Source organism: Lipophrys pholis (assembly GCF_963383615.2).
Source record: "Lipophrys pholis genome assembly, chromosome: 6".
NCBI classification, from domain to species: Eukaryota; Metazoa; Chordata; class Actinopteri; order Blenniiformes; family Blenniidae; genus Lipophrys; species Lipophrys pholis.
The window spans coordinates 10,346,926-10,419,014 of NC_137629.1; the positions used below are offsets into that span (position 1 = coordinate 10,346,926).

General features: G+C 42.3%; 2 protein-coding genes and 1 long non-coding RNA gene across 6 annotated transcripts; 1 reads left to right on the forward strand and 2 right to left on the reverse strand.

Moving 5' to 3' along the window:
• Nucleotides 1–5,423: 5,423 nt before the first annotated feature.
• Nucleotides 5,424–22,864, forward strand: LOC308110715 (tectonic-1-like; the record flags this gene model as incomplete). Of its 3 annotated transcripts, none has more annotated exons than XM_080465205.1 (14): nt 5,424–5,767; nt 6,151–6,271; nt 7,137–7,270; nt 7,421–7,569; nt 9,806–9,908; nt 16,382–16,494; nt 16,845–16,865; nt 17,722–17,856; nt 19,700–19,825; nt 19,913–20,001; nt 20,874–21,011; nt 21,081–21,234; nt 22,289–22,420; nt 22,657–22,864. In XM_080465205.1, the coding sequence occupies exons 1-14, from the start codon at nt 5,449–5,451 to the stop codon at nt 22,801–22,803; spliced, it is 1,881 nt and encodes a 626-aa protein (XP_080321331.1). In that variant the 5' UTR covers nt 5,424–5,448. The 3 variants fall into 3 exon arrangements, with proteins under 3 accessions (XP_080321331.1, XP_080321332.1, XP_080321333.1); XM_080465206.1 differs by having other exon boundaries at nt 22,663–22,803; XM_080465207.1 differs by lacking the exon at nt 17,722–17,856.
• Nucleotides 22,843–48,046, reverse strand: hvcn1 (hydrogen voltage-gated channel 1). 2 transcript variants are annotated; one of them, XM_080465212.1, is made up of 6 exons: nt 47,912–48,046; nt 34,976–35,174; nt 33,552–33,656; nt 27,571–27,802; nt 27,385–27,497; nt 22,843–23,376 (listed from the first exon to the last, which is right to left on the reverse strand). In XM_080465212.1, exons 2-6 carry the CDS (start codon nt 35,147–35,149, stop codon nt 23,320–23,322), a joined length of 681 nt encoding a protein of 226 aa, XP_080321338.1. In that variant the 5' UTR covers nt 35,150–35,174; nt 47,912–48,046; the 3' UTR covers nt 22,843–23,319. The 2 variants fall into 2 exon arrangements, with proteins under 2 accessions (XP_080321338.1, XP_080321337.1); XM_080465211.1 differs by lacking the exon at nt 47,912–48,046 and adding an exon at nt 42,623–42,912.
• Nucleotides 48,047–67,315: 19,269 nt separating this feature from the next.
• LOC308110594 lies at nt 67,316–69,311 on the reverse strand. The gene is made up of 5 exons (XR_013935398.1): nt 69,197–69,311; nt 68,362–68,428; nt 68,009–68,060; nt 67,774–67,828; nt 67,316–67,547 (listed from the first exon to the last, which is right to left on the reverse strand). It is a non-coding gene; the product is annotated as an uncharacterized lncRNA (long non-coding RNA).
• Between the last annotated feature and the right edge of the window lie 2,778 nt (nt 69,312–72,089).

Consider the following 72,089-nt stretch of genomic DNA (forward strand, 5'->3'; position numbering starts at 1 on the left):
TAGACTTGGTCTGCTCACCAGGCAAGAGGGTCAAATCTCACTGGTTCTTTAACAACAAATTACTACAGGACAGCACTTTCTGCCAAAACAGAAGGGAGATTTTAGTTCCTTAATGCAGTGGTGGGAGGTTTGGAAAGCACAAATCCGTGTTTTTTGCCAGCAGCACACCTCCCATTCCACTGCTAAAATCAAGGCAGCAGTTCAGGAGCTTGAAGTCAGTATTAAAAACATTGAGGAAGGATTAAACAGGAACTCTGACCCTGCTATGGGGAACCTGCTGCAGGAGAAGAAGTCCGAGTTGAGCTCCTTCCTGCAGGAAAGAGTGAAGGGAGCACTGGTCAGGTCACCTTTTCTCCAGTTAAGAGAGATGGATGCTCCCACTTCTTTCTTTTTGAATCTGGAGAGATCTGTGGCACAGAGGAAACAGATGACCTGCCTGAAGCTTCCAGGAGGCAGGGTCCCCACGAGTCCGGTGGAGATGAGGAGCCATGCGGTGGACTTCTACACTGACCTCTTCAGGGCTGAGCAGTGCAGCATGGAGTGTCGGGGGCAGCTTCTGGAGGGGCTTCCTCAGCTCAGCCTGGAGGAGAAGGCTGCCATGGACAGTGAGCTGACTCTGGAGGAGCTGACAGTTGCCGTCAGCCAGTTGTCATCAGGCCGGGCTCCTGGGATCGATTGTCTCTCTGCTGACTTTTTGAAACACTTCTGGAACATTCTTGGTCCTGATCTCCATGCTGTCCTGATGGAGTGTTGCAGAGCAGGCTCTCTTCCTGTTTCCTGTCGACGGGCTGTACGTTCCCTCCTGCCCAAGAAGGGAGACCTGGCCTTACTAAAGAACTGGAGACCCGTGGCCCTGCTCTACACGGACTACAAAGTACTCTCCAGAGCTCTTTCTAACAGACTTAAAAACATTCTGGAGATGATTGTGCATACTGACCAAACATACTGTGTACCTGACAGAACTATTATGGACAATCTTTTTCTCTTGCGAGATGTTTTTGATGTTTGTTTGTTTTTTGAGGGTGGATCACTCATATTTGTTTTCTACACTCAGGGCTTTTGGTTTTGGTGATGGTTTTCTGTCATGGATCACCTTATTGTATAGTGGTGCACAAGTATTGGTGAAAACAGGGGTGGGTCTGAGTCGGCCGGTCCCTGTGCAAAGGGGGATCAGGTAAGGCTGTCCTATTTCAGGACAACTTTACAGTTTGGCTATTGAGCCCTTACTGTGCAGGTTGAGGGAACGACTCGGTGGCCTCTCTTTACCTGGGTCCTTGAACCTTGACCTTCATCTAACTGTTTCTGCATATGCAGATGATGTCACCATCTTTGTAAAAAATCAGGGGGATGTGCATTGCTTGCAGGACGCCCTGTCTTTATATGAAAAAGCTTCTTCTGCAAGGGTGAAGCCAAGGCTTGTTGCTGGGACGTTGGAGGGATCAAGCAGTCCCCACTCTGCCGGGGGGGCTTCAGTGGGGGAGCGAGGGCTTGAAAATGCTTGGAGTGTTTTTGGGTACGGAGGGCTTTCAAGCTAAAAACTGGGAGGGTGTTAAGGAAAAAGTGTGTGCACGGCTGTCCAAATGGAAATGGCTGCTACCCCAGTTGTCATATAGGGGAAGAGTCCTGGTTGCCAATAACCTGGTCGCCTCAGCTCTTTGGCACAAGTTCAATGTCCTGACACCACCAAGAACTCTAGTGGAAGACATTCAGAGGGCCATGGTGGATTTCTTCTGGTCTGGAAAACATTGGATTCGTGCTGCAGCGCTCTATTTGCCGGTGGCTGAAGGGGGACAGGGGCTGATTGACATCCGGTCCAAAATTGCCTTCAGGCTGCAGACTGCACAAAGATTGCTGTACACACCTGGTCCAGGTTGGACCGATACAGCGCGACTACTGCTGAGGAGAGCCGGACGCCTGGGTTACGACAAACAGCTCTTCCTCCTGCAGGACGATGAGGCAGACCTTAGGGGTTTGACTCCGTTCTACAGCTCCGTGCTGCAGGCGTGGTGGACTCTAAAGAGAGAGCGTACTCCAGTGGCACGTCCTGGTATGTGGGTGTTTGAGGAACCCTTGTTCTTCAATGACTTTCTGAAGACTCAGACGTTGCAATCTGCCAGCTTGCGAGGAATCCTCAGAGAAGCTGGCTGCACCAAGCTGGGTCACCTGATGAAGATGACTGCAACGTCCATGGACACTCTGAGAATGAGGAGCAACATCACCCTTACGAGGCTCCTCAGCAGAGTGGTGGAATAAGTCTACACTGCCCTACCACATTCCCTCAGATTGTTTGCAAAGAGCAGCAGTCTGTACGATCAATGGTATGAAGGAGGTGATTACAGCTTCCCTTCTCTGCTCATCACCCCAGCAGTGGGGGAGTGGCAGGAGGGAGGAGGCCAGCTGCTGTATTTTACAGCCCCTCATCTGGACACTTTCAGGGATGCAGGGAGAAAACCCTTGTACCAACTCTGTGTGAAGGTTCTCAACCTAAAGTCTCTGGCAGGGTTGAAGGAGTCGAGGTGGTCTGAGCTTCTTGGCACGGTCGCTTCCCCGAAAGGCAGCTGGAGGTCCCTGTACAAGCTGCCCGTTGAAAAACAGACAGCAGACCTCCAGTGGAGAGTCGTACATGGTGCGATAGCAACCAATAGGTACCGTGCACACCTGGATCCAGGGGTGGGGGAGGAGTGTCTTTTTTGTACTAAGACAGAAGCTTTATTTCATTTGTTTTCACAATGTCCCTGATTGTCAGCACTGTTTGAACTTCTAAAAATGTGGTTTCAGGGGTTTGGAGAGGCTTTTTCTCTCATTTTATTTATATCTGATCCAAAATACTGTGCAAAGAAGAAAACTGTTCAAAGGATGATTGATTTCCTGTCTGTCACTGCTAAGTTGGCCATTTGGTTGACCCGCAAGAACAAGACACAAGGTGTGGGCAGTGTGGAGGTGGTCCCAGTTCTGCAGGGTCTGCTGAAAGCCAGACTGAGGGTGGAACCCACTTATTACAAAATGACGGACAATGTGATGGCCTTTCGGGAGATTTGGGCTGTTGGGGGGGGGGTTGTGCTCGGTGGGGGACGACAATGATTTGAATATTCGTTTTTGACAAAGGAAACTCTTTTGATGAGTCTGTTGGTGACTGTTGTACAGTAAATGTTTTAATAAAGGGACTTTTAAAACCAAAACCTCTCCTCTCCTCTGAACTTCTCCCTCAGTAAAATTTACTTCCTCACAGCTCAGTGTCAGTGAAACACTCCACATATACTCCCGATGCAGCAGGACTCAGCAACTCTCCCAACCTTCCACAGGTAGGAAAAGTACAAGATCAGATGTTCACACGTCTTCGCCTTTTTGCGTGATTGTATTAGTCATCACCGATTTAACTCGCCTGCCTCCAGCTTTTCATAAATTAATAGTTGATCCGTCAAAATTATGAATTCGATCAATTAACTTTAGACAACCAGGTAATCAGCAAAAATCTAGAAATTAATAAATCTTTGACAATCATCAAAGTGTATAGATCAGGGGTGTCAAACATAAGGCCCATTGGCCAAATCCAGTCTGCAATGGGCTCCAATCCGGCATCCAAACCACCAAGCAAATTGTCAAAATGTTGATTTTGAAAAACTGATTTCTCAAGAGTAACAGACATGACACCACACTGAGACTCGAACTGAGATATCAGTTATGCTGCCATGACAGCTAGCTATCTCGTTGCTATTGAACTGGCCTCAAAGCCATGCTGTTAGGGTGAGTTTGTAAAAACACCCATAATGCAACAGCTAAATGAGAAGTTTTCTGGACATTTCATTTTGTTTTGCAGCAGAAGTTGTTGTTTTTTTAAATTGTCTTTATGTTGAGGTTGGAGTCATTTTCTGTAGCAATTATAAAAATATCCATATTTTCACCACGCATACTCAACGTTTAAATTAAAGATTATTATGACACTATTTTACTATCCCTACCCATTCAAGATGAAACTAGGATGTTTGTGGCCCCTGAACTAAAATGAGTTTTAAACTCCTGGTTTAGAATATTCCTGCATGTGGAACTGAGCAGAAACCTTCTGAGAGAAGGTCTGAAGGTTCAGTTGGTACCATCCTCTGCGGGGTGCCAGCAGTGCTGCACAGATTGTGGAGATCTTGAGCTTGTTGTTGTGAGGAAGCACCTTTGAAACAAAGCAACAGTTTGTCCGACAGCAAGACATTATTCATGTACATATTGCCAAAGCTACTGAGAAAACCCACACTCGCTTTACTGAAGTAGGACAACAGGTGAGGGGTACTACTATAAAACATGGTGGTGGCACCATCATGCCATAAGGCTGCTTGATGCCAACAAATCTATAAACATAACAATGAAATGTGGAAATCACCATGATCTATTATGACAGAAATATAGCAGAAACAGTTTAACAAGGCAAATCTCACATGTAGCAACAGCACAGAGGAAAAGACCGCCTGTTTCAAAATGATCATGAATCACACTGTAAACCTGTGCAGAGAGCTTGAAGGTAAAACAGGACTAATAAAATGAGCTTCACTTTTATATTGAGAATAAATGTGATGACTGCTCAGTCCTCTTTTACCAGCAATGGCAGGAAACAACAGTAACACGCTGATATTAATAATATTAATATCGATATCAATATTAATATAGCCTGTGCGTATAAGGGAACAATTTTTATCTAAGTGTACATTAGATATTTAGTTTCACTTTACAGTAAAACCAGAGTGAGTGAAAAATGTTTAAAAAAATAAGAAAAAAGTTTGAATAAAGACAGTTTTCAACCTGCAGCACTTTACTCAAAGTTTTCACTGCAGTGGTTCCACTGTCCAACATGTTTTGTACCAATACCACTTCAGAATGACTTTAAAATAAATACAGAAATCTTGATCTTGATTAATCTGCTCAGGTCTTGTTCAATCAATCACTCAATCAACCAATCATATTTTGCTGATATATCACTTTCCATACAAAACAAAATAACAGCGCTTTATATCAAAACATCATATCAAAACCTCTTTCCTCTCACAGCCATCGTTTCTTTACCTCTCAAACATTCCTTTCCCACCCTACAAATAATTCATTATTTCACCTGAGTGTGTAACGTGTTAGGAACCAGAGATGACTGAGGAAACTCTGTCTTCACTTCCTGATGAGGTTGTGCTAAAAGCTCAAAATAACTGATTAGGAGAAACAAGAAATATACACTATCTATTCTGTTTTCTTTTTTTTTGTGAAGCAACGCTACAAGGACTTCGATATTGGAATAATGCAGTACTTCTATTCTATTCTATTCTATGTGCAGTTTATAAGGGGGGGGGGGGGGGGGGGGGGGGTGTGCTGTGTGATCATGGCCAGCAGGGGACGATAGAGACGTTACAGTTCTTTTACAGGCGGGAACTCGGCGAGCATCAACTGAAGAAGAAGCATGGCAACGATGAAACAAAGATGGCGCTCCGTGTTGTAGTGTGTTTTCATATTTCTAAAATTCTCGGTTTGTCTTTGACTTTAATTCTCTTTTTTGCTGCTGTCGCGTCAATCCAAACTACAACGAGTGACAGGATAAGTACTACCGATGACCAGAACATAACCGTCAACGTAACAGACGGTGGTACACCCACACAGTTTGAGTGGACCACCCCGATCCCGAGTGACCCCACCGCCGCCAGCAGCACCAGGGAGCTGCCGGTCAGCACCACGGAGGAACCGGTCCTGCCCTCGCTGCCTCTGCCCGTGTCTGGCCGCTTTCCGCCCCGGGTCCCCGGAGGTAACCTGCTGCCCGGTGTTTCCTTCTTGAATAGTGACCGACTTCCTTCAGCGTCCGTCCTTGCTTTTACTAACTGCAGATGTTTTATGATTTGTCAACAACTACATTTTTTGTTTTTTATAAATTTAAATGAAAAAGCATCTAATGCTATACTGCTAAACAGTTCTCTTCTTCTTTGTATGAGATTATATTTTAGCAGATTAGTCTTGTACAAGCTGTAAACTCTCAATAGTTCCAGTTTTAAACTTCTCAATCAGTCTTGACAAGAGATCAGATTCTCAGCCTCATTTCGGTTCATAAATACAACTGTTGTTTCTTCTTTTTTTAAGTTGTCAACATAAGATTGAAAATTTCTCTTTCGTGTGTGTGTGTGTGTGTGTCAGTTGACAGATATTGCCCCTGTGATGCTCTCAGAGGTGTGTGTGACATCAACTGCTGCTGTGACAGAGAGTGTAGCAGTGAGGATTGGTCTCTGTTCTCTGGCTGCTCCATTCAGACTGTTAGGTGAGTCAACATCAGAGTCATTTAGTGGACACACATCAGCAATAACTTTCCACTTTAGGTGCAAAATTTTGAGTATTTGAAAACGTTTGATTAATTTAAATGTCTGAAGTGAAAAAACACACTTAGTAAAAAAACTGCATTGTCTATGATTTTCTGTCTTTTGTTGACAAAATAAGAAATTGGACTCGACTGTGTTTAACCTTGATCGATCACATAATAATAATAATAATAATAATAATAATAAGGCATTTTGTTTGTATTGCACTTTACAAACTTTATATCTCAAAGTGCAAAAAACATTACAAGCTAAGGCAACAATATAAAACGCTTCAAATAACAGCAATAAAAATCAATAAGACCTGTATTCTTATGACTAAATACAATTTATCTGGAGCCGCAAAGCACAAGGAACCTTAAAAATGAAGACAATATAGTTTATTAAAAAAAAAGAGTGGAGTTAGTGTTGAATTTATACAGTTAAGGAATCATCAAGGAATCACTGGCTTTTTAAGAATATTTTGATTGATTATTTTGGCTTTTTAGAGTTTTTATATATTTCTCTCCATACATTAAACATGCACGTAATTCAGCATTGGTGTCAGTAATAGTACATTTTTACATCCACATTGTATTAAACTCTGTTACTGTCACTAGTTTTTGCCTTTATTCGGGGTAAACTTTACAAGATATAATGATCAGCACCCTGATCCTCAGACTTGTTGTATAGAGGCTCATATGATTGAATGATGTATTATCATTCACATATCAGTGACTAATTGAATTCCAGTATTAAATGTCCTCTGTTCATTTTGTCTCCATGTACATATGCGAGCTGGCTAATTCTCCATCTGCCTTCACTGTGCAGTGGCAGCCAGCAGCTGTGCAGCCATGATGTGGCGCACTACTCCTTAAAGAGCACAGTGGAGGGACACTTGGAGCTGCAGTCGTCTATCCGAACGCACAGCAGCAGTGATATTCTGTGTATCCAGTCCCAAAACCGTGAGTGGATCAGACATCCTGTGTCAGAGAGGCAGTTCATCCAACAACTGCTCTGCTACAGATTTAAATGAAGTGGAAGTGATCTGGATGATGTATCTAAAACTGTAAAGAATATAAAACTCTTAATCAGAATATTGTTTGATGACTCAGGTTTTGATGGATTGTCTCACCCCTCACCGGCTCTCCCGACTGACAGAAACTTTGAGTGGCTCTTTCAGCAGTTCACCAGCTTCATGTTTGGCTCAGAGAGCAGAGATCAGGAATCACACTCTGATTCACATGCTTCAACTGGGTACCAGGTGAGTTACGAGCTGATTCTCCTCCTTCTGAGACTAGTAACCCAGCGATTTGTTTCACTGCTTTCATTATTATCACTGTAATGACAACAAAACTGCTTTTAGTTCAGATTTCAAGGCTCAGACTGTATTACCTTTGCAGAGTGTGACGCTGTCAACATTTGATTTACACAAAGCTGATAGAACCTGGAGCAGAGCTTGTAAAATTCTCATTAAGGGTGTGTCCAGCAGCGTTTGGCTTTACTGTAATAGTTAGCCAAATCAGAGGAGATCAGTATGTCCACAGCCTTCATAGAGGCAATCTATGTTAAAAAAAAAAAAAAGGTCAGAAACTCACTGGTGTGGAAGATATCAGAGCAATAAGTTTCATTATATAAAGTAATAGAATTGACAGTTTTGTTGTTGTTGTGGACAAGACAAACACACATATTAATCACAACTGTCTGCGTGAAAACAAGCTCCCTGAAAACTGTTTTGTACTCCTCAGGTGAACTTAGCTGCAATCACCATCTATCTCATCTACTCTGTGTGTTCCCAGATTAATCATGAAGAGCTCTGAAGTTTTTCTGTTTTCTAGTTCTATTTCAAATTCTGCTGTGCACATTTTTCTTCCTGGAGACATTTTTATGTCTCTGTCAGTCAAAAGCCTTGTTTCCACCGCACAAAAAGTGCAGGAATAAAAGGATATGGTCCTGAAATGGGGCTAAACACTAATGTATTTTCTGTGAGACTGTACCAGCTTTCTGCTGTCATACAGTGACATCTACTGGTCACAGATGGTATACACCACTATATTGTGATATATGTAATTTCTTAATAGAAATTGACCAGCTGGCCAGACAACTAGTCTATACTGTAGTGAAAATAAGTGTCGGGCCTCACCATGCTGTGCTACATGAGACTGCGTGCAGCATTTGATGTTTGTTATTGACCAGAAGCACATTGCAGCCTGCATGACAACAATATAACATTGTAGCAGTCGTTCATGCCACCAAAATCATTTATTAATTTAAAATGGAACCAAAACTCAAAATACACACTCTCAGACACTACGTTCTCTTTCAGGCTTTTCTGTGTGTCTGCGTGTTAACTCCCACCTGTCACTCGTGTCTCTGGGCGGCTCCTCCTTTATGGGCAGAGAGGTGAGGCAGCACACCTGATTCGCATCAGGGGCTTAATCACCTCTCTGTCACATACCCCATCACCAGATTTAGGCCCACGGCCTAACCGTTGGGAGGCAGCTCAGGAGGCCGGCTACAGGGGCAGCCCCGCCGCCACAGGGTCCCTCAGGGGAAGGGATGGATCAAGCTGTGGGGCCCAAGCCTGCTCCTCCTCCCCAACACCCCTTCTGCCATCTTCGTCCCCCTGGTCTGGGCTGCCGCCGGCCTGGTCTGGGCTGGGCCGCCGGTCTCGCTGCTGCCGCCCGCCAGGTGTGGGCCACCAAAGGCCTGGTCTGGCCACCGCCCGCGTGGTCCGGGCAGTCACCTCTGCCAACCGGCTGGACGCCGCCCTCCAGGACTCGGCCCTCCAGGACTCGGCCGTCACAGTCCCCGCCGCTGCTGCTGTTTGTGGGGACCACCTCTGCACTGTCCAGTCGAGGCCCCTCCTTTGTCCGCGGAGCCGGGACTGGACCTGCCCACCTATTCTTCCCCCGGAGAGGGTCTGTTTGTTCGCTACCGTCGTTCTGGCCTAGGAAGCATAGGAGCACCCTCCTCCGCGGAGCTGGGATCAGCCGCGCTGCACTTGGCACCCGCCACTTCTCCCCTTCTGGGGCAAGGGACGGCTCGACCAGTGGGGGGCCCGAACTGTCCTCCGACACGTTCCCCCACCGGGACAGCAGCGCACCCTGTCTCTCTTTCTTCTGCAGGAGCGCAGCCATCAGCTCCTGGTTCTCCTCCCGCTGCAGCCGGGTGAAATCCAGCAGCAGACTAGCGCACGCCTCCTGCGCTGTCTTCTCGGCCAGGGCGCTCCTCCGCACTCTGTGGGCTTGATGGGGAGCCAGTTTTCAGCCTGTGTCTCCCGCCTGTCACCCCGTGTGTCTGGCGGCTCCTCTTTTATGGGCAGAGAGGAGAGGCAGCACACCTGATTCCTATCAGGGGCTTAATCACCTCTCTGTCACAAACATGTTTTGTTGCGATCTCTTCTGCTTTGTCTTGCAAGGGAGAACTACGACTGAAAAATGTTTCCATATGTATGAATGTCCAAGCCTGTTGATTGTATGTTGACTGTGTGTTTTCAGCTCAGGGACATGATGCAGACAGCAGGACTCGATGGACAGAGGGGGATGTTTGTTCTTCCAGCTCCTGGCCTCACGGCTCACTGTGTGGACAACAGTCCTGCAGGTAACAACGTTTCAGGCAGTAGAGACTGGTGATATAGTTCTTAGGTGGGGCTTTTCATTATTATCCCTGCCCCCTGTGCAATGAAACATTATAGTTCTTTGAAACAGCAAGCGAATAGTGGACGCTGCGGCTGGTTGCTCCGCCGCTAAGTGCCTTGTTTTGTGTGGCTGTGTGTGAGTGAGCTATGTGTGCTTGGGTATACATACAAAGTCTACAGACAGCGCAACCTCCTGGAAATAGGATTACACTGTGAGGGGATAGTTACAGCTGAGTTTATTCGCTGCCATAACATCCCGGCAGACATCGCCAGGAGCCCCGGCACTCCGTGGATTATCATCCCACCAGAGAGGAGACCTAAGCGGCGCAGCAAGAAGAGGAGGAAGCGGAGATGCAGAGCTGGGGCGGTAGCGAGGCTACGCAGGAGCCCACACAAACCACCACTTCCTAGTGTTTTCCTCGCTAATACAGGATCCCTCGCAAACAAAATGGACGAACTGAGGCTACAGGTTTCCACTAACAACACAGTGGAGAACTGCTGCGCGCTGATCTTCATAGAAATCTATCTAATCTACTATTAGAGACGCAGATATCGAGCTAGCAGGCCGCATGCTACACCGTTGGGACAGAACTGCAAACTCCGGTAAGAGCAGAGGGGGAGGACTGTGTTTATAGATAAACAACAGCTGGTGCACTGACTCTTAAGACTGAGCAGCCACTGTTCGCCGAACCTGGAGTACATGATTGTGACATGCAGGCCCTTTTTCTTGCTTCGAGAGTTCTCTGCTGTCTTCATTACGGCTGTGTACATTCCCCCAGATGCTAATGCTAACCAAGCCCTCGGTCTGTTACACGACACCGTTCGCAGTCAACAGAATATGCAACCTGAAGCCATGTTAAATGTGCTGTAAGGGGAGAGAACACACTGAACAGGTTCTATTCTAACATCAAGCAGGGCTTTAGGGCTAGGACATTACCACATTTGGGCCAGTCAGACCACTCGTCCTTGCTCTTAATACCGGCATACATCCCCCTCAGGAGAAGCGCTCCCACCACATCCAGAACCATTAAGACCTGGCCTGAAGGTGTATCAGGTGTTTGAACATCAGGACCTGGAGTAACATACCACAGCAGTACTGGATTACATAAAGTTCTGTATGGACATCACCACTGTGGACAGGTACATCAAGGTTTATCCAAATAAGAAGCCGTGGTTGACTAAAGAGGTACAGTGCCTGTTCAGGGAGAGGAACACTGCCTTTGGGTCTGGGGACAGGGAGCTCTACAACACCGCCAGATCCAACCTTAGGAGGGGAATCGGAGTGGCAAAGGCTGCATATCAAAGGAGGGTAGAGGACTGCTTTAAGAACGACGACTCCGGGCAGGTGTGGCGATGGGTCCAATACATCACGAACTATAGACCCACCAACCTGTCAGTGGATGATGGCAGTGCCTCACAAGCAGAGGGCTTGAATAACTTCTTCGCTCGTTTTGAGGTGCTGGCACAAAAGATGTCCTCATTACATCCACCAGCACACAGCAGCAGTCTATTCATGATGGAGGACCACCAGGTGAGGCGCATACTGGGCACGGTGAAGCCAAGGAAAGCCGCAGGCCCCAACGTTGTCTCTGGACAGGTGCTTAAAGACTTGTCCCCCTCCCAAACGAAATTACCATCAGCAGCCTAAATGACTATCGCCTGGTAGCATGAACACCAATTATCACCGAATGTTTTCAGAAACTGGTCCGAACACACGTCACCTCCATCCTACAGCCTGGTTTTCAGTTCGCATACACAGCTAACAGGTCCACACAGGACGCCATAACAACAGTCCTCCACACTGCTCTGGCCCACCTGGAACTTCAGGGGACCTACACACGCTTGTTCTTTGTGGACTTCAGCTCTGCTTTAATACAATCCTTCCGAACAAATTGGTGTCAAAACTGTACGATCTGGGAATATCTGACTTTGTCTGCCGATGGATCAAAGACTTTTTGACAGACCGTTCTCAGAGGGTGAGAGTGGGCCCCCATGTCTCCTCAATCATCAGTCACAGTACTGGCTCCCCCCAGGGCTGTGTGCTGAGCCCCCTACTTTACACCTTTTAAACGCATGACTGCACCTCAACACATCCAAGCAACAGCATTATAAAGTTCGCTGATGATACCACCGTGCTGGGTCCCCATACCGGGACGAGGTGGAGAGGCTGTCTGCGTGGTGCATGGAGAACAACCTGATCCTGAACATCAACAAAACAAAGGAAAACAGATACTCCGCCCCTGTTCATCGGCAGGGACTGTGTGGAGAGGGTCTCCAGCTGCCGATTCCTGGGCGTACACATAGAGGATGACCTGACCTGGAGTGCCAACACCACAGCCATCATCAATAAGGCACAGCAGAGTACTTTCTGAGGATACTGAGAAACAACGACCTCAGACAGGAACTGTTAGTTCCTGTTCCTTTTATAAATGCTCCATACAGAGCATCCTTACATACTGTGTCAGTGTGTGGTTTTTCAGCTGCACAGCAGTAAACAGGAAACCGCTCTTGAAAATCATCACCACAGGCCAGAAGATCACCAGCTACCCCCTTCCATCCCTGGAGGATCTTTACAGTTCTCACTGCCTCAGCAAAGCATAGCACTTACTCAAGGACCCAACTCATCCCGGATTTGCACTTTTTAAATCGTTGCCTTCTGGCAGACGTTACAGGCCATTAAAAGCGAAGACAAATGCCATTATTGCATTTAAGGTTTGACTGGGTTGTCTTCTCTTTTATGAGACTGTTTTTTTTTTTGGTTTCTTTTACACTGATTGATGATCTAACCCTAACCCTGATTGATGATCTATTTATTTATTTATATTGTGCACTTTGTTTATATTGAACCCTAACCCTAACCCTTCTTTTATAATTTATTTATTTTATTTACTTTTAGGAGGACTGCACCTTACAATTTCGTTGTACAATGACAATAAAGACATTCTAAAAAACAACCAATGCACTTATTAAGACTCTTTAATTAACATACTTGTAAACAAATACAAGCAGATGCTTCATTAAGTCCCTTTTAGAAAGTAAATTGTGTTTTGGGGCTGGTTTACTTAAAATGATAGTCTGAGTTTAGAGAAAACAAAAAGCATACCAGGTATATTTTCAAACAACACATCAATACATCAAATGCTTTGAAAGAAACCTCAAAAAAAATAACTATACTGGAGAAAGTTGAACCTGACCTGCAGCTTTTCAGCCAAATTTCTTCCTTCAAACCGTAAATTAGAAGAGATGTGACTGTTAATAATCACAGACTCACCGCTTCGTCTCAACATCTTGTAGAGTCAAGCGAGAACAAACCAGAGCTGACTTTAAGCCAATCACTGAGCAGTCTCGGACATGAAATGATGCCGTTTAGTTAAATTTTCTGTCAGTCACTCCGGTGTTAATCAGTAATTGGTGAGATTGCTACTAAGCCCCGCCTCCTCAGGGTGGCTTTCCTCATTGTCCCAGGTTGCACACACACACACCCACACCCACACACACACACACACACACACACACACACACACACACACACACACACACACACACACACACACACACACACACACACACACACACTACTAGAGAGCGAGAAATCCTCTCTTTTATTGAAGACTACAGTTCAGGGCTCATTGTTAGTTTGTTGACATAAACAAATTTTGACAGTATTACAGTTTATTCATACATTTTATGTTTAAAAAAAACCAAAAACATTCCTCTTGCTTCTACTGGGGGGGGGGGGGGATCCCGGCACCTTCTACTGACCAGCTGGTTTCAGTGTTTAGTTCCAATCCCATGTTGACATTTCTGTTGGATTTTGGCCAATTGTTTCAATTTTAAACCTTTCAAGCTGTGTTTGGCATTTTGTTCTCTTTAAAACTGTGATGAAAAACTTGAAGTAAAACACAGTTAGCCATGGGAAAGTTTGGAGTTTGCAGCTGACGTCCAACGTTTCCACATACTTGAACATGTGAAACGATAAGAGTGTGTCTGAAGAAGAGTAACTAGTTGGTCCAACGTCTTATTTGAGCTTTTGACACGCAAAGTCAAATAAGCTAATGAGAGAACCATCCCCTGAATCTTGAGGTTCCAGTCCAATCAGAATAAATCAAGCTTTGTTTTTGAGACACAGTGATCCTCATCTTGGTAATCCAGTCAGTCTCTTTAGCATGTAACTCCTTTTTTATTTCATTCAAAAAACTTTGCATAAAAATAAAAAAGACTGCATACTTCTCTAAATTATTACAGCGTAGTTTTAATGTGAATCAACATGAGTTTTTCTTATATCATTTTTTTTTTGTTCAACTGAATCTAATATGAGCAACTTCAATTTTCTTGGAGAAAATATGGTTCATTCACTCTTATGCTAATGCCACAAGCTAATATTCAGAGTGTTTTCTTCTGGTGGAAAAATTACAAATAGTGTTTACTTTTCTTAACATTGGTATATAAAAAATGCAGCTGATGTGTTCTTTGTGATTTCAACACAATACAAGGTCTAATATCTGATTGGCCAAACTATTTTTAAAACTTTGAAACCCGTGTATTCAATGATTCTTCTTGAAATATGACAATCAGTCAGGAGCCGATTAGTCAGAAAACGTAGAAATGTTTAAAAACTGCGTTTTTTTTCTGGAGTTGTTTTAATTATTATTTTCACAACATAACATTTTCCTGGAAGGACTTTTTATTCAATATAATTATTCTGTATGAGAAATGGAAGCAGCAAACCCAAAACAATGTTAGGTACTCTTCATGCTGTAGTAAAATATTTAAATGTAACAAAGAAGAAACAGAATTAGCACATTTAGAATAAACTTTTTCACACATATATGGTCTAGTTTACTTGTTAATAACACGATCCCTATTGCAACAACACATCATCAGTCAGATAACTCTAACCATGTCCGGGAAATTATGAAAGATCAAAACTAATTGGGAGATATTTTGCAGCTTTCTGACTATTTTTCACATCCAAAATATACCTTCTTTGTTACTGAAGGACATAAGGAAGCAGAGTTGTAAAAAGTCCAGCTGATTTTGTCCATTTTGCCTTTCCAGGTTTTCCTTTTAAAACAAATTATATTCGTTATTAATCGGAACAAAACAACAAAATGATGAAGAAAATAAATAAAAAACAGAAAAAGGGAGCGCACCTCATTAGATCCTCAGATCATCATGTCGATTAGCTGTGGCCTGCACTACGAACCCTGATCAACATATCCAGGATCTCTCTGTTTCCTGGGTTGACTTATCCAGACATGCGCGATCCTGATCACCGTTTCTACGAAGCAGGTTATCAACTCTCTGGTTCAACCCAGACCTACGTGTGTGGGTTCACATGAAAGATGCAGAGTTTGCAGCGTCTGACCAATCACACAAATGGAAACATTTACAGATGACTGAAGGAGCTGTTTTTCTCTGATAAAATGAAGAATTAAAACACATCCTCCTGGCTAAAAAAGCAACACTGCTGCCGCATCCAAAGCAAAACATTCCTGACTTGTTAATGTGCGACTTCATCAGATTATACAATATTAATTTATCAGCGATATAAACGGACAGCACGGCACTGTGATCACTCAGTTTCACTTTATTACAGCAGCGGCGTGTCGGGCTAAACTTTCTCACTGCTCTTCATTTAGTTTGTATTTTCCATCCAGTTGTTTAGAGGCTGAGTTTCTCTCGTGACAGTGTTTTGTGTTGGAATATTAATTCATCACCGCGACGGAACGAGCAGTTCTGTGTTCCATAAATTCATGTTTCTGCAGTTCTGTCAGGTGTGATCATTAACCTCATTAGAGATCAACCCCATCGAGCGAAACAGACTTATAAGTGAAGCACAAACACATCTTTCAGGGCCTCAGTGACCAGGATTTATTTTATCATGTCAAAAAGATCGCTCTCAATTACTTTCTCATCTCCTCTCCGCTGCAGTTCAGCCCTGAACCTGCCCACCAATCACCATCATTTAAGAATAGGCAGGTCATTTTCCAAGAGCTGTTATTGGTCAGGAGGCGGAGCTCTGACCTCTTATCGAGAACATAACCTGCTCCGGAGCAGGTCGGACTTTCAGCGTCAGTTACTACGGAGATTTATCCTGGTGAGAAGTAAGCGAGCGTCGAAGTACGGAAAACTCAGGGTTAATCCTTGAAGTTATCTCGATAAGAGAAAATCCAGCTTTGTAGTACACGCCTCAGGTTGACTCGCACCAAGCCACTTCTCCAATGAAGTCTCATCACTTTTACAGTCAACTGTTGTAAACATTTTCTTTTTCTAACTGGAGGGACAGATGTCATAATTTCAACCACTTCCTCATAATACACTTCTGACTGGCTGCCGGCAGGACAAGTTTTGTATGATAACATGTTTAACATTCGTGTAAGCCTCAGTGTGTTGTTGGTTGTTGTTGACGACGTGTTGTTGTTTGTGTCCACAGCGTTCCTGATGAACCAGAGCAGCCACTGTTCTCGACGGCTGGTCCTAGATCAGGACTGCAGTTCTCTGCCTGCGCTCAGCATGGACACATACGTTAACATCCAGCTGCTGGCTGTGAGTCCATCGTACGCTCCAGCACAGTGTGACAGTCTGTGAAATTCAACAGTTTTGTGTGTCAGACCCCCTGCTGCTCTTCAGTCCAACTAATTTGGCAGTTGTTGCTTTGTAGGCAGCGTTTTAACTATTGAATCTGCCATCTTTGAGACTGGACTGAAGGCAGATTAGATGCAGATTTACAGGATTATCTGGTTATTTTGAGAGCTTTATTACGGCACATACACATCACTGGAGTGTGTGCTGTTTTCTTTAATTAGCTTACCTTTAAATGTTTGATATTGAATACTGTACCTGCAAATAACATCAGATAATTAGAACATGTTAAACTAAATCTTTCTACTCAACAGGGGAAGAACAAGGATGCAGCGGTGAGTGTTTTACTCTTTAATAACTGATTTAATCTTCAATGTAGGAGTCACACTTCCTTAAGGATTTCGTCCTGTCTAGTAAAGCCTCCAGACTCACACGTCTTTAAAGCCACTGCGTTACCATGAGATCTAATGAGATATACAGAGAACAGGCTGATGTCAACACTTCGCCTCGTAGCTTTCCTCACAGCGCTACATGTTGGCTCAGACATGCTGAGGTTTACTCTGAAAACACCAGGAACATGACAACACCACACAGTCCACAGCAATAAGGAACTGATGATCGCAGCAGCACAAAGCAGACAAACTGAGTGGAAGATGTGATAAGAAAAGAGCGATAAAGAATAAAATTATGCTAAGAATACATTCTTTTACTTTATTCACATGTATTTGTTGTATAAATTTATCAACATCACAATTTTACCTGAAAGATAATGTGAATGGGGCCATGCGAAAATTGACTCTTTATGGTAAAAATCTTAGACTTGTCAAAACTGGTCGGAAGTAGCATTACTGGATTCCTTGACCTGAAAAACATGAATATAGACACCAAGATTATGATTCCAACAGAATTAGAACACATGCATGTTGAAACTGAGTGTAATTGATTTTGAAAAGTACAATCACATGACTTGTAACACTTTGAGATTTTTAAATGAAAAATTCATTAGAAATAAAATGTATTATTATTGTTGTTGTTATTATTAAGTGTTCTCTGGATAGTTTTGATGAAATCGGTAAGACAAAGAAAAGTGCTGATTAGATTAGTTTTATATTTTAGAGTTAAATGTGTGATCAGTGTGAGAAAGTAAAAGACAATAGCTAAGGCGAATGAGTGTGTGTTTACTGCTGTCAGGTTGTTCCCCTGGAGGTGATTTCAGTCGTCCTGCAGTCTACTCAGTCGACTCAGACGCAGCTGAACGTCAGCGGAAGACAAACTCTCAGTCCCACTCTCACTGAGCCGACACTCTGTGCTAATGTGGTGCTGAAGGTCAGTCCGTCCAGTCCAACACATCATCATCTGAAGAGACAGACTCCAGACACTCTGATCACATGGCACACTGACCCTCTGATCACATGACACACTGACCCTCTGATCACATGACACACTGACCCTCTGACACACTGACCCTCTGATCACATGACACACTGACCCTCTGACACACTGACCCACTGATCACATGACACACTGACCCTCTGACACACTGACCCTCTGATCACATGACACACTGACCCTCTGATCACATGACACACTGACCCTCTGACACACTGACCCACTGATCACATGACACACTGACCCTCTGACACACTGACCCTCTGATCACATGGCACACTGACCCACTGATCACGTGACGCACGCCATGATTCCTGCATGGTGTAACTCGTCTTTTCTCCACAAAGCTCAGTAATCACATAATTTTAGAGTCCTAAATTGAGCCCTGGGGCCTACACTACGAACTGTGATAAACATATCCAGGATCTCTCTCTGTTTCCTGGGTTGACTTATCCAGATGCGCGCGATCCTGATAACCGTTACTACGAAGCAGGTTATCAACTTGCTGGTTCAACCCAGAGCTACGTGTGCGCGTTCACATGAAAGAGGCAAAGTTTGCAGCATCTGACCAATCACACACACGGTAAAATCCTGCAGCGCAGTTTACAGATGACTGAAGGAGCTGTTATTCTCTGACAATATGAAGAATTAAAACGCATCCACCAGGCTAAAAGCAACACTTCCCATTCCCAACTTGTAAGTGTGACTTCTTGAGATTATATAATATTAATTCATCGAACAATAAAAATAGACAGGCACAGCACTTTTATCACTCAGTTTCACTTTATTACAGCAGAAATAATTGGGCTAAACTTTGTCACCGATCTTCTTTTAGTTCATATTTTCCATCCAGTTGTTTTGAGGGTGAAATTCTCTTGTGAGAGTGTTTGTGTTGTAATATTAATTTATTACCGTGACATCAGTTCATGCATCAGTTTTGTGTCTTTTTATTGGGGTACTCTAGTCACTGAATAATATCATTTAATGTATGATACTACAATTTATTTTTTGTCTAAAACTAGTCATTAAATCTCTAGTATGCACAAGAATTTAATTCTTCCATTTAAATCATTAATGCAGTACTTGTATATAGTACAGACGGTTGTTTTCTACTGTTCTTTTTGTTTGAATCTGGTGCCAGATGATATTGGCATGCTCCAGACATCCTGAGAAACCTTGAATCCCAGCCTTTTGAGCTGAGGTATCAATAAGTTGTTACTTTGTAGATATGTAAAGAGCCTTTGGGTGAGCACGCAGAAGAAGACCTTCCCTTCTACATTCAGGAGGCTGATCTGGCAAAATTGACCAATACATGAGGAGTGTTTTTCTTTGGGGATCAGGATGCCTCTAGCTCTTCACCAAGCTTTAGGTATTACTCCCTTCTGCCATGCAACTTTCATCAGTTTACACAGGTACTTCAGAGTTCCAGGGGCATTCTTGTAGAGCCTATACTGAATACCATTGGATACTGAATTCACTCTGGAGCCAGAAAGTAAAAACATCTGGTGGAGGTAGAGTTGAGGTTCTCACCTGATAGAAATGGTTACTGTGAGGAGATTTTCCGAGTAAAAAACCTCAGAGAGACAGAATACACAGGCAATCAGACTGAGAGCGATTTGAAAAAAGTTCTAACCGTGCTGACACAGGTCCATGAACACAGACTGCAAATTACACATCGTTCTTTATGACACAAAACAAGATTTCTCTAACAGTTACCTGAAGTGGATGTAGTCCTTATGTTTCTGTCTGCTGGACCCATTGGATGGCTCTGTCCTCTCAGGTGGTCTATATGATCCGGTACAGCTCAGCAGGGAGGCTGGTGAAGGCCTCCGTGTCGCTGGTTCTGGGGTTTGTCAGTGAAGCGTTGCTACCTCTGCAGCAGGACTTCCAGGTCTTGTACCTCCAGGTACTGAAGCACAGCTCACACCGTTCTTTATTTACTATCAGATATATTGCAGGATGGACGTGAGTCGTGTTGTGTGTGTTTTCACAGGAGGACGTTGGAGAGGCGGTGGTCCGCTACAGTGGTAATCCAGGTTATGTGGTGGGAATGCCTCTGGTGTCGGGAACTAAAACTGCAGAATATCTTTTACACACACTGGCAGCGGATTTACTTTTCACAACACTGACAAGCTGAGTCTATAGATGCCCACCAACATGAAAAGAATGTTATGATGGAAAATGTCAAAAGTCTTAAGATTGAAAATCTTGAAGTTATGAGTTGATGAGATTGATTCAACAAATGAAATACTATAGGAACAAAACATGATAGAAAATATTGATGAGAATTTAATACACTGACATAATCATCGTCGTCATCGTCAGCTTAAACCTAGTTTGAGAGTTATTTTATTTTTATTATGAAAATGAACAAAGACAAGTTTTGTAATTAAAGTCAAAGAAAGGGTCAAATAACTAACAAAATCTAAACAAATTACTAAATAACAATAAAACTGAAAACTTTGATATTCTTGTATTGTATTATAAAAATACCCTAAGATATTTGGGGAACAAACAAGAGTTGTCGCTTGAACATGAAAATCAACAGATTGCATTTTCTACACTAATCTTCACATATGAAATCATTTTTTATCAAATAAATACAATCATGTGATCCAGGTGTCTTGCTGCTTACCCTAAAAAGTCCTAAAATTAAGTGTTTTGACATGAAAAAAGATAATATTTCAAGATCTGATGTAAGTATTGGTTTAGTAAAGTCAATTTCGTTGAGAATTAAAGTGAATAAAAGCAAACCAAAGAAATAAAATTGATATAGTCAATCAGAACAATGAAGTCAATAATCTTTGACAAAGATTTGGCATTTTGAGACTCAAACTCGTGAATAGAAAAAATAAAACTAGATTTTTGTCTTTTTACTAGTTGAAATCCGTGTGGATGTGGTTTAGTGAAGATGATGTCTGAGCTGCAGGACTCGTCCTTAACAGCTCCTCCACAGGGATGAGCCGCAGCCTGAACCCTGGAGACACTCTGTCTGTGCTGCGCAGTTCTGAGGACCAGGACTGTCTGCAGGTCGCTCCTCAGCGCTCTCCTCTGCTCTTCGGCATGGACTCTGTGTCTGGCTGCATGTTGAGGCAGGTAACTCTCTCTCTCTGCAGAACACACTTGGTCTCCTCTCGTCCTGACGTCTGGTGTCTCTGCAGACTGGAGGAAGCTGCTAATTGTTCGCTGGTGTCTCTGCTGTTGCTGGACGTCCTGAGGGGACCAAACTCGCCCCAGTATGTGGCTTCTTTTGGAAACTCTCCGTTAGAAAATCCACTGGACTGGATCCCCATAAAGAGCAGCTTTATCATGGAGGTGAGTGCAGGCCAGAGTTTACTCTGAAGATCTGGTAAGAGATGGTGAATCGCTTTAAAGGTCCCATTTCAGGCAAAATTGACTTTCTAATGTAATCAGTGTCCCCACAGCCTGTGTATGAGGCTCCAGAAGTGAAGAAAGAATGTCATCTCCCTCACTTGCTCCACTTATTAGTGAATGTGTGCTCATACAGGAGATTCAGACATTTTCCCTTCATGATGTCATACAGGGAAAATCTCTGAATCTCCTGTATGGGCACACATTCACTCCCTCTGGTAGTGTATACTCACTTTGACCCTCCCACAGATAGAGGAAAACTTACAAAGATTACTGATATACTGAATGAATTCAGTATACTATGAAAAACCGTAAGTTAGCCTGACAGATAGCAGGAGCTAGCATTAGCTACCTGGTAGTAAATGCAGCAACACAAACGACCAAACTAAGAAACATATTCAGACACACAATGTTTTTAACTCCACATCTTCAGGAGCCTCTTCTTCTGTGTCAGATTCTGGATCAAACTGGTTGAAGGACAGCATTTATACGAATCACAGCGATAAATCCACTGTAAACATTAGCGCATTGGACCAGTGTTTTGGATGAACTTGTTTCCCTGTTAAGTGGTGACCAACTTCCTTTAGCATCCATCGTTGCTGTTAGAAACCGCATATATTAAAATAAGACTCACAGAAGGTATAACACTTCATTATAAAAGTTGTTAAACGGCATTCTGTCTACGGATTTCTGTCGGGTTTTTAACATCTATTATTAGCAGCAACAAGGGATGCTAAAGAGTTACCAGTTAACAGGGAAACCACTTAATCTGAAACACCAGAATGCTCGTCTGCCCGAGATGGGCCTGGAGTAGCCGTGGACAGACACAGACATAGCCTGTTCTCAGTAGAGTCACTAGAGGGACTTTAAGACTGAAGTATGAATACAATGTTGTTGGACCTCTGACACTGATGTGAAATTGTTGAAAAACTGTGTAATATGGGACCTTTTAAAGCGTAATCCTACAAGCACATGTCAGCATCTTTTGTCTTCACAGGACTCGCCGAGCTGCAGCATCCCTGTGTCTCTACATTTAGAAATCCGATGGACCAAATTTGGATCTTTACTCAATCCTCAAGCTCAGATTGTCGGCATCACCGAAGTCATCCAGACCAACAGCAGCAGCCTGGTAAGACTCACCACCCCTGAAACACTGTGGTCCCTCAAAACGTTTAACAGAGAAAGTCTGGCTACATTGGAAATAATGTGATTACCTCCCAAGACATTATCAGGATTATAGCACCATCTGATACTGTGAAGATATGTGGAGGTTTTACTGTTAAAATTCTCTCTTTTGTATTCACATATACATAATAAAAGAATGAAGCATTAACAGCAGTTCATCCTGGGTGTTTCCTCCCTGAGGTCCAGGTACCAGGAGGCGGCAGCATGCAGCCAATCAGCAGCTCCGTGTCTTTCATCCCTGTGTCTACCTCCGCCCGGCCCGGGTATAGAGCCATGCCCACCATCGACGCCAAACTGCCCCACGACTTCTTCCTTCCCTTCGTCTGATTCATGGAATGTTAATAAGACAGTTTTGTACAAAGATTTAATAAAATAACTTATTTATTTCATGAGCTGAACTTCCTTTTTGGTTTTTATAGTCCAGGTACAATATGTGGCATTCTTAGATTGAATCCTGAAACTAATCAGAGAAATCTTCACAAGCTATTAAATGTCATGTAATACCTATTTGTACCAGAAGGTGGTACAGCGAGTCGCTCTTTACAATCAGTACAAGAAGCAGCAGGAGCACATTCTGACAAAAACAAAACTTGGAGCTTATAAACAATTAACATCAAATTACTGAAACACAGACTCAGCTTAACAGAGTTACATCCTGAAGCATTTAGGTATTTCATAAACGATGGATCTCCACGTGGATCTACTGATACTGATATGAAACAAACACTGTAAAGTTAATGATACTGGAGAAGTGAGATCAAGAGTAGAAAGACGTTCATCCTGTTACATGAAGATGGGATTAATAATAAAAGGAGATGTGCAGGATGTGAGTGACTGATGAGTTTAAATCTGGATGCCGTTCTTCTTCAGGAGCTCCTGCAGCTTCTGGTTCTCTTGTGCCTGAAACAGAGCGTAGAGAGAAACATTACATACTGAAAAGACTCAACATCATCATCTGTTGGTAATAAAGCTTTAGAGAGAACGCTCCTGACTGAAATCAACATGTTCATGCACTGAAAGAAACAGAGCGTGATATCAAACTAACAGTCACCACTTTACCACTGGAACCACAGCCTCAGGAGGAATTCTCATGCTTTTTTTTAATAGAAAGCCACAAATTGATGCAAAAGCCTTCATTATATAAAACATATTTTACTTTTCCTATGAATGTTATAGGCTCAAAAATGTCCCCATTGCGAATAATTAAATCTTGTTCTAAAATATTCTCTTAATTTTTAAAAAAATCCAGCTTTAACAAAATATCTTTCTGTTTTCTTCCATATAATGCTGTAAACCAGGGGTGTCAAACATGAGGCCTGTGGGCCAAAATTGGCCCACAAAAGGCTCCAGGCCGGTCCACCAAAACACCAAGAAAATTGTAAAAAAATATTTATAAAATTTTTAAAAAGATCTTTTTTAACAGATTTCTTAAGACAAGCAGACACAACACTGAGGCCGGAGCTGAGAAATCAGGGATGCTGCCATGAAAGATCGCAAACTAGTATTCGGCTCAAAGCCATGGTGTCAGGGTGAGTTGATGAGTTGATACACCCATGATGCAACAGCTATAGGAGAAGCTTCCTATAGGCATTTCACCGTATTAGTGTACAGTCGTGGCCAAAAGTTTTGAAAATGACACACATATTACATTTTCACAAAGTCTGCTGCTTCAGTTTTTATAATGGCAATTTGCATATACTCCAGAATGTTAAAAGGAGTGATCAGCTCAACTGCAATTAATTGCAAAGTCCCTCTTTGCCATGAAAATGAACTCCCCCCCCCCCCCAAAAAAAAAATTTCCACTTCATTTCAGCCCTGCCACAAAAGGAATAGCTAACATCGTTTCAATGATTCCTCCGTTAACACAGGTGTGGGTGTTGATGAGGACAAGGCTGGAGATCAATCGGTCATGATTGAGTTAGAATAACAGACTGGACACTTTAAAAGGAGGATGGTGCTTGACATCATTGCTCCTCTTCTGTTAACCATGGTTACCTGCAAGGAAACACGTGTAGTCATCATTGCATTGCACAAAAGGGCCTAACGGGGACGTTTATAGCCGCTAGTAAGATTGCACCTCAGTCAACCATCTATCAGATTATCAAGAACTTCAAGGTGAGAGGTTCAGTTGTTGCCAAACAGGCTCCAGGGCGCCCAAGAAATTCCAGCAAGCGCCAGGACCGTCTCCTAAAGTTGTTTCAGCTGCGGGATCGGGCCACCATCAGTTTGCTCAGGAATGGCAGCAGGCAGGCGTGAGCGCATCTGCACGCACAGTGAGGCGAAGACTTTTGGAGGAAGGCCTGGTGTCAAGAAGGGTGGCAAAGAAATCACTTCTCTCCAGAAAAAACATCAGGGACAGACTGATATTCTGCAAAAGGTACAGGGATTGGACTGCTGAGGCCTGGGGTAAAAGTCATTTTCTCTGATGAATCCCCTTTCCAATCGTTTGGGGCATCTGGAAAAAGCTACCATGAGTCCTGTCTCATGTCAACAGTAAAGCATCCTGAGACCATTCATATGTGGGGCGCTTCTCGGTCAAGGGGGTGGGCTCTCTCACAATCTTGCCTAGAAACACAGCCATGAATAAAGAATGGTACCAGAACGTCCTCCGAGAGCAAAGTCTCCCAACCATCCAAGAGCAGTTTGGTGATGAACTATGCCTTTTCCAGCATGATGGAGCACCTTGCCAGAAAGCAAAAGTAAAACTAAATGGCTCGGGGAACAAAACATAAAGATTTTGGGTCCATGGCCAGGCAACTCCCCAGATCTTAATCCCATTGAGAACTTGTGGTCAATCCTCAGGCGGGTGGTCAATCAAAAACCCCCAAATACTGACAAACTCCAAGCATTGATAAAGCAGGAATGGACTGCCATCAGTCGGGTTTTGGTCCAGAAGTTGATTGCCAGCATGCCAGGGACAATTGCAGAGTTCTTGAAAAAGAAGGGTCAACACTGGCAAATATGACTTGTTGCATGAACTCACTGTCATTGTCAATAAAAGCTTTTGATACTTATGAAACGCTTGTAATTATATTTCAGTATACCATAGAAACATCTGACAAAAGCACCTAAAAACCCTGCAGCAGCAGACCCTGTGAAAATGTAATATTTGTGTCATTCTCAAAACTTTTGGCCAATGACTGTAGTATGTAGTAATTGTTTGGTTTTGTGAAAATATTGACATTTTCATACCATACACTTTGCACCACAAAAAAAATTAAGTTTAAATTTAAAAGTCATTATGGCACTATTTTACTGGTCTGGCCCACTCAAAATGAAATTGAGCTGTATGTGGCCTTTGAACTACACCCCCGCTGTAAAGTTTTACTGTACCGTCGGTTCTGCTACATGCGTTCACACATAGAGAACTGAAATGGCATTTCTCTCACACTCTCGTTTAAAAATAGAATTAAACAAAGAATATACAGGCTAGAAATAATGGCGCTACAAAATATACAGGCGAATAAGTTAAGAATATGAAATGTCAAATGACAAACACAACAGTGAAATCCATCACAACAGTGCAGCTGAGGAGGTTTATATGCTATAAAGTGGCTCAGTGTCAGGCAGTCCTTTTTGAAGGTTTATATACATTTTGAAGGTTTCAACAAAAAAGGACTTTTATTTTGAAAAATGTGAGGGGGTTTACATTGAAAGCCAACTAACCTCTAATCTAACTAATCTGTATATATCAATTTTTGAGGTTTTTGGTGTAATTTCTAATAAACAAGGACTTTTATTTTGAAAGAGTTTGGGTTTTTGTAAAGTCAGGACATGCAGGTTACGTGGTCAGTTTGATTGACATGGTATTACGTAATTCAACACTGATGGACGCAGCTGCAGTTAGTGATGTAATCAAAGTGGGTTTTCGGGCAAATATTTTGATAAAATTATCATTTCTTGAGAGGAAAATGTGCTGTCTTTCAGTCTGTGTGGGTTTCGAAGCAGTCAGACGTAAACATTAGACATGAGGAGGCGCAGTTTAACGCAGATGCACGATTTTGCTCCATCTGACTCAATGATGAATGTTGCTTGAAACCGTGGGATGAAAAAAAATGACAGCATTGTTCTCTCTCGTCAAAAAGGTCATGTTTTATGGAATTTTCCCCACATGTGTGACATCATCTTGTTTGGCAGATTCTTGTCGTGCTTCTGAGCTGGTCGTTTTGTTAGAGTAACGGTTTAGCCACAGTCACCATTTGTTCAGGGTGTTCTGTCAAGGCTGTTTTGAGGAGACATTTTGCTTTTCCCTTGTATTTGAATGAGAGGAGGGAGGCAGCGGGATTCAGCGTTTGGAACTTTGACGGCTATTTAAAACGAAACCGCTCGACTAGTCAAAATGTAGAACAGAATTTTTAAGCAGAAGCATCTCCTCTGTCACGTAATTGTGTTTTGAAGCCGATACGATAGTCGCTCTCAGAGGAGATAGCGTTTGCATGAGGGCTTTTTTTGGGTGAAAATCTCATTTTGAAAGGCTAATTGAAAACGACGACGATTAAATTAGTTTTGGTTTGATCTCTACGACATTCCTATGACCTGGCCTTTCGGGCTCGGTCCCTAAAAATCATTTCTGGTCCAGACCAGCATAGAGAGGAGGAACACAAGTCCTGGATGTGATTGAAGCACCGTTTCCACATCAATGTTTTGAAGTGAAACCAGAACATTCCAGTGCTGTTTCTGGGCTCCGTTTACATGACAACGGTGCTTGGAGCTACTGGGAATGTTACTTTTTGAAAACAGCTAAGTTCTCACACACACACACACACACACACACACACACACACACACACACACACACACACACACACACACACACACACACACACACACACACACACACACACACACACACACACACACACACACACACACACACACACACACACACACACACACACACACACACACCAGCTTGTCGCTGCGCTCCTGCAGCTCGGTGACTCGAGCCACCAGGTGGTCATAGCTCTCCTTCAGCTTGTGGACCTTCTGGTCTGCTCGGGTCTTCACCGACACCAGGATCCCTGCGGAGAGGTCACACCGGGTCAGAGGGGTTCTGGGTAGTCGTCTACCCTGAGCGGCCAGCACCTCACTGACCGTTGATGATCCGGGCCACCCTCCAGAGTCGCAGCAGGATGAGCAGCCCCATCCCGTCAAAGGCATCCTCGTGGAAGATGAAGACCACATCCAGCACGAAGGAGACCACCACCACCAGACCGTCAAACACCTCGAACTTGTGCTGGAAGAACTCCAGACGGTAGGCAAACAGCTTCCCACCCAGCTCCACCATGAAGAAGGTGAGCAGAGCCAGGCTTAGGTAGTGAAACACCTGAAGGAGACAAGCAGCAGTCAGCAGGGTGTCGGACTAACCTGGAGAGAGAGAGGGAGGGAAGGGGTCCGAACCCACATGCCTCTGGAATAACTGGTAATGGCCCCTCCGATGTAGCATACCAGGTAGAGAATCTGTTAGAGAAATCTTGTTTTGTCTCATAAAGAATGAGGAGTAATTTGCAGTCTTTGTTCAAGGATGACCTGTGTCAGCACTTTTGGAACCTCTGTGCTGCTTTTGGTGTCCTTCAATGCAGTCTCAAAACAATTCAGCCTTTAAAGGAGACATATCATGCTTTTAAATCCTTCCTTTTTACATATAAATCATACAGTTGTGGTCTATACAACGCGGAACTGCAATGCTTGGGTCTGAATTCCTCATTATTATAGCTCCACAGGCCCCTTTTCTACCCCTTTTCTGATGTGCTTCTGAGAGCAACTCGTTTTGGGGCGGTCTCTTCAAATGCAAATGAGACACTTCATACCCCTCCTCCTCTCCAGGTTGCAGAGGTGACACTCGGTTCAACTTCACCCTGTTCGGCCATCTTTGTAGTTTGATAGAACAGATACAATTATCTAGCGGCGCAGAAACTTTATATTCACACATTATTTACAAAATGTCAACAACGGAAGATTTGTCCATCCAGCCATACATGTTGGAGCCAGAGTCGGACCCGGCGGAGCGAGATGAAAATGACGATGATGCACCTACAGAACAACGTCTTCATATGGATGTAACGCAATGGTGTCTTACTATATTTACACTAACTTCTCCATCCATGCCCACTACTACAATACTGCCTGTATTACAACGACTATTTAACACAGAAGTTACATTATAATCTAAAACGAGCACACAGCGCTAACATATGAAGACGGTGCAACTGCTAATGCTAACAAAACAATGACAGGGACGTCTTATCATCACACTTTTTAGCGTTATATACAGCTTACCGAAGTGCTCTGTTCGTCGTCTCCATAGATAGAAGGAACTGACCGCTCAATCAGACGAAGTCTTTCGGCAAATCCTTCTTTATACTGGCGGAGGTTGCTGAAGCAGTCGTCCTTAAAGTGCTTCGCGCACACAAAAATGACCTTACCCACAGATGTGGGTACATTTCTGTGAAAAATAAAACTCAACCAGGCACTTCGAAAAGGTTCTGATGCTGGGAGACGGTGTAACGAAGCTTGTGGGTTACTACATCCAACAACCGAACATTTCCACTTATCCTCTCGTAACTTCGGCACCCTTAGGTTGGACTACAAAATCGCAGCGAGAAACAAAAATGGCGGATTGCTCGAAATGTCGATGTCCTAATTTGGCAGTTCCGCTGAGAATACTGTGACGTCATTGTTCAAAAAACGTAATAGAGAATAGAAAAATCGAAACCGATCGCAAAATATGACCAAAACAGAATATAAAGATATCAACGGAGCACCTGAAGAGACTACTTTGAACTTTTCTGTACTTCTAAACACTCTAAATATACAACAAAATGCATTTAAGGGCTAAAAAAGTGGATTTAGCATGATATGTCCCCTTTAAGAAAGCGCTGTCTGACTTCAGAATTAGACAAACTCCTGGACAATCATGCAGAGGTTGGACTATGACACTGTACTATGTCTCTTCTTGCAAGAATAATGTAATAAAATTGTCTTAATCTTTATTTAAATCACTCTCAGTGTGATTCTTGTGTATTCGGTCTCCCTGAGGTTTTTTTGTTGGAAATTCTCCTGACAACATTCCTCTTACCACCAGGATCGGCACTGAAACGTGCACAGGGAAAAGGCCAGTCTGGCCTTTTCTAAAGAGAAGTCCTCCAACCGAATTGTTGTAGGCCGGTTTCCACTAGAAGTGAGAAGGTGACGGAATCTGAACAACAGTTAACGAACGGAGACAGATCCAGGATCAACTGAGAGTGAGTGAGTTCTCTTTGTGTGAAAGATCCTCTCGCATGGAAGGGACAGTGTCGGATATCCGTCCATAGGCTTAGTAAGGTTGCACAGTGCGGTAAAAGTGAATACGAGGTTATTCCAGACTAAAATATCGAGTCATATTTACCCTTACTAAGAGGAGGTAGATAAGGTTGCACTGTTAAAGGTGCAGTAAAAGCAAATACAAGCTTATTCCAGACTAAAAAATATTGTGTCATACGTGTCCTTACGACTGAATAGGCCAGAGTCACTGTAAGAAGACTACAGGAAGAAAAAAACTTTGTCCTGGACGTTAAAGAATTCAAGTGTTGGGTAACACTCGCGTGAATGAGAACTGGGTGAATGTGTTTTCTCTTTCTTTCTAACGTTGGGTGGTAGATATCCAGCGGTGTCTCGGTGGTAGAGTTGGTCGTCCAATGACTGGAGGGTTGGCGATTTGAATCCCACTCTATCAAACAGTCACTGTCGTTGTGTCCTTGGGCGAGGCACTTTACCCACATTGCCTGGTATGAATGGGTATGAATGGTGCATGAATGTTGGTTGGTGCAAAATGGCAGCCAGGCCTCTGTCAGCAGCCCCAGGGCAGCTGTGGCTACAACGTAGCTTAGCATCACTGGTAGGACTGGTGTGAATGAATGATGGTCTCTGTACGCGCTGGGAGTCAGTGTGAAAAAAGCGCTAGATAAATCCAAGCCATTATTATCATTATTATTACATTTACTGTGGGGCCAAACAGGACATGGAAACACACTGACCGGCCTTGCCACAATGATAACTTGACCTAGATTTTTTTTGACATGTTTAGTGATTTAGTCTTTTCTAGTCTTTAGTCTTCGCAGCCAGAAAGGAGGGAGTGGTGCAAGGAGTGAGAGGCTGTGGAGGCGGCAGATTGAACTACAAACATGCACGCACACACACACACACACACACACACACACACACACACACACACACACACACACACACACACACACACACACACACACACACACACACACACACACACACACACACACACACACACACACACACACACACACACACACACACACAGTAAGAGAAGGAAGGGAAGCAGACAAGCACACACAGTGGTGAGAACGTTCCAGTGAATGGTTATTAAAATCAACAATAGATAAAGTGGCTATTAAACTAAACTAAACTACACTAAACATTTATCGGAAGCTTGGAAACAGACATCTTACAAATACCAACTCCTCAAATGAAGAAACTAATGAGGTGGTTCCATCTAATTTTGTGGATAATAGATTATTACCGATGCATGTTTTAAACAAAATAATGATTATCAGACATAATCTATATAGAACTTCAACAAAGAAAAAACCCTTTAACTGAGAGCTAGTTTATGACATATTGCTTTAATGAGCCATGGATGATCTCATGTCTCAACAGGAGGGAAGGTTCATATCATAAATGGATTTAAAATTACTCCCAAAATATATTTTTAAAATAATGTCCTTTATGTAGATTCTAACTAAACAAATGAAAGACATATTGTTAATAAAATGGATAAAATTAAATTAAATTAGAGTTGTCACTCTCAATCAGCAGGTTTAGTTAAAAGAGCTAACAGAACAGGTTGTAATTAATACTTAGTAATTAGGAATAGAAGTCTCAGAAAGCGATCCTGTGGGTCTAATAACAATTTATATCAAAGACCTGCACTAAAAAGACCAGTAATACATCATCAGATGCAATATAACCAGACCATCACCAGGACAATACTCTCAAACTCCAAATTTAGTGATCTACCTTAACATTCTACATTGAAAGATAGCTGTGGGAACAAGGATAATCAACCAATAAGTAAATCAACCAGGACATAAATCAACAAATAAAAGAGTAACTAGTCTGACTGTTTTACACCTGTTAAAAGCCAAACTAATGCGAGGGACAGAGCCATTCCTTTTGAATTCAAATGATGATAATTGAAACTATAGATGCATCCTAAAAATGTCCCCTCCTCCTCTCCTCCTGCTGACTATCATCCTCACAGACCCTCAGCAGACTTCACTGTGGTTTGTGGTACGAAGGGAACACCAACTGCCTGATAAGAAGGTTCAGGACAGAACATGGGTTCACTACAGAGATTGATGAGAGGCATCACAGGAAACGCCACAGACGAGGAGTATTAGGTGGAAACATGACCTCCTCACAAGATGATGATGTTTTTGTAGAGGAAAGGTCTCGAAGGAGACGCTTACACAGGAAAGGAGAAGGAGGTGCACAGTGATCCAGGTCGAGATGGTTTTATGAGTCATTATAAAAAAATATAAATAGAAAATACTTTAAATTTAATTTAATCTTAAATTAAATTTAAAAAGATTATTTAATTTTCTTATGAATGAGGAATGGCAATAGATAGATAAAACAGCAATGAGGCACATGATGAGAGTTAAAAGATAATCTGCAAAAGGACATATTTGTTAATAAGGAGCACATAGGTACATTCCAATAACAGAATGTTTAAAGTCAGTATTGCTCTGGAAGTCAATCATTAATAAAAATGCATTGAACTGTCTAAACTTCCTGTGGGCTCACAACCAGCAGGAAAGTTCTTAATCGGTCTAATGTGATCTGGGTGACAGTGCTCAGACTGCCACCCCCGCCACGCAGAAACCGATAAGCGGGAGAAAATGGATGGATGGATGGATGGATGGATGGATGGATGGATGGACTGTCTAATCTGATGTGAGATGTTGCAGGTGGATCCAGAAGGCGATACTGCTGTTGGCTGCACCGCCCACCAAGATCAACTAAATTGTTTAATGTTAATAATTATGTTGCAAAAACTGCTTATGAGAAAATAACTTGGTTTTTTTGGCATTAAGTTTTTAGGGATAGTGATTGACAATGTCTAATTCTGATTACAATATAATCATGTGTGATGCTTAGAACACTAATGACTTTAGTTCATGAGTATCCACTTATATTTTCCCAGTTAGAAATCAATCAACTTAGATCATTTTAATTATGGACATTTCTCCTATATAATTGTTTGGTGTGGTGTTGATGCAGCTTAAGATACATTTTGCTTTTGTCTTCTGTGTTTTTGTTTGTTTTAATGTTAGTGTTACACTACTCGCCATGGTTGGTTGGACAGTTTATGGGGGAGTGAGGGAATCTTTCCTGTCATATGAAATGAGAACAATACTCCTGACAGGTTTTTTGCCCTCACAACTCTGCTAGCTGGTGGTTTTCAAAATTTCTGGTTTTATTTTTTCCTACATGCTCTACTGCTCTTGCAATGAAGAAACGCTTGCTAACCTGATTGTTTTTATTATTTTATTTTATTTCATTCATTCTTTTTTAGTCACAACAGGAGGGAATGTTAGAGAAATCTTGTTTTGTCTCTTAAAGAATGATGCGTAATTTTGCAGTCTGTGTTCAATGATGACCTATGTCAGCACTTTTGGTGTCCTTCAATGCAGTCTCAAAACAATTTCAGCCTTTAAGAATGCACTGTCTGACTTCGGAGTGAGACAAACTCCTGGACAATCATGCAGAGGTTGGACTGTGACTTTGTCTCTTCTTGCAAGAATAATGTAATAAAATCGTCTTGAACTTTTTCAAATCGCTCTCAGTCTGATTCCTGTGTATTCTGACTCCCTGAGGTTTTTTACGAGGAAATTCTCCTGACACAATCTATCTTAAATAATGTACAATTGATAACTGAAAACACTCCAAATAAACCTGCAACACATTAATAACTTTCGATTGGAATGATTGTTTTTATTCATTTTATGAAGAGATAACTGAAACTCCAAGGACAGAACACGAGGAGTTTGTGAACTGACCTCCGGAGCGACATGGCCATGTTCCAGCTTGATAACGGACAGATCGATGAGCAGCTCGGACAGGACGAAGAACGCATCCAGGACCACCAGACACACCACCAACACCTGGAAGGAACCAGAACCAGAACCTGGACATGAGAACCGGGAGATCACCAACCATCCAGAACCACCAGACACACCAACACCAGAACCCGACGGGCGTCAGTCCAGGTCTCAACTCGTCGCAGTCGGTAGTTGAATGCTATTGGTTCTTTGCATTTGGGGGCGGGGCTTAGCAAAAGGGAAATTAACTCAAGGACCAGAGGTTGACCTTGTGGTGTTCAATGTCCATTTAGCAGGTACATTTCTCAACCTAATATGGACACACAGTATCACTAATTCAGTAACAACAGCTGCAGCAGATGTTCAGAATTTTAATGAAACATCTGTTTTTCTTGCAGTTGTTCCATGTCACCTTGCAGCTGGCCTGTTCTTGTCATGAGCGACTTCAGGTCAGAAGGTCTACCATTTACTTTAACCTTGATATCCAGCTTCAAAGTCTTGAACCGGTATAAAAGGAGATTTGTAGAGACTCACCGATCTACAACTAACTAAAAATAGCTAAAATGTTTCATAAAACTATTTTAAAGACTTTGGACCATCAACAGCAGATGTGGACAAACAGAAAGCTCACTAAAAAAAACTTGTTTTCATGTGTGATACACATGTGAACCAGGTATTTTAACTACAAATTACCAGATGAATGACGTTATATTGAAGGTAATAGATATCAAATGTCTGCATGTTGAATAAAGTTAGAAATATAAAGTAATCTGTTTTCATTAAATTCTCAGCTGTAATTCCCATAAATGTTTATAGTTGATGTAGTGAGTGACAACCTGTTGCTCAGGAAGTGATGGTGATTGTTCTTTTCTGCCCTCATAATGATCACAATACTGAAGGTTTACATTTATGGTCAATATTTTAAATATGTCTGTTTACACATAAACTATGTAGTTAGCATGTTGGGCCACTAGTAGGTGAAGTTGTCAAAGCTTCTTCTTTAAAGTTGATTTTTCAGTGGCTCCGAGCACCATTCTCGTGTAAACGCAGGAAAGTTTGAAATTTTCACTTGAAACGTCGTGGAAACGGGGTCTAACATCCAGCACTGCAGACTCAGGACTGTTGAGCAGGTACAATCCTTTGTCACACGGGAAAGGGACCAACAACATTCCTCTCCTCACTTCCTATACTTAAATCAAGAAGAAATTAAGCTACACGATGAACACATTCTACCTCAACTCATCTCATATGTGTTGCTCCCATTAAATGGAAAATAAGCAAAATGTTTTGATGAAATGTTAAATGATTCTAGTTTCTTCACCTGATGTTTTTATGTTCTGCCTGATCTGGTCTCTCCTCTAAGTGTGTCTGAAGTGAAGTACCTGGAAGCGGTCGGAGCTGTAGAGCCTCTTTAGAGCATCCCTGAAGGTCAGTGATTCTGGAAACTGTCCCGAGGCCGGGCTCAGCACCTCACTGGCCTCGTGCAGCTCCTCCTCCTCCCAGCATCCCGGCTGCTCGTCGCCCACCGTGGTGAAGTGCCTCAGGTAGCGAGACATGGCGGCAGGCTGCGGCTCGACCCACCTCAGGAGAAAAACACACCGCACTCAGACCTTTGTCAGAAAGCTTCACCGGTAGGGAGCTGAGCAATCCTCAGCAGCATCCGGACTGATTTCACCACTCGTTGGACAATCTGACTTCCTGTTCTGGAGGTTTGCAACATCTTATTGAGAAAGAAAACTATTTCAGTGAGCGGATAAAAAGGAAGCCGGTGAATCTGAATCTGCTGACTTTAGGATCCAGACTCTTCAAGGCCCGGCTGACCTCTAGGAAAGGTTGAAGAGGTGGCAAATCATGAAGTCTATACTTTGTTACTATACTTGAGGGTTTTTTTAAACAACTTTTTAGTCTTTCACTCTTTATCCGAACACACATATCTGTACTTTCTACTCCTTTCCACACTAAATTTCCTAAAATCGCCTCCTGATTTCATTCAGTATCTGCAAATGACTTATTCCATATAAAGTCCTGCAGGTTATCTAAATAAAAAATAAATAAATGAAAATATAGCTTTTCTTTTTCTGACTCCAGACTCAATCCAAGTTTAATCGTAGCCACAAATATATACATATAGCAATAGATTGACTGAACAAAATAAACCTGCTTCCATACTGAATTCATCCTCAGCGTGTCAACATATTCAATCAGGTTGAGGTCAAGTGGTACATAAACACCATACTTCATTTATCTGTCGCTTAATTTCCCTGAAATTTTTAAATTGACAGTTTAAGTCACATCTACTGCAACTGAACCATTAAAGCAGGGGTTCTTAACACGTGGGATGGAGTTTCAGAAGTTACACAAAACTATGTGTAATTTTAATCCTTTCAATTTCTAAGAGAAAAGAAATAATACAAGGAAATATGAAGAGTAAATTAACGTATCAGTATTTAATTGTTGGTGCAAAACGCTTGTAAAAGTTATTCAAAGTATTCATTCCAAAAATTTACCGAAAAGAACAATTCTTGCTAAATTAAGCTTCAACAGTCAAAAAGTTCATTATAAGTGTAAAAATAAACTTAGGAGTTATTTACCTGTCTAAGTGCCAAAATTAAATAAATATCAAATAAACACAAAAGAACTCTGTCATTAATGAAAAAAAATATTTTTAAATACATAAACGTGCCATTAATTCATTAAAATACCAACTCATTTTATGTAAAAACATATAGAATTAATTGTTTCATGGTCCAGTGCTGCACTGCTTCATTAATTGATCTGATCTTATCTGTTCACCAGCTCTGCATCAATCCATTATATCTGGGATCAATCGGCCTTGACAAAAGCCCCATTTCCACCGCACAAAAGGTGCAGGAATGGAACAGTATGATCCGGTACAGTTCAGGCTTCCATGGCAAGAATTGTTGATGGTATCGAAATAACCGCTCCACAGGTTGGCGCTTTTCCGTCGCCCATCTGTTGGAGTACTCCGGACAAGTGAACGGGTCTGATTTTGAGGAGCCTTTTGCTGATTGGTCAGTGATTTACTACACGCCCTCGATATTATAATATGTCAGCTGTATGAATCCTCTGTTAACGAAAGCCACGATTCCACCACACAAAAAGTGCAGGGACGGAACGGAGCAGTTCGGAGCGGTACGGCAAAGCAGACCCCGACCGAAATTTGGGTGGTGTTTCCACCGCAGAGGGGAGGGTTAAAATGGAGGCGGTGTTTAGAGCTCCGCAGATATGTGACGTTGCAACAGTAATCTCAGCCAGGGCGACAGATCTGGGGCCTCATTTATAAAGGTTGCTTACGCACAAAACCGGTCCTGAAAGATGCGTACGCCACTTCCCCTGCAAAGATTGTGATCTAAAATAATAAACTTAGCGGGAGAATGTGCGTACCAGTATGCAAACTTTGAACCTTGCCCACACACATTTTGGAGACGGAGAACCTGGCAGCGCTGATTGTGAGGTGAAAAATTGAAGGCAGATTCATCTCAAACATTATTATCTTCAAATATCAGACTTATAGATCCACGTAATCATCACCAGCCAAGCTGCAGTGGTATTGATGTTTCTTTAGTGGAACATAACTACTGAATCAGCAGCATGATGTTCATATGTCATAGTTTTATCTTCCAATGATACCGAGCGGTGGATAGAACTGATGATCAATTGTGACAAAGTGTGTAACAATCAGTCTAATTTCAGAGTAAGCACATAAATAGTGTGGTGACAGCCGTGCGTAAAGCTGCAGTGTCAGGAGCGGACACTGACTGGCTGTCGATGGGGACGTCTGTTCTGTTCGAGCTGCTTTTTTTTAGGATTTACAGCTATAATGTACAAATATAGTAAACTGTACGTACACGGTAACAACTAAAGTGAGTCTCTGGGAAAGTCTCGTGCAAAAAAACAAACTGCAATTGAGATGATTTACAATGGGTTACATGTAAAATAAAGAAATTATAGATTTTATATTGCTTATTTTATTATTATACATATGTGATACCTGATAATGTTTAGTATATTTCTACATTTTGCCTGTAAATCCTGATAAAAGCCGCTCGCGGTACTGTCATGCGCCCGGGATGCACTGCTGCTGCAGACAGAACCACCTCTTCCTAACCCTCCTCCTCCAACTCTCGAGTGACTGAGGATAAAACACAAAGGGTCCGTGTACCTTCCGGCCATTCGATTTTCGTTTTGATGTCGGAGAACGAAAAACCGGAAACCATCTGATTTTCGTTTTTCGTTTATTAGCAAGCTCTGTATGCAGTTGTGTGTCATTTTCATCAGCTTACTGATTTATGTGTTGCTTTAATTGATAGGTTGAAATGATGACAGGATGTCTGTCTTTTAAAGGAAAACGTGCCAGTGAAAGGACAGGAGCAGCTTTACAAGAGATTCAACACCACAAAACACATTTTCTACAGACGGCATCAAAATCGGTAGGTTTTCTTTGTTGCTCTTTTTTTTCTGAGCGGTACTTTGTGAAATTGACGTGCTCTGATAATTAATATTCTGATGATTAAATCTCGATGTTGCTTTGCAGGACTGGTATTGTTAAAAAAAAATTACGTTTTACTTTATCATGCATTTACATTTTTTGTTGTTTACATGCACTCAGAGGTTATTTGTGATATGCAAATCCCTTTTCTTTACTTTCAGAACCATCACGTTGAAAGGATTTGGGTGAAGGATTGCATGTTTTTCTTACTGTGAGCCATTAAGTTCGTTGAACTAAAATTGGAATTATACTAAATTGAACTCCAACAAAATGTAATTGTCATGTATGCATGACTTTTTTTGTTTATTGGAAAGGTTGTACTTTGACTTTGTCTCTTCTCTTCCAAGAATAATGTAATAAAATGGTCTTAAACTTCCTGTGTATTCTGTCTCCCTGAGGTTGTTACTAGGAAATTCTCCTGACAACTTTGTAGATAAATAACCGAGTCAACTATAAAATAAAGGTCTGCCTGACACATTTTCAGGATCAAGAGTTCCTCAGTCTGCAGGATGGTCTGTGTCTCAGACCTTGTTGCCAGGTCACCAGCTTTGGCATCAGCCAGTTTGAGTCCTTACTGCCATCGAGTGCCGACCCTACATCCTTTCTGGAGGCTCTGCAGGACCTCATCCGGCTCAGCAGGGAAGGAAAAAGCAAAGGAGAAAAGTGCAACATGTGATTTTAACAAAATATTCATTCTTAATGAGAGAATCTGCTCTTTCAATAAAGTTAGTTGAAAAAAGGTTGGATTTCTATTTTTTATTTAAATCTTTTTTTCTGTTTTGTGGCTCAATATTAAGACAAGGTTTGTTCATCAATTAAATGAATAAAAAAAAACATTTAACCAACACCTGGGATATGAAATAATGATAAATTTGTTCCATGCTATTTCAAATAACATAAGAAAAATAATAATTTATTTTGTCATTTGTTTCATTTCAAACATAAATATAAGGAAAAAATTTAGATTGCAGTAGAAAAGCTGACGTGCGTGAAAAGGAGTAGCGGGTACGCTGAATAAATCCTAGCCCCTCTACAGTCCATCTATTTGCACCGTGTGTATTATTTTTTTTTTTTTTTAATTCAAACTGCAGCAGCCGGATAAACATCTGAATCAACTGGTGGGCAGGTTCGAAGCTCACAGGCAGACTGAAGGGGGCAGCAACGCGATGCGCCGTTGTTTACTCTCCCATCAAGCGAAGAAGAGGGTCGACTTCCGGGTTTTCCGACAAATCAAACTTGAAATAAAGAATTACGGTTGTATTTTATTTCCCGATTTTTGTTTAAGAATCGCATATCGGGAAACCGGAAACCCTCCGATTTCCGTTTTTCGATTTTCAATTTTAAAACGAAAAACGGGAGATGGCTCGTCTCCCGTTTTTTGTTTCCCAATATCAAATTGAAAAACGGAAATCGGATTGTTTCCGGTTTTTTGTTCTCCGACATCAAAACGAAAATCGAATGGCCGGAAGGTACACGGACCACAAAGTCCACTCAGCCTTTTTACAAGTCCGTCTTCAAATATCTAATTCACACATTTAATAAACAGATAAAAGAGAACTTTATCAGTCTGCGGTGGTCTCCACCAAAACGTTTCCTTCCTCTCTGACACTCTGACACACGCTGGCCGTTACAACCATGGGGGCTGTTTGTGTCCAGCAGTGAGCTCCAGTGCTGCCCCTTCATGATGTCACTCTCCTCTGGCCTCCACCTTCACATCAGATTCTTCTTCTCCTCTTCTGCAGTCACTGAGCTCTCTGTGACTCTCACACTATTAACAGCAGTGACGACGTGCTGCCGATCACTTATATTTTCTTTTATTAGTGATTCCACGACTGTGACACCAAATAATATAATTTTCCTGACCTCCACCTCCTACATGACTATTTCTCTCTCCGTAAAATTCCTTTTCTTTGTCTTTTCTGTGAGGATTTAGCGTCAAATGCCGGCGATCAGCAGGCTGATTGAGATGCAAAATATGGACCATTTATATGACCATATATATGACCATTTATGGTAGAAAGTGGACGTGTTGAGGGCGGGAGACGAGCTGTCTACCTTCCAGGTGGACTGGGATCTATAAAAGGAAAGTGGGTACAGATGTGTGTACAGACGGCTTTATTGATTCCAATTGTTTTTGGCGCACGTCATTTTCAGCTTTTGGGCGCACGTACATTTCTAGTAGGAATCCTAGGCAAGGTTTTATAAATGAGGCCCCCGGACCTTATGAATCCTCTGTTGTTGTTTACATACTCCGCTTTGCACTAGTTGTTTAGTTATTTGATTTAGATTTTTTGCAGCCCCGGTGAAGTGACACCAGAGCGCACTCCAATGTCACTAAGCCAGTCGCTGCTGGTGTTGCGCTGCTGGTTGTGACGGCTGCAACTTCCGCATGGAGGCAGGGATCGTGGACGCGATGCCAGGACAGACACCGGGGCTTGCTGCTCAGACCAGCTCCGGCGTCCCGGCGCACCGGCAGATTCCAGTGTCGGGGAATCGGAGCTCCGGGGCGGCACGCAACGTGTAGCGACGAGTGGACTCGGTAGTGCATTGATTACGGCTGTAGCGTCTGCTCCAGAGTCCCGGTCTCCATCCCTGCCTCGCATCTGCTCTTTCAGAACCAACATGAAAGTTACGCAGCAAAAAACTAAACAAAAAACAACCAGTGCAAAGCTGAATATGGTAACAGCAGAGGATTCATACAGCCAACAAATTAAAATATTGAGGGCGAGGAGTAAATCACTGACCAATCAGCAAATGGCTCATCAAAAGCAGACTGTTCCATGGTTCTGAGTAGGGATGGGAATCGAACACCGGTTCTGACTGAGAACCTGTTCCAATTGATCAATTCCATCGGAATCGTACACCTTATATGTGTTTGATTCTTCTTAACGATTCATTTCCAGCACGACGCCAAGTCGCATTGCGGTATGTTGCATTAAGTCACACAATGCGACGCAGACCTCCTTCAACCAGGACAAAACATGGAGGAAGAAGGTCTAATGTAGGAGACGATAAACCATAGACATAAACACTAGACGCCTCACCGACTGGCAGGAACATACGCCAGTGCGTCCGCCATCTTGTGAGGGGCATTTGTCAGGACTTCAGCAACGATACCGCATCACTGTTCTGCTTTTGGTTGTACAAACAGACAAAATAAGGACAATGGACTGCGTGGGATTACCTTCCACAGGTAGGAAAAACACAGTTTTTGTTGTTGTCGTTGTGTTTAGCTCATATAACATTAACTTGGGACATAGATGAGCTGGAGCCGTGGGAAATGCTCTCTATTCCCTGGCTTAAGCTCGCCCTCAAACAACAACAATATCAACGTCTATTCGGTTCATCAAACGGAGGCTATTTTAGTTGCAGTGTGAAGAATATTACATTTCAAGAGAAATGAGTTGCTCAGAACCAGTCAGTGTACTGTTCTCGCCTGTTACAGCAGGAGAACCTCAGCCTGATCCCAGTAGGAAGTACTGTCTGGCTGTGCTCAAACAGCTGAGCAACATGTCACACCTCACTCCTTTTAGACAAACTGACATGTACACAAACATTATTATTATATATATTGATTAGGATAGCAGATCAATTGATTGCACGTTGCACAAGCAGTGAATTAATGCGATAACACAGGACTCTGAACATGTCAATCTTTTTTTTTCACTCGGACCACTCCTATGCACTGCCCACATGTCCTGATGCTTTGACAGCCAGACTCAGTGAAGCCATGGCCGAGGTGGAGAGTCTGAGAAGAGAGAAGAGGAATGAAAAGATGGAGAACGGAGGGCAAAGAGCAGTGTGTGGTCTTCTGGAGGAACTGAGAGTGAAAAATCTAATAAATGAAGCACTGAAAGAGAATTTCTCATATAATATGTAATAATAGATAAATGTGTAACAATAAATAAATATGTAATAGGTAAATATCTAACAATTATTTTCTATGCAATATTAAAGGTAACTATGTAAAAATAAATGAAAGTATAATAGGTAAATATGTTATTGTGTGCAAATATGTTAAAAAAAATCTAGATTTGTTACACAAAAAAGTTATAACTTGTGCCCTAATGTACATGTTCATTGTACATAAATGTCACATTGTGTGTAAATAAACGCTTTTGCATATTTTTGTCATGGGCTCCATCATGTTGCTGCTCTAAAAGGAGAGTACAGCAGTCCCAATGTCCCATCTGCAAACTTCTTCCATTTCCTTTCAATACTTTCTACAAGTATGCTACATTAAATAAATAAATGAAATAATTCTTAATTTAATAAATTAAAAATGAAAGCAATGATTCTTCACAGTCATGTAAATGTATATTTGCGTGGTTTACTTCAGAAAACACATCACTGTCACATAGACTTGTTTAGGCTGACGGGTCAGGCTTGCTCCTCACAAGATGGCGGCCGCTCTGACGTATCGGAGCGGTGGGCGGACACAGGCTGCGCGGCGTCTAGTGTATATGCCTATGCGATAAACGACTAAATAATACAATATGGTAATACATTTTCCACTCACCACGTCCTGAATCCACAGAGTCCACAGCCTCTCGCCTCACAGCCACAAGGTCCAGGTAAAAAAAAAAAGGTCTCGGTGCAAATCCCGGCAGGAGCCTTTCTGTGTGGAGTTTTCATGTTCTCTCTCTTTCTCTGTGTGCTGGTTCTCCTCCGGTACTCCGGTTTACTCTGATAGTCTAAACAACCTGCACCATGGCTCCCTGAGCTCCACCCTCGGCCTCCATCACCTCCCCACAGCGCTGCGCTGTGTGTCTGCTGGAGACGGTCCATTTGGTGAAGAAATGTCCTGCCTGAGGACTAATGAGGGACTTTTAATAAATGAACTCTGCCGTCAATCTGTCCCGTGTAGTGAATGTCTGCTCCAACGAGCCGACAGCATAGACATATGCTAGTAGAACTTAAATATTTGTGTGAGCCTCTAGTTTTCACACCATGCAGTAGCAAACGATCGACTAGAGTATGTCTACTGTGTAGAGGATAACTACTGTATGTCTATATATTAGACCATTCTGTGTTGAATATCCCCTCAGAAAAAGCACCAACACAATATGAAAACACAGCATTCCCTGCAGACCGAGAGAACCGAGAGTTCCTCCTCGTATGTCACTTCCACATTCCTCTCCGACCTCCCAGAGTGGGTTAACTTGTCAACAGCACAACATTTGAAAAAGTGTAAATTCCAGGGGGCATCCAATGAAGGCAAATACACATTTGACTGTTCTTTTTTAAGGGAAAAATTATAATTCAAGTTTCATGTTTGGAAAAAATAAATTTGTTCCTTTTGGTGCAGAAGATTGTGTAAAACTACTTTTCTTCCCTTCAAAAAAATACTCAGGAATCATCAGAAGAATTGATAAAATCTTATCAATTCCCACCCCTAGTAATCTGTTAATTCTCCTTTAAAAAAAAAAAAAAAAAAAAAAAACGAGAAGAGAATCGATAAAGAATTGAATCGTTAACCAGAATCGAAAATGGAATCGGTATTGGAAAAATCTTATCAATTCCCATCCCTAGTTCTGAGCACCCTGATGGAGGGGTAGCGGAAAAGCGTCCACCATGGAGCGGTATTTTCTGGAAAATCCCAAATTCTTGTGGTGGAAACCCAAACTGTAACCCAAACAGTCCATTCAGCACTTTTTGTGCATTGGAAACACGCCTATATTGGCTTTGCACTGGTTGTTTTTTGTTTTTTTGCGCGCAACTTTCACGTTGGTCCCGAAAGAGCAGAAGCAAGGCAGGGAAGGAGACCTGAACTCGGGAGCAGACGCTACGGCCATAACCGAACTGGGATCAGAGCTCGGAGGCAGCCGCAAACGTCGGCCAGCCAGCTCGGAGCAGCTCCGGTGTGCTACCCAGTCCACTCGTCGCGTCACGTCACGTCACAGCCCAATTGCGTTCACCGTTCCTGGTGGGGTGACATTGTTTTTAGCTCTTTTTTCTGTGTATGAAACAATTTTTTTACTACCCGACTTGAGCCTGAATTTTGGTAGATGCATATTATTTGTGATATGAACACATTGAAAGCAAATTATTTGGCCATTTCTTTTTCTTGCAAAATACCAAAATTAACAGAATAAAATCTGTATTTTTCTTAAATAGAAACCTTCATAGAATAAAAATACATATTTCTTTAACAGAACTCCATCTGGCTTAAATGACAACAGGATAAATAAAAATATACTTAAAATTGTATAAATTAATAGAAAGCAGAACGTTCCTGTAATAATGCACATTTAGTACAATAAGAAAAGTGCAAACAGAAAGTCTGTGGAAAAGTTCTAAACACAGAATATTTGTTCCTCCAAGTGAATGACAGTAGGATACAGTTGAAGTAAAAAAGAACAAAAGATTGAACTCATGAACTCAAAAGCTCAATGCTCCATCATGTAAAGACAGACTATTGTTTCATTAGTATTTCTGTTGAGCTCTTGCTGCAGTAAGTTGGTTGTCTTTCAGTGTGACAGAGTAAAACTCTGAGCAAGATATTTCATCATTTAAGGCTGATAATGAGCTTCCTTCTTATTAATTCAGGCAGAACGTTTGTTACGTACATCAGTCCACTTCTTCTTCATGTAAGAAAAAATCCTCTCCACCAACACAGTAGAAGCTGGATGCTGAGGACAAAGGACACAACAGCCTGGATGATGGGGAGGAACTGGAACCTCTCTGCTGTTCTCTTGAGCCGCGGTTCCACTGCACTTTCTGTACCGGAACGTCGCAGGGCTGGACGGATTTTTGAGTGGTCTGACTGAAAAAGTTGTGGGTGGTACGGAAAGAAACCGCGACCACCGGCTACGATTTTCCACCACCCCTCCATTGAGGTATCTAGCACAGAGTTCCTAAATTAGGAAAGTCTAGGAAAGAACAAACAGTCTGTAATAGAATTATGTTGGGGCACACAAATATAAACAGTACACTATAATTAATAGGGAAACACGAGACAGGGCTATGTCGACAATGTCAAGAAGAAGAAGAAGAAGAAGAAGAAGAAGAAGAAGAAGAAGAAGAAGAAGAAGAAGAAGAAGAAGAAGAAGAAGAAGAAGAAGAAGAAGAAGAAGAAGAAGAAGAAGAAGAAGAAGAAGAAGAAGAAGAAGAAGAAGAAGAAGAAGAAGAAGAAGAACAACAACAACAACAAGAAGAACAAGAAGAAGAAGAACAACAACAACAACAACAACAACAACAACAACAACAACAAGGCCTCGGCCTTTCTGCTCGGTCCTTAACTAAAGAACTAGTGCAAAGTGGAGGATGTAAACAACAACAACAGAGGATTCATAAGATCCAGATCAGATTAGTGATGCAACTCACATATCTGTGGAGCTCTAAACCCCGCCTACATCTTAACCGTACTTTCTGCAGAGGAAACGCACACTAGATTTGGCTCTGGTTACGCTTTGCCGTACTGCTCCGTTCCGTCCTTGCACTTTTTGTGCGGTGGGAATGAGGCATTAGTGTGCAGGGGCACCAAATAGGTGTAAGGATCCGCCCACTAGAGAGTTTGATCAAATAAATTTATGACCATGACATAATTCCCATTATCGGGCAAGTGACCATTTTTGGTCATTTCCACACGCATTACATTTGGCTCCAGTACTTTGCCTAGGTGAGATCAAGAACCATGTGGTCTTCACCCAGCCAATCAGCAGAGATTACTCTACATCACAGTCCACATGATTGTGACATTTGACCAATCAGCAGAGACCTGGGAGGCCTCCAATTTCCTTCCAAAGGGGGCCATTTGGCTAAACTTACTGTGTATTTACAGTTGAAAAATCAAAACTAACCATGGTAAGTTGATGAAACTCACACATTTTAATGTTGAGTAGTTGTGCTCAGTGATGAAATAAGTGTTATTTGTGAGCAACTTCATAAAATGAGTGAAATTACAGCATGAAAAATGTGGGTGCCAAATATGATCAAATGTCCGATTCCCCTAAAAATGAGAGTTCGCTTGGTGTGACGTTTTTTGTATGGCGTGTCATACTTAACACATTTTCCTCACAAATAAGGCAATACAACTTTTATAACAGTAATGCCTGCTATACAGTGATTCAGACATAATTTTAACTCATATTAGAAATCCTAAAGGTATAAATAGCAAATTTGTTCGATTTTTGCTAGTTTATGAGCTCATACCAGTTCTATTCCATGTTTAATTTTTAGCAAGCGTCTGCTCAGATGTTTTATGGCAAGAGGGGGGTCAGTGTTGTCATACCAGCAGATCCTGCCATAGGGACAATGACAAGGAGGAAGATGAAGATGTGGCAGACCCTTATTTTCCTGAATCAAGGAGATGGAGACAAAGATTGTCCCCTGTGATACATATGACTATGTCACTAGTGATGATGGGATACTGGCCATCAGGTGGAAGGACAACAAAACTGTCAACAGACATGCAGGTAGAGCCGATGTCTTCAGTTATCAGGTACTGCAGTGAGACCAAGATGAAACAGCCAGTGAGTTGTCCAGCTGTCATCAAGAGTTACAATGCCAATATGGGGGGCATTGATCAGAGTGACATGCTGGTACACCTCTACCGCACCCCCATGAAGTCCAAGAGGTGGTCCCTGCGTCTGCTTGCATTTGTCATTGATGTCAGCTTCACAAATGCCTGGGTCATGTACAAGCGGGACTGTAAGGCCCTTGGTGTGAATACCCAGTCTCTGAAAGAGTTCAGAATCTAGGTGTTCAAGGAAACAGTAGCCAGTAGCCAGTAGCCAGAGGCCAGCCACACCTAGCTCCAGAAGACGTTCATCTTCATCTGTTGACAGCCTGGCCACCACTGCTGATGTCCCTACATCTGTCCCAGGACACCGCAGCCACACCCCGAATGTGGCTGTGCGGTTTGATCTCTCCCTCTTCTATAAGTCCCTGTACATGCCAAATGGCAGACCTGCAAGTACTGCAGCAGGAAAGGCAACTTTCTCAGGTCAAATGTGCTCTGCAGGGTCTGCAAGGTCCACATGAACAGTGAGCATATCTGTTTTGTTTGTTACTTGAAGAAGTGTCCTAATGTTATCCAAACACTGTAGTAATTAGTTGGCAGGTGTCTGTATCAGCACTTATGTTGTTTTGTTCTAAAAGTTCTTCTAATGTTAAAGAAATACATGTTCCTTTAACTAACTTCATTTACCTACATTTTCTCCATGAAAATATATATATATTTTTTTATTTTAAAACAGTAATTATGTCATGTTAGGTCCCCAAATATCACTCTCAAAGTATTTCAATGAGTGCCCTATAAAGGCTTAAACAGTGAAATTATTATATACTTTTTTTCCCATAAAGAGTTTCTATTTTATTGAATTAATGACATTTAAGTATTTAATTCCAATTTAACTAATTAATGACAAATTCATTTATTTATGTATTTATTAATATTTTTATTTAATTTGGTACTTTCATTTCTCCATAATTTTCCTGTATGTAGTATTTTTCCTGTGTGTAGGGTTTTTTTTTTAGTTGTATTTTTCAGTGTATGGTTTTCAGAGTGTATAGTTATTTTCCAGTGTGTAGTTGTTCTTTCCTGTGTGTTTTTAACGAAGCTGAATGGACTCGTAGGTTATTTAGCCATAAAACATCAGATAGCAGCAGCTCTCGCAGACAAATGCTCATGAAGTAATCCGTGAGGTGTGTTCTTGGTGTTTTCCTGCCCGATTATTGGTGATCTGATCCAGCTGTGTGGATTTAATCCAGAGTTTCAAGGAGTCTCGTGATGAAAACATCCGTTGTGCCAACTCAAGAATTTCACTTTCACTCCTGAAACACGAGAAAAGTAACGCTGTCTTACCTTCACCCCCTAAAGCCTCCTGTCTTCACACTTTCAAAGTTTTTCAGGAAGAAAAGTCTCTTTTTTTCTCTAAATCTCCTTCTCCGTGTTGTTCTACCAGCCTCCGTTACGGTGCGTTCAGTAGTGATGTGTGAGTTTGAACGAATCGTTCAAAACCCGCGACTCACTGTACTGAACGGTGACTCATGAATCATCTCGGAGACTGGAGAGGAACGTGGAAGTGACATACTCGGTCTGCAGGGAATGCTGTGTTTTCAAATTGTGTTGGGGCTTTGTTTGAGGGGATATTAAACACAGAATGATCTAATATATAGACATACAGTAGTTTTCCTCTACTAGATTGTGTATGTGTACCAGTGGTGTAAAGGAACAAAGTAAAAATACTTTGTTACAGTACTCAAGTAATTTTTGGGAGTATCTATACTTTATTTGCGTTTTTATATTTATTGCGACTTTCATTTTTACTTTGCTACATTAAGAAGAAAACAATTATACTTTTACTCCGCTACATTTATACTGGACATCGTTACTCGTTACAAAATAAAATGTAAAATATAATTGTCTCATCATGGTACTAGCACTTTTACATTTCACCCCTCAGCAGGACTTTTTTCTAGGGTACGGTGTGTATCAGAACTTTTTGGAATGTCCGGACTATCAGCAGCTACTTATTTCACACACTTTGAATCCAGCGGCTTAAACAATGAGGATAATAAATTTTTTCTGGTAAAGGAGCTTCATGAACACAATGAATGGGTGATGCATTCAGGTGTATCACGTAACTCTGTGCTCCGTGGCTGCGCTTCGTCCTCAAACGAAAATCTCTCCTCAGAATCACATTCAGCAAATACTTTATGACCAGCGATAGAACCCTCAGTGTTTGTGTATTTTTGCAGTAATTCACTTGCCCTTGCTTCCTCTCTCTCTTTTTCCCTCCAGTCCAGTCCATGGAGTGTTTAAAACTACTTTATTTCTTAAAAAAAGAAAAATGAGAAAAAACCAGCAATCCCACAGAGAAATTCATGCCCCTTACAAGGTGGACACATGTGCTTATAGACAAGTGCAGCCTATACTGTATATGTACAAATATATTTTTTATTTGTAAATATGGTGGGTGCAGCTTATGTTCATTTTTAAAAATAGTTTCCACTGTACTGTCGGTGGCCCATATTGAGAAAAGAAATTCTGGCTGTTTTGTCTCTGTACTTTTACTTTTGATACTTAAGTATCAGTATATGTTTCATATGACCTACTTTAAGACTTTTACTCAAGTGATTATTTTATGGGTGACTTTTACTTTTACTAAGTAGATTTCCACCAAAGTATTTGTACTTTTACTCAAGTATGACTTTCAACTACTTTTTACAGCACTGATGTCACACAGTAGACATACTGTAGTAGAACGTTACTACTGTATGGTGTAAACTAGATCTACTAGCATATGTCTATGCTGTCGGCTCGTTGGAGCAGACATTCACTACACGGGACAGATTGACGGCAGAGTTCATTTATTAAAAGTCCCTCATTAGTCCTCAGACAGGACATTTCTTCACCAAATGGACCGTCTTCAGCAGACACACAGTGCAGCGCTGTGGGGAGGTGATGGGGGCCGAGGGTGGAGCTCAGGGAGCCATGGTGCAGGTTGTTTAGACTATCAGAGTAAACTGGAGTACCGGAGGAGAACCAGCACACAGAGAAAGAGAGAGAGAACATGAAAACTCCACACAGAAAGGCTCCTGCCGGGATTTGCACCGAGACTTTTTTTTTTTTTTTAACTGGACCTTGTGGCTGTGAGGCGAGAGGCTGTGGACTCTGTGGATTCAGGACCTGGTGAGTGGAACATGTATTACCATATTGTATTATTTAGTCGTTTATCGTCTCCTACTTTAGACCTTCTTCCTCCATGTTTTCTCCTGGTTGAAGGAGGTCTGTGTCGCATTGTGTGACGTCATGCAACGTACCGCAACGCGACTTGACGTCGTGCTGGAAATGAATCGTTAAGAAGAATCGAACACATATAAGGTGTACGATTCCGATGGAATTGATCAATTGGAACCGGTTCTCAGTCAGAACCGGTGTTCGATTCCTGATGAGGAGTTAGGACAGTATATTGTCAGGTACGGGGACCGGCCTGCACTCAGAGCCTTTTGTCGGAAGAGACCGGTGACACAATCACAGATCCAGAGGGAAGATTTATAATTATTCACATCTCTCTGCAGAACATAGAGATGTGTATCGCAAACATCTATGGCCCAAATGTTGATGACCCCTCCTTCTATCATAATTTCTTCACCACCCTCTCAACACACTCTGATAAAACACTGATAGAGGGAGGAGACCTCAACATCGCCCTCAATCCACAAGTAGACAGAGTTAGTAAAGCAGCAAACACCCGACACTGGGAATCTACAGACATAGTCCAGCAGTACATGAGTGACTATGGTCTTTGCGATGCCTGGCGCACCTCTCATCCCACCCTTAAAGAGTACACCTTCTACTCAGCAGTGCACCAATCCTATTCGCGCTTAGATTACTTTCTGGTGAGTAAATCAGTGATTAAAGACATCCTGGACACACAGATTCACCCCATTACTATCAGTGACCATGCACCTGTCACTATGACAGTTACTAATAGAACAATCACCCCTCCTATTAGACAGTGGAGATTTAACACGTCACTGCTTAAGGATCCAGACTTCCGCACATTCTTTAAAAAACAATGGTCAAATTTTTTAGAAACAAATGACCTGCCTGGTGTCTCTCCCTGCGTCCTCTGGGAGACGGCTAAAGTTGTCATGAGAGGTAAAATCATTTCTTATTCCTCATACAAGACCAAAAGGGAAAAAATAAAGGAAAAAGAACTGGAAGATAAAATCAAAACCATGGAGACAGCTCATGCTGCCTGCAAAGACGACAGCCTATTACTGGAACTAAGAAAATTGAAAATAGAGTTAAACAAAATAATTGAACATAAAACACAATTTCAACTGCAGAGACTATGCTGGGAGAACTTTGAACATGGTAATAAATCCAGCAAACTTTTAGCCAATCAGTTAAAACGAAATAAAGAAAAATGTACGATCCCCTCAATCCAAACTCAAAATGGTAAAATCACCTTTAACCCACAAGAAATAAACAATACCTTCAGAGAATTCTACAAAAAACTTTACTCTTCACAAATTGACCCTTCACAATCTGAAATAGAGAGCTTTCTGAGCACAGTTGACCTACCAAAATTAAAAGAAGAACAGATCCAAGGTCTAGAAGCTTCCATCTCAATTGAAGAACTGCAGGAAGCTCTCCAGCACATGCCTGATGGTAAAGCTCCAGGACCTGATGGATACCCCACTGAATTTTACAAAGAATTATGGTCTTTACTCTCACCTATTTTTTTCAGAATAATTGAGGAAATTAAAGAATCTTCAACTCTCCCCCAACATATGAACTGTGCAAATATCAGTCTTCTTCTAAAACCGGATAAAGATCCCACACTACCATCTAGCTATCGGCCGATATCACTAATCAATGTAGATCTTAAAATAATTAGTAAAACATTAGCAAGCAGACTGGAAAAAATCACACCCCACATCATACACCCTGATCAAACTGGGTTTATTAAAGGACGACACTCCACTAACAATACACGTAGATTAATTAATCTTATAGACCACTGCCACCACAATAAACAAAAAGCCATTATCACCTCCTTAGATGCAGAAAAAGCCTTTGATAGGGTAAATTGGAAATTTCTACTTGCTACACTACGGAAATTTGGATTTAGAGAAAATTACCTCTCCTGGATAAAAATACTGTATACCTCACCCAGTGCCTGTGTTAAAACCAATGACCAAATGTCCTCAAGGTTCAATCTTGAGAGAGGCACCCGACAGGGGTGTCCACTCTCACCATCTCTCTTTGCAATCTTTATCGAACCACTAGCAGCAGCCATCAGACAGAACAATAACATAAAAGGAATACGAACAGCAAATGTAACACATAAAATATGTCTCTATGCAGATGATGTGCTAATTTTCCTGCAAAACGCACAGACCTCTCTTCCAGAAACAATAGGGTTAATAGATAGATTCTCCTCAATCTCAGAATATTCTATAAATTGGAACAAATCAGTCGTCTTGCCTATCAACTCTACATTTCAGCACACACCGAACACCCCACTAAAACCAGGGAACATCAAATATCTCGGCATTAACGTCTCAGGCAAACTCTCAGACTTGGTACACTTAAACTACACCCCCCTTATTAAAGCAATAGAGGAGGACCTCATTCGATGGAGGACACTCCCAATTTCACTTATGGGGAGAGTAGCAACAATCAAAATGATGGTCTTGCCTAAAATTAACTACATCTTCTCAATGATCCCAGCAAAACCACCAAAAACCTGGTTTAACACTCTTGATTCTCATGTCTCAAAATTCTTATGGAAAAATAAACCATCACGTATAAGTTTAAAAACACTACAGAACACCAAGGACCAAGGTGGCTTAGAACTCCCAAATTTTTATAATTACTATCTGGCCAATAAACTACTTTATGTTGTAAAATGGATCAATCAGAAACCCTTAGATGAAGGCTGGCTAGACGTTGAAAAAACATTCTGTGAAGATCTCCAAGTCAGAGATCTTCCCTTCTTCAGTCCTGTCATTAAAAAGCACAGCTGCTTTAAAAGCATCAATATAAACACATCGCTGACAGCTTGGTGGGAATTTCTTAAAATAACTGGATGTTCACTCATTCCCTGCAAACTCACACCCATCTGGAACAATCCCGACATCCTGCAAAGAAAGAAACCAATAAACTTCCCAAGATGGCAAAATAAAGGAATAAGACACTTAGAACAACTTATCTCCAATAACTCTTTTATTCCATTTAATGAGCTAATAGAAACATATGGCATCAGTCAAAGCAACTATCTGGAATATCTTCAGCTTAAGTCAATAATACAAACTAAGTTCAAACTAGAACAGATTAACCTGAATTTACCTCAGACAGTGACAAATCTCCTGACAATCTCAGCTCCTAAACCTCTTTCTAAAATTATCTCAATCCTGTCAGGTTCAAATATCTCAATATCCCTTCCCACCTTCAAATGGGAAGAAGATCTCAACATCAACAGAGACCCAACGTTTTGGTCAGAAATCTGTACAAATACATTCAAAATGAGCAAAAACCCCAATATACAGCTCATACAATACAAGGTCCTTCACAGAGTTCATTACACAGGACAAAGGATGTTCAAGATGGGGCTCACTCCCACTAACATATGTTCAAACTGCACAGGTGATCTCCCCGATACCTATTTACACGCACTTTGGCTGTGTACGCCAGTCCAAACGTTCTGGCAAAAGATTTGTGAAGACTTATCGTTATGCCTGGGCTACCCAATTCCGGTTTCACCTTCACTTTGCTTGTTAGGAGATCTCACAGAAATTAAAAGAGAAAAAAATGAGTCCTGCATGCTCCTGGTTTCCCTAAGCGTCGCAAAAAAGGCGATCCTCATGAACTGGAAATCCAAAAGTAATCTGAATATAAAGTTATTTAAAAACTTACTTCTAGACCATATCACATTGGAGAGAATGTCTGCTTGTAGGAAAAATCATTTGACACAATTTGAGTCCACATGGTCTCCAATAATTAAATACACCATGTAGCCCTGTGGGGGGGTGGTGGCTCCACCCCGGGGCTCTGGGGACCGTCGGTGGTTGGGGCGTCGTGGCTTTGGTGGTTGGTGGCTCTGTGGGCTCGGGGGGGGGGGGTCCTAGCGTCTATGCTGGGGGGCTGCGGCCTGGCCTGGGGAGTCCTGGGCGGGGGTGTGGGGGGGGCTCTGCCCTGGGCGGGGGTTGGGCCCGCTGGGGTGGGGTGGGGGGGCTGGGCGTCGGGCCCCGGCTTGGCTGTCGGCTGGGGGGGGTTGGGGGCGGGTCGTCCGGGCCCTGGGGGTGCGGGGCCTCCCCCTTTCCGGCGGGGGTGCCCGCTGCGGCGCTGGGGGTGGGTCCTCCCTCTGGCCCCCTCCCCCGGTGGGGCGGGTTGGCCCCTGCTGCCGCGCTCCGGGTCTGCCTCATTCCTGGATTGGGGGGAGCGGGGGACGGGGGGGCTCCTGGTTCTGGATGGACGGTTGACTGAGTGTGACCTCCAGGGCCTGGTGGGTGGGTGGGTGGGGGTGTGTGTGTGTGTGTGTGTGTGTGTGTGTGTGTGTGTGTGTGTGTGTGTGTGTGTGTTGGGGGGTGGGGCTGTGTGGGCGAATGAGGGGGGGGTGCCCTGACCACTGGCCTCCGGCTGGGCTCGCACTGGGCCCTGCGGGTCTCGGACTCTGCTGTCTGGCCGTTGGGTGGGGTGGGGGCTCCCTGCCCGGGTCCCCTTACGGCGCCTTGTTGGGGGGGGTGTGGCTCCCCGGGTCCTAGGCCGGCCGCTCGGGGGTGGGGTGGGGCAGCGCGGGGGGTCCAGCTGGGCCAAGGTCCTAGCGACGGGGGGACCCCCTCCCTCAGAACCCTCCCTGCCTTACCTCACCTTATATTACTCCACAATAGGGAACAGTGGGGCGGTGCCTAGGTGGGGGTTCCGGGCTACTTAACTGCGGTCTGGGTCCTCCCCCGACTTTGCACCACCCACAATTTTAACCACACTTAGTCACGCAGGGTCTTGAGGGGGTAAGCCGCTTTCGGGGTTCTGCCGCTTGTCAGCGGTAGAACGCCCGGGCCCCGCTACCCCCCAATTTTAAACCGCACCATAGACACACACATTGCATCCACCTCTTCAAAACACAAAGACACACCCTTACATACATCCAACACACATATAGGGCAGGGGAAGGGCGGGAGACGTGGCTCCCCCCAGCACCTCCCGCTGGGGTCCCACCCCGGCCCGGGGTGAGTGCGGCTGGGATGCGGGGGGCGCGCTCCCTCGGGCATTGCGCTCGTGGGGGGGCTGGGGCGCGGTGCTCCTTCTCCATTTGCTGTTGGATTAGTGGAGGTTGGGACACCGCGGTGGCCGGGTGGGGGCCCGGCCGGCGGCCTGGGGGGGCGAGAGTCATCACTCCCCCACCGTCCCGAGTGTGTGTGTGTGTGTGTGCGTCTGCGTTAGGGGTGGGTGTCTGTGGGGGGTGGGTCAGGGGTTGGGTATTTCAATTAAAACCGGGGGGGAGGATCATGGGGCGGGTGGGATATGAGGCTCCTGGGGGTGTAGAGTTGACTGTCCTCCGACCGGGGCCTGCGCCGGCCTTCGCTTTCCTGGGTCTGGGGGCGGGGCTGGTCCGGGGCGCGGCGGCTGGGGCCGTCTCTGCCTTGCCGGGTTGGGGGGGGGGCGGTGGGTGGGCCTGTTCCCGAGGGTGCGGCGGGACTCGCCGCCGGGGTTGGGGGGGCTCTCGACCCGCTCGGCCCGGGGGCCCTGCTCCGGCCTTTTCTCGGCTTGGCGGCTTGGGTCGGGGCCTGGGGCCCTGTGCCCTGTGCCCTTTATCCTTCTCTTGTGGGCCCCTCTTGCCTGGGGGGGATTCCTCTCTGCATTCCCCGTCGGGTGCTTTTTGGGCGGGGACGTGGCTCTCTGGGGTGGTTCGCTGGGGTCTCCCCGGGCCTGAGGGGCTTCCGTCTGCCGGGGTGGCGGTGTCCGGGCCCGATGGCCTCGGACCCCGGGGTCTCGCCACGGGTCCCCCCACAGCAGTTCCGGTCCCACCCAGTGGACAAACCACACACACACACACACACACACACACACACACACACACACACACACACACACACACACACACACACACACACTTCCACTCCTCACGAAAGGTGCTTCTGAAGTTGCTTGTTCTCTATCATCATTTGCTCAAACTTTAAAAATCATGTTCCTCTTTTGTTGTCACCTCTTTGTTAATTCATGTTCCTGCTTCACGTTACTGTCTAGATAGAGCTGCTCAGGCTGGTTAATTTAAGAAATCATTTTACTGTCTAGATAGAGCAGCTCAGGCTGGTTTAATCCAAAAACAGTTGGAAAATATTTGGATCAGTGTGATAACTGCAAATAATATATGTAGCACAACAAGGATATTGTATGTTATCCCCCTACCCCCTCCCCCCTCCTCCCTCAACCTTTTTCTCTCTTTTCTCTTCTCTCTCTCTTTGAGCGTTCCCCCCCGGTCGTGTACGGCAGCCATGCCATCTTCTGACGGAGAAGGCAACAGGAGGAGACTCCAGGTCTCTCCCTGTTGCAAGACCAAAATCTGTTCTGACTCCGAAGGCTCTCAATCACATCATATTGTTGGCCCAAGCTGCCGAACAGGACAAGGGCAAAAAAAAAAAGATATTAAAAAAAAAAAAAAAAAAAAAAAAGGAAGAGACCGGTGACAAACGAAAGGACGGGTGAGGTAAAAACAGTTAAGTCTGCTCTCATGCAGAAAATAAGAGACACACTTTGGGGGAAACAGAAAAGCCCTGATGCCCAGGACACAGCAGGTCAAGGTGTTGGTAATAGATATGCAGCCAAAGACAACCAGCGGGTTGAAATGGGATGGCTTCACTTTGATGACGGTGATTATCATCAGACACAAACAAGAAGTGGAGGCAGACAGCTCGTCTCCCGTTTTTCGTTTTACAATTGAAAATCGAAAAACGAAAATCAGATGGTTTCCGGTTTCCCAATATGCATTTCTTAAACAAAAATCGGGAAATAAAATACGAACGTAATTCTTTATTTCAAGTTTGATTTGCCGGAAAACCCGGAAGTCGACCCTCTTCTTCGTCTGTTGCTGCCGCTGCTTTACCATCCAGACTCGTCTGGCTTTCCCCTCAGTGATATTATTGTATAAATTTAATGATTAAAAACTTAAAAAAATGTCTTTGGACGGTTGCGCCAACGTAATATTGGACACGGACCCCAACGGCATGACTACGGGTGAAATGAGAGTTTCAGGGAGGAATGTCTGAAGATGGATCTCCACCAGAGCCAGGCTTCTCCACCTACATGGGGCTCCATCAGAGCCAGGCTTCTCCACCTACATGATGGAGCATCACCTCCAAGCTGAAGCTGCTTCAGCTGCTGCTGAGGTGAGCAGCATTGTAGGAGTTTAATTTATGATATACATTACATCATTAAAATCGCGTCTTTTCATTGATTTGACTGCAGTCTCACAGCGCCCCCTACTGTCAGAAGCAGCACACTTGCAGATTGTCCTCACAGCTCAGTCATCACATTAAATGAAATATTTCCCAGGAGAGAAAAATCCAAATTAAAAACTAAATAATGATTATAAATGTGAGATTCAGTAGGGTTACTTCTTAGTTACACTATAATATTTACACATTCTAAAAAACAAATGATACCGTTTTGTATTTTGGTTAAAATATAATAATAAAATATAAAAATGTATTATTAGTGTTGTTTTTCTTGATACTATTACTATTAACTACCTGATGCAGCTCTGTATGCAGTTATGTGTCATTTTCATCATCTTACTGATTTATGTGTTGCTTTAATTGATGGTTGAGATGATGACAGGATTGTGTCTTCTAAAGGAGGACGTGCCAGTGAAAGGACAGGATTGTGTCTTCTAAAGGAAGACATGCCAGTGAAAGGACAGGAGCAGCTTTACAAGAGATTCAACACCACAAAACACATTTTCTGCAGACGGCATCAAAATCGGTAGGTTTTCTTTGTTGCTGTTCTTTTTCTGAGCGGTACTTTGTGAAATTGACGTGCTCTGATAATTAATATTCTGATGATTAAATCCCGATGTTGCTTTGCAGGAATGGTATTGCTAAAAAAAATTATGTTTTACTTTATCATGCATTTAAATCTTTTGTTGTTGTTTACATGCACTCAGAGGTTATTTGTGATATGCAAATCCCTTTTCTTTACTTTCAGAACCATCACATTGAAAGGAGTTGGGGGGAGGATTGTATGTTTTTCTTACTGTGAGCCATTAAGTTCGTTGAACTAAAATTGGAATTATATTCAACTGAGCTCCAAGAAAATGTAATTCTCATGTTTGCATGTCTTATATTTTTATTGGAAAGGTTGTACTGTGACATTCTCTTCTTTCAAGAATAATGTAATAAAATGGTCTTAAACTTTGTGTATTCTGTCTCCCTGAGGTTTTTACTAGGAAATTCTCCTGACAACTTTGTAGATGAATATCAACTATAAAATAAAGGAATGCCTGACACATTTGCTGGATCAAGAGTTCCTCAGTCTACAAGATGGGGTTGCCAGGTTCTTTGTCTCAAGCCTTGCCTGCCAGGTCACCAGCTTTGGCATCAGCCAGTTTGAGTCCTTACTGCCACCGAGTGCCGACCCTACGTCCTTTCTGGAGGCTCTGCAGGACCTCATCCGGCTCAGCAGGGAAGGAAAAAGCAAAGGAAAAAAGTGCAACATGTGATTTTAACAAAATATTCATTCTTTCAATAAAGTTAGTTGAAAAAATGTGGGATTTCCATTTTGTATTTAAATCTGTTTTTATATTAAGACAAGGTTTGTTCATGAATTAAATTAATAAAAAAAAAAAACATTTAACCAACACCTGGGATATGAAATAATGCTAAATTTATTCCATGCTATTTCAAATAACATAACAAAAGTAAGGTTTTATTTAGTCATTTTTTGTTTAATTTCAAACATTAAAGGGAAAAAACATAGATTGTAGTAGAAAAGTTAACGTGTGAAAAGGAGTAGGGGCACGCTTAATAAATCCTAGCCCCTCTCCAGTCAATCTATTTGCACTGTGTGTATTTATTATTTATTTTTTTATTTAAACTGCAGCAGCCAGATAAACTTCTAAATCAACTGGTGGGCGACAGACAGCCTGAAGAGGGCAGCAACGCGATGCGCCGTTGTTGACTCTCATCAAGCGAAGAAGAGGGTCGACTTCCGGGTTTTCCGGCAAATCAAACTAGAAATAAAGAATTACGGTCGTATTTTATTTCCCGATTTTTGTTTAAGAAACGCATATTGGGAAACGGGAAACCGTCCGATTTCCGTTTTTCGATTTTCAATTGTAAAACGAAAAACGGGAGACGAGCTGTCTCCCGTTTTTCGTTTCCCGATATCAAATCGAAAAACGAAAATCGGATGGTTTCCGGTTTTTCGTTCTCCGACATCAAAACGAAAATCGAATGGCCGGAAGGTACACGGACCCCCTTGGCAGCACAGTGGAACAGCTGTACCAGCAGACTAATCTAAGAATGCTACTCCTATACATATATCACTGATTTAAAATTTTAATTAAAAAGCAATATCAGTGAATGCTTTCCAATGAGACCAGACCTAAACAGATTTAGGGGTGGTGATTTTTCTTGTGGTTATTGTTTCAGGGGTGTCTTCACTCCAGTCCTGGAGGGCCGGCTTCCTCAGACCTTTAGATGTCTCCCTGCTCCAACACACCTGAATCCAATGAATGGCTCATTATCAGGCTTCTGCAGAGCTTGATGACAACACATTGGTTTAATCCAGGTGTGTTGGAGTAGAGCGACATCTAAAAGTCTCAGGTATCTGGCCCTCGAGGACTGGAGTTCAACACCCCTGGTTTAGGTCATAAATGTTTTCAGAATTTTTTAACCCTTTATAACCTTTGTTTTGTTTGCCCCATTCAACTCTCGGAAAACAGTGGAACTCAAGAAGTTTCACGTGAATAATTTGGTCCAATGACTTAAGCCTGCAAGTTTAAATTAAACCAAGTCTGTTGCAGGATTAATTTAAACTCTTTACATGGGGACCTCTAGTGGTATACAGTTGTATCTGCAGGACTTGATAACAAAGAGTTACTCACAGCTAAGTATTTGTATCGGTTGTTGAACACGCACAGTAAATGAGTTTGAGGGGCGACATGATTTTGCTCTTGAAAATATAGAAATATAATATTTTTTTTGAATGAGCTGAGCTTATAAGTGGGTAAATGTTTTTGAGTTTGACACCATATATATTTGTAAACAAAACAAACAATTGCAGTGAAGCTTTCTTTCATCTTATTTATGTGAAAGAGGACAAAATGGCTCAGATCTGATAAATCATGACAAATCTAAGATGATGTTTCTCTTTTCATAATCAACAGGCTGGGGACACAAGCAGGCGGGCAAGACCAATCTCTCCTGAGATGTGGAAAACAGACACTCTGGATTCGGTGTCTTTAGATAATGTTGGCAATCATACCTCTCAATCACCAAGCAGGCCTCACTCTGAAAATGACTGTTTAATTCATGAGTCAAATGGAGATGCAGACCTGTTCTGTGATGGGTCAGATTCTTCAGTTTGACTTTGAAGTACATGTTGGACCTGTAGCTGCAGGTGAATACTTTAATATTGACTCCACCATTCCCTGGGATCCACATGACCTCAACACTATGCAGGTACAGTGTTAAACTACGATATTTTGAAAAATGCTGCCAAAATATTAATCTTCATGATATATTAATTTTGGGCTCAATTTCATTTGTAGGTGTATACAATGTCCAAACAATGTGAACTGTCATCACCAGTTCCTCTGATTTCCAAGCTTATGTTTTTTGACTATTTATTCTATCAAACCCAAGGTTACAAACCCAAACATATTTGGTTCACTTTGATATAAAGCTGCAAGCCAATAACCAATGTCATAATAGAGGTAACTTAAATGATACAATGCCTTAATTGTCCAGTTCTTTGATTGATTTTCTTTTAGTTGATTAATTCATGATCACATCTAACTACTTTTTTAATCTTGCAGCATTCTTCACCAAATGATGGACCTGCAATACCAAACAGTCTTCCAGCATCACCTGCCAATCTGGAAAGAGAAGTTCACTATGTCACATTAAGATGAGTGAACATAGTTCAAGATGACCTGAATATCTTCATAGATCCAAAAGTACTGAATGTTAATCTAAAAATGAAAATAACAAATGAGAAAGTGGTGGCCAGTGATGGTGTGTCACGAGATGTGTATTCTGCTTTCTGGGAGCACTTTGTGGCTCAGTGCGCGGGCGAAGATGAAAGAGTGCCCAGGCTGCGACCTGACTATTCAGAGAAAGAATGGCAAGTTTGGTTGAAAGGATACCCGGACCAAAATATCATACCCATCAGACTTTTCCCATCTTTTATCCTTGCTTGTTGTCAAGGAGTTAGTGCAGTGGATAAAGAACTGTTGATGATGTCATTTTTAAGATTTCTTTCAGTGTCTGAGCAAGTCTGTTGAAAAGGCACTTCAGGGCAACATGGATGAAACTGATGAAGAAGACTTGCTGGACCTCTTCTCAAGAATGGGCTCCCACAGCCTGCCTTCTAAAGACATGTTGCCATTTCAAGGTGGGCGCAGACAGCTCTTCTTCGTTGATATTTGACTGTTTTCACTCTGTTATTCACAATGCCTTGTCAGCACCCATTACCAAAAACAACATAATGGAACTGTATGAATCAAAGGGACCAACTAACAAGAGAGTTGCCCAGATGATTAAACCTTCGACTGAGAGCTTAAATCAACAAGAGCAGTCCGCTCTGAACTACCTCATTCACTTTAACACTTTAAAAGAAAAAGTACCATAATTTGCTGAATGCAGGAACACATTCTTTACAAGGTCCCACTGGTAGGTACAACTTTAACTGCCCACAATAATGTTGATATCTGTGACTTCTCGCTGTCTCTAATGCATTTAGCATACAGCCAAAGATCAGTCCTTTCTCCTGGGCAGCATAGTTCGAGGTCCAAAATACCCCTGTTTCAGCGATCCAGGGAGAACAGCAGGCATACATCCAGTTTATGGATTTCAGAACACACCGAATTGGGAGCAATAGTATTGCTCGGGACTTCAGTCGATGTCCATATAAATAAAACAAGACCCACAAGTCTTCTCTAGTCTACTCTTGTGATGTTATTTTATTGAACTTCAGCGACTTAATTTACTTTAGCTCTTTCATTAATCAGGATGTTGTCTAAGATTTAGTTGTTTTGTTCAAATGTATACACAGGTAGTTTCAACCCAAATTAGAGGGAGGATCTCATCTCATCTCTCAAATGTAGGTACAAATCCAAGGCTTGTTAAGCATCGGCTGGAAGATGCAGATTTGACTCCACCATCAGAATGTTGCAGAGGTTGTAAATATCTATGTCACATGGCACTGCTGGTCTGAAGGTACTCTCAGACACAACTGTACATCAGCTCTTCCTGCTTGGGAAATGCAGTCATTGGTTCCATAGAGCTCTGGGAACATGTACATGATTTTGGATCGACCACTTGGTACACACATGTGGTCTCATCCAAGCTGTTCTGTAAAAACAGTGTATAAGAAAGTAAGAAAACCAAGTCATAACAGTCATTCAATTTGATAGTCATGTAGGTCTTAGATAAAACCTAACATTTAAAAAAAATTGAATTCACAATAAACAAAACAGCCAATAAAATGAACTAATTTGGCCTATTTTGCTAAACAAATTATTTTTCCATATGATACAACAATTAGTGTTGTGATCGTTGAATACTAAAAATGGTATATTTTCTGCCATACTAAGCCTGCCCTAATTCAGCTTTAGGAACATAATGTGTGATTCATTTATAAATTCCAATTCAACATTTTGAGTGATTAAAAAGGATCTTTAGCTGTGTGTACTCAACTGATAAGAGCTTGAGTGGGGAACACTGTTTAGCTTATTTGGTTATTGCCTTGGTTTTTGTTTTTGGCCACAGACATTGGCCCTTATTAACTTGTGGAAAGCTTGTGGAGTAGCAGGATTCTAAACAGCCCAAATGTGTTTTTATTAGTCCCGGTGGGCCTCTGCCCCCCATGTTTCAGAGGTTTCTCTGCTCAAACACGTCATCAACATGATGAAGTAATGACTCATTCACTTCAATCAGTGTGTTGGAGGGAAACTTCTAAAACATGCAGGAAGAAGGCCACCATGAACTAGGAAAATCGTGTGGGCCTTTTGACAGAAGATAATTACACAATTATTCGTGGTGGGTTTCTTGATAAACAAGTGACATGCATTATCATCTTGTAACAAAAGTCACATGAAATCCTTAGCCCCATATACACTCATCACATTTGCATTAATATAGCCTATAAAACTAAATAGACCCATGCTAATGTTGGTTATAAGCACGGATGGCTTTAAAATACTAATAACATCAACAACATTACAGAATGACAGTACATATTTGGCTTACCTGGATTATGGCCACGAAGCAAAATTGAAATAGACATTTGTCCAAAAAAAGCACCATCAAACACACCCCAGTCCTTCAGATCAACAAACAGCGCGACGTAAAACTCCAGTGATTCCCTTCTGAGAAAGCCCCACCAGCTCTCTATCCTCTGATGAGCCCTGCTTGCCCTTTCAATGTAGCTGGCAATAGCAGAGATGTCCTGCAGATTCTGATGGAGAAAACGCTGAAAGTCTCGGACTTTGACATTCTCCATGCCCCGGTCGCCTCTGACAATCCTGGGACAACCCTCTTGTCTATTAACTGCCTCCATGTAGTAGCCTCCAACTATTTTGGGGTCACTGCTTGTAAATGCATTCATCCAGAGGATTTTCCGCGAAAACCCGTTGATGCAGCCGTTAAATACAGATGCCAAATGGCTTCAGTTTGTCATATGAGTCCAGATGCCAACTATAATTGGGTCCTTTAGCAAAATAGTTCGCGCGAGAAAGATATATTTACATTTTTTCTTCTGATGTCCCTTTAGGGGCTCTGTACATTTCCGCCATTAGGAGAAAAAAAAGAAAAGAAAACTCACACTTGAGTTAAAAAAAAAGAAGAAAAATCCCATGGTAAGTCATAATTATGAGATGGTAAATCCTATGAAATATTAAGTCAAAATTATGAGATGGTAAGTCGAAATTATGAAATAATAGTTAAAATTATGGGATGGTAAATTGAAATTATGAGATATCATCTGTGCATGCACACCGTTACACTGTGATGTTCTGTCTTGTTGTGAGCTGCCAGAGAGCCTGGTGGTCATTAAGTCCTGGATCATAAAGGTTTTCTATGGAGTTATATTTGTGCCAAAATTCTGGGAAATGGGCCATGGGAAAATTTGAGCTCAAGAAATAAATTGTGTGAGCCACAAGTAGTATTTTGAGGAAAGATTCAAATAGCGTGAAGAAAAATTGAAGATTGAGCGATCAAAAACTATTTGTGCACTCCGTTTCCCTACATGCTCATAGACAGATTCTTCCTCTGCGTGAGGGCAGACAGCAGCGCTCAACCCGTCCATCTCACACCTTCATGAGGCTGGCCCCCCACCCCTCGCAAAATTTAGTGAAAATAGTCCCAATCATTTGTGCCGCATTAGTGCTGGTTTGTGTTAAAAGAATTTATGTTTGTGCTGCCTTCGTTTCTAAGATATTAAACGATATTTTAAAGGTCAATCTAAGTTCACGCAGCCCCCCATCAACCTCTAAATTGAACAAAAATGGTCTCAATCAATAGTACTGCATTAGTGCTGGTTTGTGCTGCGCTAGTTTTTAAGATAATAAATAAATAATATTTGAAAAGGCTTGCATGCTTGCGCACGCCGGAGCAAGAGGCGGAGGTCATGCGTACTGGTGCAGCAGCAACGGTGCAGCAGCAACGGTGCAGGAGCAACTTCTAAGCTCACACAGCTTCTCCACTTTGTCCAAGTTGAACAAAAGTTATCTCAATCATTAGTGCTGTGTTAGTGCTGGTTAGTGCTGAAAGAATTATTGTTTGGCCTGCTTTGGTTTTTTTATCACAGTATAATAAACTAGTTATATCTTGTTCTTTCAGCACAAACCAGCACAATCGCAGCTCAAATGATTCAGACCATTTTTGTTCAATTTGGAGGTTGATGGGGGGCTGCGTGAACTTAGATTGACTTTTAGAATATTGCTTAATATCTTAAAAACGAAAGCAGCACAAACGATAATTTTTTCGGCACAAACCAGCACTAATGCAGCACAAAAGATTGGGACTATTTTCACTGAGTTTTACGAGGGGTGGGGGGCCAGCCTCACTTTGGGCACCGAGCTTCACCTACTGTAGGTGGGTTGAGCGCACACGATGCTGTCTGCCTGCGCGTAGAGGAAGAATCTGTGCACAAGCATGGAGAGAAACTGTGCGCAGAATTTTTTTTCCCTCAAAATACTATTTGTGCGCTCGTATAAAGTCCCCCGGCTAGCTCAGTTGGTAGAGCATGAGACTCACAATCTCAGGGGTAGTGGGTTCGTGTCCCACGCCGGGTGTCACCTTCCCGTGGGCTCACCACCTGCAGGATTGTGATCTGGGTAACAGTACTCAGACTGTCACCCCCGCAACCCGGAAACGGATAAGCGGAAGAAAATTAATGAATGAATACAATTTACTTTCTTGTGCTCAAATTTTCCCATTACTCACTCAGAATTTTGGCACAAATATAACCCCATAGGTTTCACTTTCCATATGGCATTTCTAATCGTTAGTGTGGAACATAGTCTAAATGTGACACAAGAAACAGCTACTGTCACTGGCACAATATTCACAGACTTGGACTTCCAGCATCAAACATTCTTCAACGAAATGTCCTCAGCACACAAACAAACAATGTGTCTTTGCCATCAATTTTAATTGTGAGTCCAGCGGGCAGGGACCGTCTGCAAATTACAACTCTAGCTCCAGATGTACTGCAGATAGTCAGCAGCACTGTTCAGACGGGTGTTTTTCCAAAAACTCCTAAAGACAGCCGTTATCAAACCTCTTAAAAAAGAGTAATCTGGATGCTTCAGTAATTAGTAATTCCAGGCCCATATCAAACCTGCCTTTCTTAAGTAAGATTATTGAAAATATAGTTTAAACACTACTTTGTAAAGCACTGTGAATTGCCTTGTGTTTGATGGTGCTCTATAAATAAATTTGCCTTGCCTTACAAACGGCTAAAACAGTGAAGACACTATAATAATATCTAATAACGGCACCGGTATTCAATGAAGTGTCACCAGAATCCCTGCAGCTTCATTTGTCTTCTGATGATCAGACTACAACCCATGGTTTGATATAGAAATGCTTTTTCATCATTTTAATGACTTTTTTTTAAAAGAAATACATTTCAATTACTACAATAATTTCACTACAGTATACTGTTGACCACTGAAACGCCATCCAACCATCAAAAAGGTCCCGCGGATCATACTACGGCTATTAGTTGGAATAAAAACACCTTTTTGCAATTTTAAGGATTTTTTATTTGGTTTTGTTAGTAATAATATAATAACTTCACTGTAATATACTGTAGACTACTGAAACTCTGTTCAACCATCAAAGTTGTTCTGCTGATCATATTGCAGCTTATCAGTTTGACAGAAAATACTTTGTCATTAGGTTAATGGATTTCTATTAGTAATAACATTCAATAACTTTACTATAATGTAGTGTAGACCAAGCAAACTCAGCTTATCTATCAGAGTGGGCCTGCTGATCATACTACAACACTTAGTTTGACAAATACTTTTTCATAATTTTAAGGAAACGTTTTAAGACCACCTTCTTACAAAGTTTCAGTGTTCATTGATTAATATAAACCAGAATGTTTAAAATGTGATAAATTTGCTCATAATTTTAAAGTTTAATTGTTGGAGCCACTTTTACATCTGATACTTTATTGTTTATGCAAGGCTCTCTGCGTTCACCTGTACACTGGCTTATGTGCAAGTACTATGTTCACCCACTAGGGGAAGCTTGCGTAATGCAAGGAGGAACTAAAACATTCAACACAATTAAAAATGTAATCATTGTCCAGCCTTTCCAGTTTGAGAGCAGGACGCATGTGTAAGCTGACAATTCTTAATATATGACAATTAAAACTATCAATTTTGAATATTAAATCAGGTTCCTTTTAATGTTTTAACAATCAAATTGGAAATGAAATGGCATGAAATGTAGTCATTGGAAAATAACTTGCTGTCCATGTTATTTAAAAAGATAAAGTCTAAAGAACTTGGAACGTTTTCCAGTTGAGACAAACGTTTCTAACATATTGTGAATGCAATAAAAACTTTGAAGCTTCAGTAAGTCGTTATGCTTTTTTGACTTTGAGAAATGTTAATAGTTGGGAGACTTGGAAAGAAACTTAAATTTTGTGCTGGAGCTCCACCCTACCCGACATCAGGAACATTAACCCCTGCACTCTTAAATCACATCTTCAAACATAAAATCACACAATATTGATCTGCTGCAAATCCAATGCTCTTTGAATGTCAATACTACATTTACTTGTTTATTGAATGAATATTTTTGAATTATGACTTTGTCCTGCACCTGAGATGTTCATTTTTGCTTAACAGCATTCACTCAAAGCTAATGGGAAGTTACAAATATAGTGTCGAGTACATTAATCGTGTGATTTTCCTTGAATAAAAATGCATAACAAGCTCCAGTCTAAAGTACAAAAATGCAATTAATCACATTTACAATTGACAGCACTAATGAAAAGTTTTAGAGAAACATTGACAGCTTTCAGTGAATGGATTTTATTGATTTCACATGATTAGTCAACTTCACAATACTGCAAATATTTTTACCCTCAGTATATCAGATTACGTTCCAATGTGACAGCTGGACCGCAATTCTTTTTACGCCAATATGCAGACTCCATCAAAGTGGGACAATGTGCGTCAGCCTCAGAGCTCAGGTGGCGGCGGAGCAACCAGTGTGAAGGACAATCCTGCGACAGGATCACACTGTCAACAAAGAAAAGTTAAGTTACATTCCATCCTGAACCACTTGAGTCTCAAGCTGCATGTTTCAGGTCTTCAGTCAGATTGGGGTAAACCGACATCACTTGAACCTGTGCCAAAGTCCTGAGTGTTTCTCTCCCAATACTGAGATTCCCCGGCAAGAGAAGGAAGGCTCTGCCACGGCAGTACAAGATTGGGTTCATGTTTGTGCTTAGAGTGCTGCACATACCTGCAGACATGTGTAGTCTGTGTGGCTGCCCCCTACAGACGAACTGCTGCACACACTGAAGGAGAGAAAACACAGGGCATCAGAAACTGACTCCCTGCATGTCACGGTAATGATGAGCAGAGGTTATGCTCAGGTTTACTGTTCACCACGGTCATTTGTCTGCATGATGTGTTATGTTGTTCAATCATCACCGCATACACTGCAGCAGCTTCAACACAGACGGACGAGACTTTACCTTCAGCCCGACTTAAGGTCCATCCGCTCCATAGCAGCCTCAGAGGCTCGGCCTGCAACACAAGCACATAAACATCAGCATGCAGCTCCCCACAACCACACCTAACCGGGGCCAGGATGTAGTGTGCAGCCCTGCACTAGGCCCGTCCTGCTGTCAGACCAAGACGGGCCACTCTCGGTGGGCCGCGCTCTGCAACAGCTCAGCAGCTGCAGGCTCCAAAACAGAACCTGCAGCACAGAGGCCAAGAGCAGAGACTTCTTCTACCAGCACTGTAACACTGAACCAGACACGCTGCCTAGTCAGCTGACTGAGCGCTGGATCCCAGAGGGACTGGGAAGAGTTCCAGTACTCACCTCTGGTCTTTACACAGAAGCAGGGCAGCTTTATCACATGATGACTGTTTAGTGGGATCACCAGGGACTGAAAAGGAACATCATGTTAGTACAAATCCATCATTACATGCATCTTCCAGACTCAACTGATGGTTCAAGGTTAGCAGAAACTCAATCTGCTGCTTCCACTGGTGTAGTGTATAAGATAATGTCTTCATTGACACTTTCAGTGTTCAAACGCTGGAATTAGCCTGTGATTCAAATACTTCACTATTAAGACATTACTTACTAAAACCTAGAACCAATGCAAAACATTTCCGTCCGTAGGTTATTAAACATGCGGACGTGCTTCTGCGCCAAACCAGAAGCACGTGGTTCCTGAAAGTTACTAGCTTAACTTAAATTTATGTTATGAGCGCAAGTGGTACCAATAAGGTCACTATCAATGTCTTAAGAAGTCCCAATCACACACGCATTTGATTTCAGTTCTGATATCCTTCACCACGGTTATCTTAGTGATGTTTCCCAGTTAGCATCGAGCAGCTAATGCTAACTAGCCGGGATTGCTAACGTGGTAATAAAGCGACCACACAGGCTGACATCACAGTAATTAAAATAGTGTAAACTAAACCCTTCAGTCTGTATGTTAAACTTTCAGAACCACAGTAAGCATGACACAACGGACAAAAACAAAACCGTGTTTGAATAGACAGAAAACGTGTTCCTCCGTTTGTAGCACAATGCTGTATATAATACTGCATTTTTACCGGAGGAATACAGTGTACTCTGACAGTTACAGTGTCGCCAAAAACCTGAGATTAAGCTTGACTACTTAACCTAACATGTGCTCACTCACCAGCCTGAGGAGGATTTTAACCGCTTCATGTTCCACAGACTGACCGACTGAGAGAAAGAGAGACTGAGAGACTGAGGAGCAAAGTTTTATAGACGTTGCTGCCGCGGTGCACTGTGGGAAGACAAACCCGCGTCACCCCATAGACATATAGCACTAGAACCAACCGTAGCAGCATTATAAAGGATAGATGCCGCAATGACCGCTATTCCCTATTGGCGCTAGCAAGCGGTGGCGCCGCCATCTTGGCCCGGTCGTCCCGCTCAGTCTCATCTGTTTAGTAATGGCAATGACGAGTCATCGCATTTAAATCAATCATAACTCGCTGAATACTAAATTGATTTTCACCTGGTTTTCTTTCCTGCAAACGTCATACATGTAGGTCTGATATTGGACACATGGTTTGGAGTATTTTAATGTTCATAGTGGGCTAAACAATAATAGAATGTTCTGGTTTGTTATATCTGAGACTTAAACCCAAAACACACACACACACACACACACACACACACACACACACACACACACACAGGATGGAGAAGCAGAAGCAGATTGTGCACTACACAGATATTTTAATAAGTTGAAAATTAATATGAAAACATCACAAACACAATTTGTGTAAGACACAATACCATAGGCAAATTATCAATCAGAACAAACTTTAGATTTTTGTTTATTTTTTAATAATTCCTTTTTAGGTATATGGCGCCTCACTTGCTGCAATCACATACTCAAACCAATATCCATATAGTCTGTTTATATCAGTGGCGGGCCGTCAGGGCCAGACTGATGTTGATCATATTTTTGTCCACAAATACTTATTAAATTAAAAAATTCCAAACTGTCTGTTTGCTTCCTCTCATAGCTTCTGCCCCAGTGGCTGCGCTGCTTCCTGACGTGTACTTCCATATTAAAGCTTTTCACAAAGCTTTAATAAAGAAATCTGCCTGAGGCCTTCACTTTCAATTCTGCAGGCGTCTGCAGTGTAAAACAAGCATCAGTCAACCAATGCATCAACCAATCAGATTTTGATATTGGCGACTCAGGGCCTTCTAAAACATAGACATATAGGCCGTTTTCCAATACCTATACTTGTCCGTAATTGTGCTCTCATGCACCCGTGAAATGTCATCAGTGGGAGACCAAGTACTGTTCCAATTCTTACGCCGCTGTAGGTACCAGATCTGTCCGGGCTACCAGATCTGTCCGGGGCGGGGCTTGCGCATGCACTCAGGCTACCAGATCGGTCCGGGGCGGAGTTCGTGCTTGCGCCTGTCAATGACATCACACACAATATGATTTACGGCAACTCCATATAAACAAACTACATTACGGGCTGGATAGATAGATAGATAGATAGATAGATAGATAGATAGATATGTCAGATTATTTTAACTTGAATTCTTCTCTGGAGTCTGCCATTTTAGCTTCACTGTTACAGAGACAAAAGCTTTACATTCAACCATGTATTTTTCCCCCCATTTCCCTCCATTTCGTACCTTGTAGTTTCACCAGTGGTGTAAAGGAATGAAGTAAAAATACTTCGTTACTGTACTTAAGTAGTTTTTGGGAGTATCTATACTTTACTTGAGTTTTTATATTTATTGTGAATTTCACTTTTACTTCGCATTAAGAAGAAAAAAATTATACTTTTACTCCGCTACATTTATACTGAACACCGTCGTTACTCGTTCCAAAATAAAATGTGAATATAATTGTCTCATCACAGTACTGGCACTTTTAAATTTGTCCCGCTGAGGACTTTTTTCTAGCGTACGGTGAGTAACGGAACTTTTCCGAATGTCCGGACTGTCAGCCGCTACTTTTTTCTGGTAAATGAGCTTCATGAACACAATAAATTGGTGATGCATTCAGGTGTATCACGTAACTCTGCGCTCCGTGGCTGAGCTTCGTCCTCAAAGAGAAATCTATCCTCACAATCACAATCAGCAAATACTTTACGACCAGCGATAGAACCCTCAGTGTTTGTGTATTTTTGCAGTAATTTACTTGCCCTCTCTTCCTCTCCCTCTCTTTCCCTCCAGTCCAGTCCGTGGCCCCACCACGGAGTGTTTAAAACTCGTTTTTGTCTTAATAAAAAAAAAATAAAAGAGGAAAAAAAAAAAGCAATCCCACAGAGAAATTCATGCCCCTTACAACGTGGACACATGTGCTTATAGACAAGTGCAGCCTATACTGTATATGTACAAATTAGGGATGTCCCGATCAGATCGGTAGATATCTGATCGGGGCCGATATTGGTGATATGTGAGTGATCCGGAATCGACAAATCCAGCCGATCAGCCCGCCGATCTAAAAACAACAAAACAAAAACTTTTTCACGTCAGCTGCCGTAAAGCCAGAGCCGTTTGCGACCTGCCGTAAACTGGAGTTAGCAGCCTAAAGCCATTGAGAGGATAAAATGTCAGCAGTCTGGAGGTATTTTAAGGTTGACCAGTTGTACTATTTGCTTCACCACAGTCCCGAGAGGTGGAGCACCAGAGCTTCGTTTAACACAACTAATCTGATAAGACATCTAAAAAGTAAACATGCGGCTGAGTATGCTCAGCAAAGACCATCATCCATGGAAAAAAAGATGACGTAATCGCCCCCCTCCTCCACCCACCGCAGCCCGCAATGTCACCTAATAACCACAACAATCACGGATCACAAGCTCCGGTCGAGCTGCAGAAGCTAGAAGCAGGCGGAGCGGGGCCATAGACCTATAAAACTAGAGTTATATTAGAGGTTTATGTATTTATGTGCAAAAGTTTACTTCTAAATTTTTATGTGGTCTGTCTTCTTCTGAGTTTTTATTGTTTTAGGTGAGTCACAGCGCCCCTAAAAGGCCTGGCATGTGTACTACATGCCCTGAAGCCTCGTGTTGAGCCGTGTT

Excerpts from the sequence above, each read along its gene's own strand:
- hvcn1 (XM_080465211.1), bottom strand. The coding sequence starts at position 42,891 with ATGGACCGTCTCCAGCAGACACACAGCGCAGCGCTGTGGGGAGGTGAT. Across the intron at positions 35,175-42,622 it reads CTCTGTGGATTCAGGACGTG|GTGGGTCGAGCCGCAGCCTG; the intron begins GTGAGTGGAAAA and ends TTTTCTCCTGAG. Across the intron at positions 27,498-27,570 it reads GGTGGCCCGGATCATCAACG|GGATCCTGGTGTCGGTGAAG; the intron begins GTCAGTGAGGTG and ends ACCTCTCCGCAG.